Source organism: Phasianus colchicus, chromosome 2 (assembly GCF_987193195.1).
Source record: "Phasianus colchicus chromosome 2, bPhaCol1.hap1.1, whole genome shotgun sequence".
NCBI lineage: Eukaryota > Metazoa > Chordata > Aves > Galliformes > Phasianidae > Phasianus > Phasianus colchicus.
The window spans coordinates 68,779,024-68,851,112 of record NC_143437.1 but is presented as its reverse complement, the minus strand read 5'-3'; the positions used below and the strand labels follow the sequence as shown (position 1 = coordinate 68,851,112).

General features: G+C 38.1%; 1 long non-coding RNA gene across 1 annotated transcript; it reads right to left on the bottom strand.

Moving 5' to 3' along the window:
* Positions 1 to 13,352: 13,352 nt before the first annotated feature.
* On the bottom strand, positions 13,353 to 42,476 carry LOC149919093 (uncharacterized). Its single transcript, XR_016464761.1, has 3 exons — positions 42,347 to 42,476; positions 15,269 to 15,398; positions 13,353 to 13,723 (listed from the first exon to the last, which is right to left on the bottom strand). It is a non-coding gene; the product is annotated as an uncharacterized LOC149919093 (long non-coding RNA).
* Positions 42,477 to 72,089: the final 29,613 nt, after the last annotated feature.

Here is a 72,089-nt window from a genome sequence, read left to right as displayed (position 1 = left end):
GGCAAAATTATCATTTACTTCCCAAAAGGGAAGCCAGATATATAATACATTTTTTGCATTTTCACAATCATTTTAAGAACTTCCTATATCTATGAAAAGGGCAGAAGCTTCTAAGAAGTCAGGAGAGAAAGAAAGAAAAAAAAAAAAGTATTAGTTAGTTATCTTTAAGAGAGAGTAAAGAATGACATTTTAAAAGGTTAAATTTGGCAAATTAATTGGCAGTACCAGATGGAGAAATCAGTCCAATTGAACAGATAACTTTTTCATACAGTTCCAATGCATTCTGCAAGACTGTTCAGTTGGCCCTGACGGCAGCTCTGTTATGGCAAGTAAGGAAAAAGGACATTTATTTATTCAAAAGAAATGTGTCAAAAATTATATCAACTTCTTAACTTGTAGGAATGTCTGGAGGAACAAGGAAGAGGATAGCCAACTCCTTTTGAACAGAAGTTATAAGAGCTTTAAGATATTCAGAACAAAGTCTTGTGGGTTTTCTTGAGATGACAGAAACAATTTTAAAATCTAATTTTGGCACAGCATGACTCAATGATATGCCTCCCGAGTTTTACACCATCATCTCACTAAGCCCATTTTCTCTGCTACTTATGTCATACCTCCTTTTCCCTGGATGAAAGGCAACAAAGGGTAAAATCTTATCCTGATGTGCCAGAATATACATATGTATTAGTTTCTAAACATCTAAATATTTGAGCCTGAGACTCTGAACTTGCAACTACTCATTTTAAGGGAAAAGCTTGTACTCTCATCCTGTATGCCATTTATTCAACTGGAACTTCACTGACTTCAATGAAATTTGTCCAGGATAAGAATGCAATATCTTCCTCTAATATTGAGAAGAAAACATTTTCCCTATTTTGAACACTTTTATATGATCGATGCAGGAAAAAAAGAAGAAGAAGAAAAAAAAAAACTACTATGAATTATGATTATTCCTTTTCAGTACTAAAGGATATTCAGTTCAACACATCTCCAGAGTGAAGCAAATATATGTCCTTATGAATATACAGTACTTAAAGAAAATTTGTAGTTCCCAAGCCATACGGCAAGATCTGTTCTTTCCCTCTCCACCAGCCCTCTCTCCCCCCCTAGAAAAACTCTTTAGTAATTTAGCTTTCAACTCAAAGTCAGTTCTTACTTGTACCATGGCCTGGTAAGTCTCAGATCTAGAGCCCTCTGGTCACATATGACACAGTTACTTTGTTTGAATGTTACCTAAGTTAAAAATGATGTGTCCATTCATATGTGACTGCCAGTGTTGACTTGCCAAAAATATTCTCTAATGGTTTTAGATAAGAAAGTTATATTAGACATCATAAGAGCTATGTAGAGACTGCAGATAGGATGGAGATCTTCAACATACTTGCACTAAATTTGGGATCTTCAGGGCTGGTTGATAGGTAAAAACCTCTACTTTGCTGCAGATCACATGGAGTTTGATTTATACTTACAGCAACTTTTTTTTTTTTCATATTTTCAAACTGATACAGGTCTAGGAAGGGAAGTCTGCTTCTCTGTCTGAAGGTTTTTACACTGCCAAGTTCCAAAACTCTTCTAGGAAGGTTTTGCCAAGACAGAAGGAAAAAAACTCCAGGGAAAAATAGTATGACCTTTCACACAGAGTCCATAAACATATTGAGAGGAAATACAGTATAAAGATAACTTTGAGAGACATCTGAAAACTATATAAAGGCATGCAGTACAGTTACCACATTTTCCATTTCTTCTGTACTTTATTTCACTTATGGTAAACAACTTACAAAAAATAAGTTTGGCTATTGTAATTCTATTTCCAAGCATTTTTACTGGCATCCTATTGTATTTCTTGTTAAATAGCTTTTATTTATGATGCTGGAAGGAGATGCCACCCTGAAGCCTAATTAGCCCCCTCCTTGCACTTTGTCTGCAGGCCAAAAAAATCTGCAATATAACATGTGTCTTTCATATATTTGCAATGAACAGAGAACACATACAAAACAGAGCCTGCAGCCCTGACTCCCAGCCTTCCAAGGCCCCAGGAGACCAACCTGGGAATCCAGCTGGTCTGTTCTCCGGAGTCCATTTTCATAAGGAAATTGCATTTGTATGGCTAAGGGAGCCATGGGAAAATAACAAGGATTTTTTCTTCAGTGCATGCTGGATGGCAACTTAGTGCAGCATCAGCAAGCAACTTTCATTTTGGACACTTTAGCAAAGCAAAAGTTTTTTCAGCAGTAACCAGCGGCCAAGCCCCAAAGCTAAATCTAACTAATGTTGTGCTGGAACACTGAATTTCATAGTTTCATGCATATGTGAGAAACATGATAGGGCAGCTGCAGTCCAAAGGATCTTGCTGGTGGATGAGTTGTTGCAGCTTAGTGTGATGTTCTGCTACCCCAGTGCTATCAGGCAGTTTCAGAGTTTCCTCTGGCTGCTTTGTCCATGACTTAGTCTTTGTTATACATCTTGGCAGATTTATGTTTCTAAGTTGGGCAGAAAATCCACTTTGTCTATCTTTTAAACAAAAATTAGTGAAACCAGGCAGTGCCAGTATTCCTAGACATTCACACATGCCTCTAAGAGGCTTTCCTACATTTCAGCGTGAGCCCCAAAAACAGAGAGTAGTTCAGAAGTCTCTGAACTTCCACAAGTAAAAATTACCATTGTGATGGCTGTCCCTACACTCTACTATATCATTATGTAATTAGAATAAGAATATACAGAAACACTGATTTGTTACTTAGGCTATGAACACAAGAACCAAGGGTTATATAATCAAGCAATTAATTTACTCTAACCATCATGTGCTCCTGTTAGCAGATGTCTAATAGCAGAAAGCTGCAGTTCCATTTCATTTTAACCCCTTCAATTCTTTTGGAAATTTTACAGTGCCGTGTAATTAATACTAAGCTGTGAACACTCTCTAGAGGAAATAATCAGTTGAGATTATTAAAACAGTATTAAAATGAGACTAGTCAAAAAAGCTGCTGGGCAAAATGAAGGATAGTAAATTAAATGACCTTGTGTTCTATTTCTATCTCTGTGTCTTTTACCTTCAATCTTTGGACCCAGTTGCGAGCTGCCAGCACATGATCTAAGAAAAGAGATTCACCATATTGCCAAATGTTGCTGCTTCAAATTACAGTGAAATCATGTTTGTCAAAATGAAGCATGTTATGCAGAGTTATTTTCTTTTATGACCCAACAGGCACTGTTAGTCCCAGTGATTTTTCTTTCATTTGCTGATACACAAATTTCAGTAGCTTTGCTTCTCACCAATAGCACCATGGCCCGACAATTTCCAGTCATAAGGAGATTAAAAGTAGAGGGCACCTTGGAAACATAGTTCACAAAATCCTTTAAAAGTCTTTGAGCTACTCAGTAGCCAGCCACACTCAGCAAGGAAGCCCAATGGTCAGACACTATGCTTGCTCACTGTAGGTAAGAGATGAGAAACTCTGGAAGCTATTGAACAGTGAATTTTCACAGCAGCTCCACACCAACATATTTAGCACAGGGGTTTCTGTCACTGTGAAGTGTCAAAAAGAAATTGGAGAATGTTCAACAGTTTTCCTGCTCTGCAGTTGGCTTGTTCTTCTTTCTTCCCCGTAGTTTCTCTTTACAGAATTCTCATATGCTGTATGGTAAGAAAAGTACCCTTTTATTACACTGCATGGAATTATTTAAGAGGACTTGACCAAACAAAATTTTGCTGACCTTAGTCTTTTACTCTCATAGCCTTATAAAGCAGTGATTCAGAATAGCTACACAGAAGAGGTAATGAATAAAATTTCTGTTTAGATAGCTAATCCCCAATGGAGCACTGAGTCAGACTGCAATATACAAAGGGTCACTGACCTATATTTTCAGTCTTACTCCTCAGGATGATAAAGACTACAGGAGAGTCGAAACAACAACATAATTAAACAAAATGCCTTGTAACCAGCTGTTTTCTGAAGAGTCATATATACATGCCATCGAAACCTTAGCATCAACCAAAAATTAAAGCCCAGTGGTACATAACATATAAGCATGATCTCTCTTCTGGTTTAACAGAAAGGCTTAAGGACACCTGTGATAATGGGTAGTAAATGTTTGCTTTACTATGATATCCACTGAAATTCCCACCATTACTTCTCAGTGTTCAGCAATAGCTGTTTTGGATCCATTCACAGCAAGATTAGCTATCAGAGAAGACAATAAAATATCCAAAACTTGTTTTTTAGAACCTCTAATTATATAAGAGCAGATGTAAAACTAAGATACCAGCCTTGCGAATATACGTCTACATAAATCTCAGTCATTTTGTTCTGGCTCACATTTATGCTGTCAACAACAATGAAGTCAGGGATATGCGTACAATATGTTTCCATTATTTAGACCCAATGCTGTTGAAAAAAATTGACACCTTTCTCTTCTCCACTATTCATTTCACAGTGTAGAAATTGAATCTTGGAATATTTATAAAATACATTGTCTTTTTAAGAATTAGAACCTGAAACATCTACACGTCCCAACAATTTCTAAAATTCAATTAAAATTCCAAATTGTTCATTGCATGTGAAAGAACTAGATGCAACAACAGAATAGTATTGCGTTTTTCTCTACAGATATGACATAAACCCATATTCTTTACAATGTACACACAGCCATCTGCATGTACTTGTTTATGTTTACTTACATATCTAAATACTTAATCTTTAGCAAGACTCAGAATAAAAGGGTTTGATCTTACAGTAGTGATGGCATTGTGAAACCAGAATGTGGACTGTGAAATACAATGCACATGATGGAGATGATGATACTCTATCAAAAATGCTCTTAGAATTGTATTAATTAAGCAGTATTGAAAAATTCTGTTCTGGCAAATGAAACAAGAAATCTGGTTCAAAAATAGCAAATCTTAAGCTTTTAAAGTTGTGTTGACTGTATTTTCATTAAAAGAAATAAAAACACCTCACAAAGATGCCTGTAGCAAAGGCACAAAGAAACACGCAGAGGATGTAATTGTGTCCTTTGTCCATGTTAGTGTGAAAGAGCAGAGAAAATGAAAGATGTGAGGAGTACTTGGAATACATGCCTAGCTGAATCTGTCTAGCTCTTGTGCATTTTGAAAGCCTTCTTTTCCCCATTTTGAAATTATTCATTACATTATTCCTCATACGCATAAAGTTTTTCTAGACTGCTCTCAGACTGAAGTAGCATTTAATGAAAGCAGGTTATTCTGATTGAAGGACCATCGCTGCCGCATGCAGTGGTTTGGGGCTTGCCTCTCTGACAGCTATATTAAGGCATTTATTTTCAGCCTTTCATGAGGCCTTCAACATCATCTGGTATGGGACTGAGATTCACACAGGTGCTCTCTCCTCCAGGGTAGGGAAAAGCAAAGGTGCAATATCAGAAAAGCCAGAACAGCAGCAGGAAGCATGATTTATTCTGCTTCAGTGGGAGACTAACACAAAAGAATGTATTTTTTACAATGTGTCACAACTCGCTTTCTAACGATATAAACAAAACACACGGCAGCCGTGCCAGCAGTGATCATAAATACATGTTTAGCATAGTAGCTATAATAACTTGCACATCATCATACAAAAACAAATTCTTGTCACACTCTTGTACGGGGAAAAAAAAATGTGCTCTCTAAAATGTTTCACATGAAAATTCAATGCTCCCATTACCAGAGAGTGTAGTTCTCACAGGACAAATAAGACTGCAGTCTAAAAACTATTTTAATAAATCAAAACTAAATACACTGCTGTCTATATTCTCTTAAAAGGCTTATTTTGACTCGGGGTTTTGTAGAGCAGATGCACTAAACATATGCACACTTACTACCGTCTTTCTCTGCCTCTATTTTCAAGCACAATAGACAGAAAACAAGTAGCACTTGATCACAGTCTCCAGTCCCAAAGTATCCTCAAAGCTCCTTCTAATCCCTACTTTTGCTAATAAATATAATATACAGAATAACCAAGTGGAAAGCACAACGCTCAAAACAAGCAGTGGATATAATGTCAGCTGTGTTCTGTTCTTCCAAGTTCTACTCTAGTGTTTCCTGGAACAAGCACAGAAGTCCTTTAGACTCTCTTAACGTCCACTTTATTTTCTGTCTTATCCCCTCATTTCAGATCACAAGCTGTATAACATGGTGATTTTTGCACTGCCAAACCAATTTTAGGAAGATCAAAGTGATGAAATCACTTCCAGATATTTGCCCTTATATATCAATGAATAAATCAAATAGTTTTGCTTTCACATTCTTTCATTTCTGCACACCTATACCTCTTAAGACAATCCCTTCTCACACTTTTGCAGCTCATAGAGTAATTTCTTCTGACCAAAATCACACACAAGCATTCAGCTGTTTCCTCTAAACTGGAAAGCCTGCTTTGTGAGAAGCAGAAAAGCATATATCTGTGTCATGTTCTCATATGTTTCTATCAGAATTTCTGATCCATGCTGATTAAGAATTTAAAATACCGAATCAGGAGAATGCAATTCTTACTCTCCATGCCAGTAATTTCTCCTTTCTCCTTCCTGTTTTTAACAGGAAAAGGGTTTAGAATTTATTCAACTGCATGTCTTAATCGTTCCAATATTACTTTCACATCTCACTTCTATTCAGTATACATTTTACTTTTACAATACTGTCTTTTAAGGACTTTTACTCTCATAGTATGATTGAATTCAAGTAGGAAAATGTACTGCTCTCCCACGTTATCTTGCACTGTCAGCATTTCAAATATTAAGCATTTATTCACTCCTGTATTTCTGATTGTTCACTCCAATCTACTTAGTCTTTCCCTTTTTTCCTGGTATCCAGGGAATCAGGGCTACAGACTTCTCAAGTCAGTTCAGATGGTTATCTGCAATTTCTCTTTGTAGTGCTCTTCGAGGTCAAATCCATTACAGCGTGTGCTCAGACTGACTTTCCACACTTAACTCTACCAGCTGTACTGTGTCACACTCAGCAGTTCCTCTCAGAAGCTGTTATCCATTGATACAGCAGATGTTAAACTTGATATAGAAGAAGAATTTGTTTCCTGCCTGCTCCTCACCTTAAAAATTCTTGTGGAAAGGACATTTCTCACAAAAAACATAAATGTCATCCAGATGCTAATTAGTACCACCGCATCCAAAATAATACACACCCATAAAAATTACATTCATGTAGTGCACCATACAGCTACATTCAGAAAGCCTGATCACGTTGGTCATCCCAAAAAGCATAGGGATTATGATTTCTTACTGCCATACCATGTCAGCAGGGAAATAAACATATATCAAAACAGATCTGCTTCAGTATTTGCAGCTGATTTATATTGGAAATTACAGAGCCAAAGTAACGTTATTTTCTTATGCCCCACACTCTTAGGTAAAATAGTACATGTAAGGTGTTTAAAATATAGGAACAGATTTAAAACCACTTCATAGTCTTTCCAGTGCTGAAGCAGTCTGCCTCAGATACCCACAATTTATGTTCTGGTAGGAGATTAATACATCAGCCTTTTACACCTGCAGCTGTTTTGTTTTCTTTTTCCACAATTTTCAAAGAATGGTTTGGGTCTTTTTTTTTTTCCTAATCTAATTAAGATGGAGATCATTATAGTCACTAGTACAACAATATAAATGCAAAAGGACTGAAGAAATATCAGTTCTCCAAATGAAGATAATGTTCTGAATCTGGATGGTTTTTTAAGTTCCCCTGCATACCAATGACTAGAAATGTCCCTTCCCAGCTTCCTGTAGTGAGCAGATGGAGACAGCCCTTGTACACAGAGATCAAAAATAACTCATCCTCAGTTAAATTATTCCCATTTCATTTATCACACAAAAATACAAAAGCAGAAGTGGAGAAGGAAAAGTAAGGCTGACTGACTCTTCACCAAGCAGGGTATCTTTTCAAGTTCCCATGACTGTGATATCTATATTTTGGAAACAGGACTAGCTATCTTTACCCTCTACTTTAAGGGAACAGGTTTTGAATGATTAGTGTCCAGTTATAGACACCAAAAATGGGGCTAGGACTGCTTATCTAAAGACATTATGTCTGTCCCTGCTCCTCTAGTCAATGTTACGGTCATCACCCATAAGTAGTACAAATTTCGATACCTGTCAGCGTTCATCAGTTTCTTCTTCCACAGCCTAGTAATCCCTTTGGTCTTAAGATGGAGGATCCCTATCATTAGTTCAACAGACACCTTACTGACAGTAAAGATAGATGGAAAAAGGGGGAGTTAAGGTTTACAGATAAGCTTACCTTTATCTTTTTCAGTCATTTCACATTGCAAGCTTATCATTCACAGCTGAGGTGGTCAGATGTGCCTCAGTTGGGCATGCTAAGAGCTTCTGTACTAACTCTGCAGCTACTTCACTAAAAGTCAGCAGAAGCACCCCAGAGCATTTTGCAATAAAATAAAGAAAGCAAAAAATTCCTCTAAATGTTAGAAAAGCAGAAAGTAAAATATGTGGCCAAATCATCATACAACAGTAAAATTCTTCTCTTAATTGCTCAAAAAAGTGCCTTTGATTTTCAGTAAAAGGTGCTTTGTACCTTATAGGTATAGTACAGTAGCTTGATTATTATCGTGTTATGTGGCATTTGCTAAGATAATGACTTTTTTTTGGTGAATGGCTAAGTCAATAAGCACATAAAATCCTTATATTTTGTCAATGTCTGTGTTATTGCTGCCCTTGGGCTGAAGTAATTATACCTCTTTCCTTTTCAGAAAACTTATCCAGTGTTTTCTTTCTCTTTATTATCACTGTTCTACTTGTATTTAATTACTCAAGGCTCAGTGAGTCTGCTTCTTATTGTTTGTTTTCCTGTTCTATGAAATGAGCTGCAATAGACTGGCTGATGTGCTTGGTCAGAAAAATAGTATCAGTTAAAACTATCTGAAAGAATAAGACAAAAAAAAAAAAAAAAAAATCCTTGAAAATTCATACAGAGATTCAGAGATTATAAAGCAAAAATACTTCACCAGCATAACATGCTTAAGTGTATAAAAAAAAAACCTTAGAACAAGTAAATACTTAGTTTGCTCTGAAAGTAGTGCCTTCTATTTATTTCCATGGAAACTACAGCAGATACAAAGAGCACAACAGCAGCAAATTCTCATCAACAAAACTTTTTTTTCAAAATAGTCACCACCATTACCTATGCATTTTTGCCAGCAATCAACATGAGCCTGTGTGATACACTCATAAAAACTGGTACCAGAAGAGGTGACCCACTCTTTCACAACTGCTTTGACAGCATCATTTCTGGGAAGATTTTCCCCACACAAACCATCTTTCATTGACCAGATGGAAGTCAGATGGAAGTCAGAATATGCCAAATCTGCACTACGCAGTGGGTGTGGTTGGGCAGTCCAGCCAAGATTAGTTGCGTCCTCTGAAGTGGTCTTCAAACTGGTATTGAGCCTGGCATTATCATGTTGCAAGAGAGAGGTTGTCTTCTTCTCTGACATGACTTTGGAAGTTTGAGCCTTTCAGAGTCATGATGTAGCAGTCAGAGCTGAAGGTTTGTCTGGGTTCCAGGAAATACAGAAAGATCACGTGTTTCCTATTCCAAATGACAGTGCACATCACTTTCCCCACTGAGGGTTGTGTCTTGAACCTTTTCTTCAACAGGCAATTCACATGACAACACTCCATGGACCATTCTGAATCTGGCTCATAATCGTGGCAGCACATCTTGTCATTGATAATGATGCGATCCAAAAAGCTGTCAGCCTCATACTGGTACAATAGATCCTGACCAACTTGTTCTTTCTGTTCATGTGTGAGCATTTGTGGGACCCACAAATGTTGCAATATTTTGATGTTGCCACCATCGTTTCCAATATTCAGCTCCATACATAATTTCCTGGTCATAATCCACTGATTTGAGCAGATGAGCTCAAAACACTCTTCATATCATGGTGTGACAGCTGCAGATGGCTGTCATCACTATCAATGCCTCCCCAATGAAATGCACCGCTCATCGCCTCACTGTGCCAACATCCATTGTTTGGCCTCTATAAACACTCAGCAAGCATCAATGAATGTCAGTGGGTACCATATTTTCATCATGGAGGATTTCAATTCCACACCATACATACTTCCATGTCAGACTTGTTTGTCAGACTGCACCTCTGCTTCTATTTGTTGTATGGCAAGAAATGGAATATTGTTGGGAAGGTTCAGCCTCTACTGCCATACCACCATCATCTGCCTCCGATGTTGTGGACCAAAATAATAAAATAGAACACATTACTTCTGCAACAGCCCTTTTATGTTTCCTGATCCCCAGTAAGATTAGGTAGCTCACTCTTTTCTGTCTCTTTCACTTGCTGATACATTAGCAAGGGGTCTAAAGGAGGAGATATGATGACTGGAAATTCCTCTGAATATACACCAGAATATTATTGTATGGAGGGCAGCTTCTGGGAGATTGGGATTTTTTTTTGGCTTTGCAATATACTGATAACATGGCCCTAAATAAACCATTGGGTCCTTGAGCCTCAGTTTCTCACAGTGATAAATGGGAGTAGTATTACTAACTTTATTCCATTCTAGCTTTCTGTACTTTGATTTTACATTTTTCCAGACACTGTGTTCACATACTGTGTAGAGGCCACAATTCCAGACTCCATGAATGATTTTTTATATCTCGAATAAAAATTGCATTTATTTCAGCTCATAAAAGGAAGTCCCAATTGAGCAAACTCATGACCCATACGTATATAACTGAAGTCAATGGGGTCACTTAAAGGTAGGATATTTTTAAAGACATTGCTGATTCAGAGCCTTAACCTCTCAGAAATACATTGATTCATAGCTTGGGGTACTGGTTATTTTGCCCTTTCTTTCAGTGCATGCTTATTTATAAAGATTTTCCTTTCTGAGCAGACCTTATGGCCTTCACAGTGCTAGGTTTCTGCTCAGTAATCCCACCAGTTTATAAAGACTTCTAAATATCTAATTAAAAACTTTTACATCTGGCAATTGAATCCATCAAGGGATTGAAACGGAAGAAACACAAATCTTTTCACTGACAGCTTAATGGCCTGAAATACAGCTGCAACATTTGGGAGAATCTGCTGGAGTATCATTTATGAATCCCAGTTCCAATGTGTAGAATGATTCATTCCCTTCTTTTGCTTTCAGATTCATATATGAGTAATAATGAAGGAGAGAGGAAAGGCTTTAGGTGGCATAGTAGGGATGACAGTGGGACACGTCTTTGAACAGAGCATCCCAGGAGAAGGTGACAGCTCAAGCTCAAAGTAAACCATGTTTTCAGCTCTGCTCTTCAAGACAGTGAGGAATAAATGATTTGCTGTGTGTTTCTGATAGTTCTGCAGATCAAACTCAAGATACTTGATCAAAGTTTGTGCTGTTCATATAAAAGGATCTCACTGGTCACACTGAAGCAGAAAAAGAACATGTCAAGAACAAAAAAAAATAAAACATACTGCACTATTGGGAGGGAGGAGACTTCTCATCTGGGAATCAAAGTAGAGCATGGATGAGACAAACCCAGCACTGCATACACATGGGCTGTTTTCAAATAGATGTGCATCCTTCTTATGTAAAAACATAGTGGTTATATTTTTCAACCTGATGCAGTCTACACATTTATCTTGTTTCCGACTATCACATTGGCCTCAGGAGGTGATCTGAAAACCCAGCACCATCAAAGGCAGGAGTCCCATGGGCTTAGTCTGGAGACCAAGGACAGTGGGCTATACAGTCCTATGTGTGTGAACAAGAAAGGGGGCTGGCAACAGGAGCTAGGAGCATAATAAAATGAGAGAGCACTGTGGCTTCTTCAGACATAGCAGCTGTGCTGGAAACCCAACACATGAACCCGAGGTTCCTATGTTTTCTCTGAAAAATATCTGTATGGGTGCTCTGTATACTGCCAGCACCCACATTGTGCAAATTTCATGGGTAAGCTAAGGAATTGAGTTTCCATTAATCTCAAGCTGGTATCTATTTTGAGCATAAAAATCCTCTTTTAAAACAATGCTCATTCACCTGCTTTCAAAGATTGCCAGACTGGCACATCAGAGGGATGAGAGATGCTGCTTGCCTCTCCAAATGCAGCTCATGCCATCTGGGAGCAGAGCAATGGCTCTCAGCCTAGCAGGCCAGCAGGTTCATAAAGCAGCCCAGGAGGATGATGAGGCATTTCTACCCTCAGGAGCAACTGAATTTTCCTGGGCAGCTTTGAATGATCTTCTGCTGCTTTGTAATGCTTCTGTCAAGAGGTTTAATTGATGTTATGTTTTCTGAGCACACTTGTATTGACTTTTTTGATAACCTTTACCTAACAAATCATGCATGAAAACTCACCGAACAGATGCTAAACTTTTTTTCTAATAGCCATTCTGGCCAATTTCCTATACACCACACATGGATGTTTATTACATATTTAGCAAAAATCTTTATAGCTGCACAGCAGATTTTAATAAATCCCTGGTGTCAGGAGGAAGCCCAAGTAAAAAAGATCTGGTGTGGGTCTGTGAGTGGCCTATAGAACATTATAACCATGGCTGAACGGGCTTAACAGATGTGTCAGTCTGAGGCATCCATTTGTGTGCACGCCTTTCACATGAGCGTAGGTAAGATGAGGAGCAGATCAGCACAGGGATAGTAAGAGCTGCTGAGTAGGCACACAGCAGCTTGTTAAGCTGCCAAAGCATGATTTTTTGTCTGAGCCATCGTGGGTTAATAACCAGAGATTTTCCATTTCCCATTTTTCTATGTGGAAGTAGGTTGACATAGTCAGGCTACTAAACACTGGTCAGTAGCTCTCTGTGACTTCTTATCTATTCTTTTTATTACAGATGTGTGTAGGTGTTCTATTTGCAGTGATGGTTTTCCATATTACACATTTAGTGACACCTGTCATGGCAGACAACAGTCTGTCTGAAGAGATGACAGGAGGCAGATGCAGCAAGTAAAACTGCCTCACCTAGCTTCCACCAGTTACAAACGGTTACTTGGGCAAGCTGGTTCATAATCAGTGCCAGGTACGAAGAGGACATTTTCCCACAAGTGGTAGGCACTTCTTTTACATGAGGTGAATGCTTCACTGTCACTCCCAGACACTGGTCATCTGATCCCTTTCTCAACAAAAGCACAAAGCAAGAATATCACATCTATCTTGCCAAAGGAGATATGAGGCACATGCGTATCGTCACCATCTGAGTTATACACTAGTACCAGACCTGAGCCTAGACCCTTGAGCAGGGAAGCTGCAGGCCCTGCCTCTGGCCCTGGCACTGCTAGCAAGCAGGCAGCTGCACTGAATGGCAGGGGCCGGAGATCCTCCAGCTGTGCTCAGTCCCAGAGCATGGCCCCAGGAGCTCCCACATGCCTGCATCTCTCGGCAGAGGAGCCCCCGCGAAGCAGAATAATTCATTACATGGAGCAAGCCCGGAGCTCAGATGCGTCGCGCTAACCGCTATTAGCCACGGATCAGTGGCTGAAAACAAGAGTTTATTTTGAGAAAAAGGAAGAAGCATGAGTGACTGCAACATTACCTACAATTAATTATCAGGATAGTCAGTTACAAACCGTTTCAAGCCATTTTTTGTTTCTAACATCACTGTTAAAGCCACCTTCTGGCTGGCTATGCTGTAACCTCCTGGAGCAGTGCACTGCCTCATTCAGCGATTTGTGGGCTCACGTTCAGAGAGCCATTTGGCCTGCAAACTTGCTGGATTATCTGTAAACAAAGAAAGGAGACGGTTATTGCATGAAGCCCATGGAGTGCACCTGCATGCTAATGAGTTAAATGTCATGGCAGAAACGTAAGACCAACACTGTGCGCCACCCTTTAGATAGAAACCCATTTACTTCTTGTAACATTTCAAACAGAAAATTACAGTGTAATTTCTTGTGTCAATACATAATTTATTCCATAATAAATAACTAAATGCATATTTATTGCACTCCTACTTAATCCATCTGTTGTGCTCTTCCCAGGTTCTCCCTGCCTGAGATGCATTGTACAAGCTGGTTAAAGCTTTCTATCTGAGGCTGTTCTACACTAAAGCTCTGTAGCAATAAAGGTGTTCAGACCAAGACACAACTACCATTCCCCTCCAAATGCCCCCAGCTTATTTATTTTGCTATTTTTGCGTTGTTTTAACTTAAACTTCAGGGTGTTCTAGTACCAATAAAGAAGAAAGTGAAGAAAGCATCCACTGTAAAGCAAATAGGTTTTCTTTTATTATTATTAAATCTGCTTTGCAACCACAATAAAAATCAACAATGCTAGTAAAGTCAGGGCTAAGGCTGCATTCAAACTTTGGTATTCCCTATGCAGTTAGGAATCATAGAGACACATAGGACATGTATCATTATAAACTGAACTATGGGTTGCAGCACACAGCAACACAGCATATTTGCAAGCTGATTTTAGACTTCTGCAATGCAGATCTGAAGGACTTGAAGAGAAACTTGCTTTTTCTGCTATGGTTTGAGGCTGATTCACTTTAGCAGTGATCAAGAAGTGTTGTGAGATGGCTATTTGAGTATCAATGTAAAATGAGATGGATTTACTTTATTTACACTTTATTTATTTTCACCGATCCTACTTTGTAACTGACGAGCATCTGCAGCACAGAATAACTCCTTGCAGATGATAGAAACCAGAAACAACGGGTACATTTCAATTAGTTATTAAAATACTACAAAGGAAATTACTGTGATTCTCTAGTTCCATTTATGCATAGTCTCAGACAATTTTACATACGTCTTCAGTTGTATCTCAGGAAATGCAATGGATGTATTACAGAGCCTCTGAATGACGCCTGTCCCACTAAGGCCACGCAGACCCTTGGGAGGGCAGAGCAGTGAAGGGAACCACCTCATCTCCCATTCAGTTTTGTGCTTATGCCACCAAACCAGTCTTAAAACACAAAAGTAAAAGTAAATTCTTACCATAATTATGCAGCTGAATTTCTGACATTGGCACTGTTGAAAACCACCTTTAGAATTAGGCCTTGCCAATGACAAAATACCATAACACAGTGCTTGTGTCCCACCCTTGCCTGGCAGCTGTTGTCTGATGTGGGTTTCAGAAAGGCACATCCAAGCCAGACCTCATGCAGAACAATATGGTAGCACCATCAGGGGACCTAAGTAGGTTCTGTTGTCTGCTCTTTGAACACCTCATGTCCTCCCCTGCTCAATGTCTTCTCTCCAAGACACACCAGACCCTGCTCCTTACACAGAAGTGCAGATTTACCAAAGAGCTGCATCTCACCTCCTCGTTTTGTACAGGGGAAGGCAGGGCAGAGACTGTGTAGTGTGCACGCCATCTCCATATCAGCACCACTGCCTGTCCTCATTCTGCTGCTGCTCTCAAGACACATTTCCAACAAGAAGGTTGCTCCCTGTGTGATGAGAGGGGGAAATTGTCAATGGAAGCAAAGCTGCATGCCTGCTCGTGCAATGAAATTGCAAGGGCACTGACCTGCTCCCCGTGAGCAGCATACATTTATAGGGCCATTATAATGCAAACTCGAGTATGTACATACACACTGAAGACTTTTAAGACTGAATATAATTGAACCACCATGCTGACAACTCAAAGCTGCTAAAGTCTGCTGTGCTAACACATGCACAGGGACTCCTCCAGGTCCTTCTTCAGCACTCTCAGCATGCAAACAAAATGCTTCAAGACCCAGTATGAGATGATGGTTTCTGATTCTTCTCTTTAGAGAATTCCCCAAAGGTAGCTCTGGACCATCTATTTTTTGGAACAACATCAGCGATACACACATTTTGCCTGTAAAGAACGAAGCTGTTACTGAACACAGAACAAGAAAGCCATCTCACGTACTTAGTGCAAAAGAAGGCAAGCCTCTTTTTACCAGTCAGATACAGTAGATTTATATATCCACTGAAAACACAGACATTGGCTTTGATATGTAATAGCTGTGCAGATGGAGAAGTCTCCTTGGTGGTTTTCACCACTTTTCTGGAAAATGGGCCATGGCTGTCCCTGGGTTGAGTTTACTGGCAGGCAGCCCTCGTCCATCTCCTTTTGCACACCATGGGGCTGGCAGCATGCTTGGGAGGCACACAGATCCGGCAGCATGCCCACAACAACACATCCAGCTGCTCAGTGCACTACCTAAACTAATCCCTGCTGCCAGAGCCCAGCAAGGAGCTGAGAATCTGTTATATGGGAGCTGAGAATCTCTGTTATTTTAAAAACATTACCTGAGGAAGAGTAGTGAATGTTGTGTAGGACTGTGGTTCTAGATAGCTCCTGTACTCCTGCCTCCTTACTGCCTAAAAGGTTAGCCTAATTAATTGACTTTATTAAATCTCTTTCAGGGTGCAGGCTGCTGATGCATTGGCTAATAAAACCCAAAGTGAAGCTTGCACTTACAGAAAATGACAGTATCACGAAAAGGCAGGGTGCTTTATGCTATGTGTCACAGCTCATAACAGAGCACAGCAGTTGACATCTTTATTAGTTTCTAACATTGTATATGAGTGTGCATGTGCACATGTGTGAGCGTGTGCCTGTGCCAGAAGGAAGAAAAAGCATGATTGAAAAACTTTTGTAAAATTGAAACAATTTTAAAATGTTACTATTTATGGACAACAGTTATAAAAAAGTCTTCAACAGAATTCTACTTTTATGCTGTTTTTCTGAGATTCTTTTTAAAAATACGTATTTGAAAACATTTGGCTTAAAGTTTTAGCAGATTCTGGTGGTATAATGAGGTCAAGCCACAATCTGCAGAGGAGTGTATTATAAAAGAACTAATGAGAACTAATTTCAAATGTTTCCTGTAGAACATAACTAGCAGAATACAACATCTCCAAATGCAAAAATAAAACGATCGGCAAAGACTTTATTCATTTAAGACCCAAACTGCTTTTTAAAACAAGTCAGAAATCTATTTCACAGTGTTAATGACCTCTCAATGTCCACCTTAATCAACAAGCCAGTAGCAATTTTTCAGGGGGGAAAAAAAAAAACCAAAAAACCCTTATGCTAATCGGATCCTTCTGTTGTTCATTACGGTGAATTAAGTGTAAAAGAGAAAATTTTGAAAATCCAACCAGTGTGACTACTCAAAGTTAAGCATACACAGAACTGTTCAGTGGGGCCAAAGCAAAGCGGAAAATTCACTCCAGGGAGTACTGTTGGCTGTGTCATCTGCTCTGCTCCTACTTGAGCCTGCTACCCTGCAAAATTCTTCTCTGCATACATCACCCATTCTGAATTATCATACAAAGGACCTTGGTATCAACCTTCACTGATTCCCATAAGAGCAAATCCTTTACTTTTCAAAGGTTTTTCCTGCTCTTTTATTAATCTATTTGTTTCTGCAAGTGAAATACTGCAAGCCTAGACTAAAACTACACCTGCTTCGATACACATTGTGCAAGCATCTTCTAACAGCTCTGCAGATTTATTTCCATATTGACCTAATTACCATTTCTTCTATTTAACTTCTAAGTGTCCGTAAGCCAAGATAAACTGAGCTAAATATCATGAAGCAGCCATGATATTTCAGCCAAGACCAGCAAACTCATTTAAACATTGACCTCAAGTAGTCATGAGCCTCAGATCTGGGAGCAGAAAGATTAAGGAATTTACACTCTGCTTTTTTTAAAGGATGGGAATTTACTTAACAAAAAGTACTCCAAGAATTAAACAAAACAGTCTTAAAAACTAAAGTGTTCTGATAAAATAGCATTCCTATTCATATTCTGTTCACAGAAATGCAGTAGCTCTGAAACTGAAAGTTAATAGCAACCCAAGATATTTTTTTCCACTTTCTTTCTGAAACTTTTTTAAAGGCTTTAGATTTAATCTGTGAATTATTTTTAAAGAGAATTGTGGCAATTGATGCAAATATCAGAGACGGCAGGGTTTTTCAGGTTCTTCTTTATTAGATGCTGTCTTACAGCAACATCTAGTGGTACGCTGACTCTGCATCCTTCAGCTTGCACTGGAAGAGTTAAGATGATAATTAACTATGACAGGTTTACACACACATACACAGCGTGGGAGGCATTACCCCAGCTGGTCTGGGAACTACTTACACACCTCTATGGTGTATTCATTATATTCTGTGTAATCTTTAGAAAAACAAAGTTAGGTGCTCATACTGATAAGGAGAAATGCTGAGTACCTTACCTAGCTGTTCTGAAGCTGGAACTGCATTTAAGGCCCTGCTTTTTAGTTTTTTAGTCTGTTTATGAAATATATATATACATACATACATATACATATATACACACATATATATATCTCTCTCTTCTATAGAAATTTCAGCATTCAGAAAAGGAAAGGATACATGGATACATTTTCCTGATGCAGTTTCTCTATTTGTGTGGTTAGGAACTATTTGCACAAGACTGAACACTCTGCCTCAGGCAATTAATTCTTACTCTTCTCTGTAGTCTCCTTGATTTCAATAGGAATCCATTCTGTTCAATTGATTTCACATGAAATCAATTTCAATTATGTGCCTGAGGAGTTGGGTTTGTACCTTAGACTATCATGGCAAAATTGCTTTTATCTCTTTGCACTGCTTTTCTAACATCCTCAGCACAAAATCTACCCTGTAAATTAGTTATACAGGTTTGTTTTATACTCTCTGAAGAAAAAAAGAAAATTGTTATGAGTTTAGACATGTGCAGGCACTACCTAGCTACTAAAATTGAAGATAATATTATTAAAAGAAGATGAATGAAACATCTCAAAAATAATTAAGATTTCTAAAGCAAAATTTGTAACAATTAAAAAGATGATCACTCTTAAAATGTCATAAAAATATTTTTAATGTCTTAAAAGCAGAAAAGTTTTTGTGACTAAGTTTTTACAGCAAGTGAAACCAGGAAAATGATGAGAGGGCATCAGATGAAATCATGGCTAAAACTGAAGTTTTACACCTCTAATCTGAGGTGTTAAACTATTTTAGCAGCTCTCATATGCTGGAATTTTTTTTTTTTTCCTCTTCATTCTGGTTTAGCAGTTTTCTACAGTATTTAGTTCATTCAAAATATAGAAATTGAGTAGGACTGAAAAATTAGAGTTTCTCCTACTCATCCAAGCTACAAACAAAAACAAGCCACGGAAGACTAAAAGTTAATTATTTCAAAGTCTTCAGGAGACTGTAACCATAAGCAACACATTCAATTCACTAGCTACAGTGAATGCTTTCTGAGTAATAAATCATTTCAAAATACAAAATGTTTTAATTTTAAAATGTCACTAGACTATTTAAAACAATTTTATTTCATTAATAAGAGGCATTAGAAGATGCATTTTCTCCAATTAAGTAAAACTCCAACTTAATAAAATTTCCATTTCCATCACAAGCAGTTTGACACAAAGAGTAATAATAGTATCAGACAATAAACAAGAAATGTCATTTGACATTTTAATGATAAAATGATAAATTGAGGAGTAGCTTTGTGTAGATTTAAAGTGTAGTTTACATTTATTTGAAAATCAGCATGTCTCCAGAGGTAAAAATAAACAAGAATCAAATATTTCTGAAGAAAATAATTTGAAAGCATAGCAGTGGTGCAAGACTAAAACCAGTAATTATTTCAATCAAGATTTATTACTTCATATTAGAAATTGTAGTTAAAATTACCTGACATATTAATTCTTGCCTACAATAGTATTACATACACAGTCTTCAAGTAATAGTACTGAATCTTGCTTGCTTTTCATGTTTCTCTAGCTCAAATTGAGCCCAACAGCTAAATCCTTAGAAACGTGACCACATGTTTATCACAGTCTGAATGACCCATGACAAGCATCATGCCAGCCCAATGGTGAGGAAATACTGGATATTTTTTCTAATGAGGAAAAAATAATAATAGTGTCATACCAGAGCTACAGAAACCTTCAAAATAAAGAGAAGGCTGCAGAAGGGCTTCTCCACCACAGGATGCCAACTGAGCTCTGCAGTCACAGGCAACATGATGCAGGAAGAAATGTTGAGCTCCTCAGCTTCATTGGCTAGCCCAGCTCTGATGTGCACTCATGAAGAATAAAGACACACATTTACTTTGTAAATGTATTAGAACATGTACATGAACAACATCTTTAAACTGCAATATCAGTACAGCATTTTATTAAAACCAGTCCATCATAAAGACTAAGCTCTGGGTCTTCCACGTAATTTTGGCGTGCTACAAGATCTTCATGAAACCTTGGGAACAGATGACCCATTCCAATCTATGCACATATTTGAGCACAGTTACAAAGACAGAAAATATCTCTGCCATGTGTTGAAAGAGGATATTCACACTATCCATCTTTAGCCATCTAATTTAAAAAATTATTCTATGACCTTGCAACGGGCAACATAGAGAGAAACAGTCATGGTTTTTCTTGTTTTTTGTTTTTTTTTTTTTTCCCAGAGGTGACTCAGACCATGTAAATCAGAGCTCTCTGGAGAATTTGACAATAGGAAGTTTGGATAATAGGCTGATCATATCCGCTTCCAAAGACTTGGTGACGTGAACACTTCCTTAAATCTTTTCAGATTGATTCAGCTGCTCATTATGAGCCTATTGTACACGAACAATTTAAAGTGTAAAACTTGCTTTGGTTTGAAACATTTCCCATTCCTCCTTTTTGGACAAAAAAGAAAAAACGAAAAAAAGAAGTATGATTTACTTCATATATTTAAATAGGTTTCTTTGTAATCCAAAGGCAGCTGAAAGGATTCTGCTGAATCCAAATACCTTCTCAAGCATGTAGAGCTACATCGTAAAGGTGAATGTTACAGGAATTAATGAAAGTATAAAAACAGAATTTTATAACAGAAATTGACCCAAAACCTCCTGATGACCTCTCTGTAAAGCATTAGGTTGAAGCCCTGCTCAGATATAACTATTTAAACACAGGCTGAGTGTAAGTATCTTTGGGAGTTGAATTACTGAATCTGACAAATTTATAGGAAATTATAAGCATATGGATAAAGATAAGTTGAGAATATTTAACTACTAAAAGCCAAGTGCATTCAAGTTTTTCTGTCAAGTATTATATGACAATCCCTTCACCTTTACCAATAACCTCCTGGTGAAAAAAAAAAAACAAAAAAAAAACCTGTATATTACTTATCTGCAATGTTCAATACCTGAAATAAATTTGTTAAACTGCAGTATTAACATTATAATTTCAGGATTGCATCATTCTTCTCAAGATCATTGTCGTTAGTTTGTCTCTGCAATTTTCTATCCTTCTCACAGTCTATACCACAAGAAAGAGATAGAAAAAAAATTATGATGCCTTTTAGACCTTGTGGAAGATGAATTAATTTTTCCTCTGTCTTATACTGTATCACAAAGTTTAATGACCTGAGAATACTGCTGTCCAAGTTTGAAGATTCAGCAATAGACATGCTTTTTCCCTTTCCCAATTGAATAAATTGCAAAAATATTACTGATTTTCAGAGTAGAATTCAAATGATCCTCAAAAAAAAACATTAGACTGAAATCAGGAGTGTGATCTTTTTAGGAATTTTGTTATATATTTAGTGATTATAATCACATAGAAAAGTATTCTTGGAGATCCAAAGTAACTCAGATTTACTATGTTCATTAATACCCAGTGCTTGCTGGTGTTGAATTACTCCTGATGAATACTAGTTTCCCTTTATACTATGAAAAGGCCTTGTATAATATGGGAAAACACTGCATTTTAAGTAATTCTTTTTCATAAAATTCCTGTAAAATTGTAAATTCAAAACAAGCAAATGAATATAAAATTGGAGTAAAGTGTGACAAGATCAATATCTCATGTGACTTTGGTTGCAAGCTACTGTAAAATCACCTACTCTGAATTTCAATCATACTTTAAATAAAAGATAAGAGAAATTTTAATTGATTGAAAGGCTAACAAAGAGAAAAAAAGTCTGAAATTTGATAGCATACCAGATGATGCAATTTTTGATGAGAAAACTATTAGCAAAATGAAACTAAGCAGAACTCATGGACTGTGTAATACTTTATGTTCACCAGTGTGAAATAAAATATTCTCACTGGAAAAACATGGAATATATATAAACTTTCCAAACTAAAGTGATCACTCTTTTGAAAGGGATTATTGCGTTATTTATGCTCTGTAGAAATACAAGGGAAGTCACTACCTGTCACTCCCTCAATATCTCTCTCAAAATATTTAAGTCTAGACAACACAGACATGCAGAAAGGCATTTTTCTCTTCTGAAATATTACCTTTGTCAGTTGGAAGGACAGAAATAGAGGAGGAATGAGAATGGGTCGCCTGACAGTAGCCCATAAAAACATAGAAAACAAGGGTAAGAAGCCATCCAAAAATACCAAAACCAAGTAGTAAATCTCAGGTGCTTATTGGAGTAAGAAGAGAGGAAGAACAGAGGAAAGGAATTCAAGTATTTTGCTCCAGCTCAAAACTGGAAATTTACAGGATTATTTCCTCTCCATCTCAAGCACCACAACATCTCAATTCAGAATTATTTCAAATAAAGTTCAGAAAGTTTAGGACAGATTTGCCAAATGCACAGATCTTCTCAAGGAAGATCTTCTACAGAGGGCATCATTTTCACTGCTTTTCATATGCATGGAAGAACTTCCATTCACAACCAGCCATAACATTTGGCCAACTGCATATGAAAAGAAAACTGCACAAACCCTCAGAATACTGTTTCACAAACGGGGTGCTCTCTGTAAACAACTTGAGATGCCCTGAAAGTGTTGAATTTACGTAAAAAATAACATTTCCTCTCCTTGATGAGTGAACAAATCTACACACTTAAAATCATAAATGTTTTGATATCTCATTCTACACCACCCCACTCAAACAAACTATCCTTGAAACTTAAACAGTCACTGTAAAATCAGGATTCTTGGTGAAGCAAAACTTCACTCACCACTTTATCAAGAGAGAGAGTATTGAAAGGGATAAGTATTGAAAGAATAACTCAATTATATCCTTTGCAAAAATATGCTAAGTTGTTTCACCAGGAACAAGAGGTTTCTGTACTAATGACAGACAGCTGATGAAATTTTTCTCTTGTTTTCTTATGCCCTAAAACAAGTTTATAAATTTATGTCACCATCAGATGCTATCTTTGAAAAAATCTAATAAAAAAATATTTCCAGTCATCTAATTGGAAACAGTTATTGATCACATGTTCTTACACAAACCTGTTCACTATATAAAATCTAATCATTATGTCCAGTAGCATACATAGAGTCATATGATAGTTCTTACATTTTTGTGTGTATATGTATACACAACTGGGGGAAGCAGAGGGAGAAAAATAGAGAGGGAGCCTAGAGCATAAGCATATCATTATTAAAAAGATATTTTATTATTTGACTTGATCTGGCTAGGTGTGTCTAAAAACCTCATACTGGTTTCTCCCTGTACTCAGCACTGGTGAGGCCGCACCTCAAGTACTGTGTTCAGTTTTGGGCCCCTCACTACAAGAGAGACATTGAGGCCCTGGAGCGTGTCCAGAGAAGGGCAACGAAACTGGTGAGGGGTCTGGAGCACAAGTCCTGTGAGGAGTGACTGAGGGAGCTGGGATTGTTTAGTCTGGAGAAGAGGAGGCTCAGGGAGACCTCATTGCACTCTACAACTTCCTGAAGGGAGGTTGTGGTGAAGAGGGGTTTGGTCTCTTCTCCCAGGCAACAAACAGGACCTGGGGAAATGGCCACAAGTTGTACCAGAGGAGGTTTAGGTCAGACATGAGGAAAAATTTCTCTCAGAGAGTGGTCAGGCACTGGAATGGGCTGCCAAGGGAGGTGGTGGAGTCACCATCCCTGGCAGTGTTCAAGAGGCATCTGGATGAGGAGCTACGAGATACGGTTTAGTTTGTGGTAGCAATGGTAATGAGAAGACGGTTGGACTAAATGATCTTACAGGTCATTTCCAACCTTGTGATTCTATGATTCTATGATTCTATGGTTACTGTTCTGCACTTTCAGAAATCCCAGTAAAGTAGTGTAAAGTGACACTGAGCAGACCTGAAAGGCATCTACTCAGTTCATACTGTCATGGTAGTGCTTTATAAAATGTTGAGTTTCAGTAGCTCCTGAACTGAAAAGATTGATTTGCTTGTCATGTTGAGCAGAGTCTAAAAGAAGTTTAAGGAACAATTGACCCTCAGCAGAGCTGCAGCTAAGTCTTCCGTGCATCAAACAGAAGGCAGTCAAAGATTTCCAAGATAACTCAAATTGTCTCAGTTATGAAAAACAGCAACATAGCTCACTGTGGACCGAAAGACTCAAGAGGATTTTCATAATTAAGAGGAAAGCTTCTTTAAAAGCTGCATTTGCATAAATGCAGTTAAATTCTCACTTGATTGGCATTAGAAAATACATCAAGTTTTGTTTTTATATTATTTTCATTATTATTGTCACTTTTAAATATGGTTCTTCAGGCTTACACCACACCATCATTCTTAGTGAATGAAAGAGAAGGTACTCTGAATCAAATCAGTACTGGCTTCTCATGGTAGCTGTTCACCCTTGCCAGCACTTGCTGTACAGAGTCACATGTCTTGTTGCAATGCTTATGGGGGTGGGAGCAGGGTGTCCCTAAGGGATGTATTTAGAGCCTATGATACACAAGCTGATAGGCCCAGTGCAATTTTCTTTTTACACATAGAGAGGAAAACACTCTTGAAACTAGCTAAGTTGCCTATAGATTTGAAAGTCCAGTTCCTGATGATTTTAGACCAGGCAGACAATCAATAACCAAGGGAAAAAAAATTGATTATTTTGTTATTATTATTGTTATTCATTTATTGATTCTCAAAAGAAAATTGTTGTTTAGATTGGATGGATCACTGAATTAAAGTAAGCTGAGGAGCTCTGCCTGAACTATAAAAGGCAGTTGTTTCTGTGCACATGGGTTTCCAAAGAGAACAAAATGCCTATCTCAGGTGCTAACTGACATCGAGGTAGCCCATCATGGACTGCCTAAGACACTTTAACTGTTCATTAAGTCCATTAAAATCAGGAGGTGAGGTGACAGTTATATGAACTCAGCTCCAGTGTAAATAGAACATGCAAGTCACATGCCTCTATTTTCAGATCATTATTTCAAATTTGGCTAATGAAGAACGAGTGCTTTTACATCAGTGCATTCCAAGGTTGAGCTGTTTTATAGTGTGCAAACCCAATCACCTCAACTGGCTGCATTCCCACAGGCAAGGCGAAAAGATAGCCATTAAATTGCTGTACAAAGTGATAGTGTGACCGCTGGCAATGTTCAAGTTAAGGTTGTGTCAGCAATAGCCTTTCCATTACAAACCCCCATTTTTCAGGGGGTATTATGCCTTGAGATAAAATCCACCCGTAATTCTTCATTCAATGCCTCCACTCAGTGGTGAAGTTTTTGCATCCATCATGTTGCTTTTTTTTCCTCACTGATTCACTTTCAGCACTAAGCACAAAATATTAGAAAAGTGGTGCTGGTGAAGAACTGCAGCAAGCAGAACAAGCAGGGCTTCTTCCATTTTCAGGAGCTGAAAAGAGAAGGCAAGCAAGGCCTCAAACATCCTGCTGGCAACACTTCCCTTTGCACCTGAGGCTAGCCAGCATGCATTTCATTATTCTAAGGTAAAAACACAGCTGAGACAGGGCCTGTACCCTTGTGCAAAGTTACTTTCTGCATTGCTTTCCCTGTATTTTTTATCTCAAGCTACCTTTAATACTTAGTACCCCAAGGTGAAACACAGCATTTGTGGTAACAAAGGCAAGCCCTGTCAAGGATTCCAACCCTGACAACAGTTGAGAAGAGTTTTACTACAGAAGATCCATTAATAGCCCAATGTCAAGAGATGTGCATGCAAAAAAAATAGTTGTCCTTAAGAGTGAATGGCTTCTCTCTACACCCAATGCCAGAGACAGCTCAGGGCTCTTAGCATGCAGAGCAGCTGCCTGTAAAAGAAAGCCGCTGGTGCTCAGTCCCTCCTGCAGCAGCACAGTTTTCCATCCTTGCTTCAATTCAGATGATCTGATATCTAGTTTGAGCCAGCGCTGTAGCATCCTTAGACAGTGGTTAATTAGAAGTCAGAGATGGAGTTGGAAACTAAAATGTCCTCTGTACAACACACAAACTGAAAATAACCCTTGGTACTGATCAGAGGAGAGAAGATCTCTCTCTCCCATTAGCTGCTGTTGTAGATCCATGTAACTAGCCCAGCTGCAGCACTATCTTTCAAGATCTGCAACCCCTCAAAGCCCACAGGACCACATCTGATTACAAAAGCTCCACAGGTTTCCCTCATCCCCTTGCACCTACAACCACGTTAATCAAGCTTATCATGCCCCACAACAGAGCCCTGTCAATGCTGGGACACTGAGGTGAGACTCATCCCAGGTGGGAGGCTGACAACACAGAGCCAGCATCTTCATTGTCTGAAGCCCTGACCTTTTCAATAGTTTGTGGTTTGCTTATCCAAACCTCTTCGTTAGTGTTGTAAAAAGAACTACCAGAGAATTTTCTGTATGCACTTTTTCAATCAGAAAATGTCGTCAGAGAATATTTCCTGTAAGTGATCTTTTAAATTTAACAATAATGGTATGGTTTTATTTGCTCCAGGTGAAAATGACTTCAATATAAACAATTCAGTACTGTTTTGAAGCTGAAGTTTGATATCTGTACACAGGTTTATACTGCCAAGTTCTACCACTGTACATCTTCTAGCACAGGCCTTGGCTTCTCATGTTAAAACCTTTTCAATTTCTATAAATAAATATTTCTGGAGCACAGACTCACAGACTCAAAATTCTAGCCTGATGAGTGCGAAAAATTTATTCAAAGAGAAACAACTCCAGCAGACAAGAAAGAGGTTGAGTCTGTAGCCGAGAGGTTTGCACTGAGAATGAATTGAAAAGAAGAAAGCAGAGCCCAAACAGATCCATTCAATGGTTTTCTGTGCCGACTGTTGCTGAACTCTGACTGCAGAGTTAGCATTGCCCAGCAAAGAGAGAGACCCTCAAGCATCTTATAAATTAACAACTTGAGCTATCCAGCATTTATTCCTGTGTGCTGCATATAGCCATTTTCTTACATCCTCCTGTGCTACAGCTGCACGCTTTGCCGTTCTGAAAGATGCTGTGCAATGCTGCTTTCCATTTTAATTATTTCAATTATTTTAGGGTGGCATCAGCAACATTCAAGACACGTTTAAATGAGGCTTCTCATTGTGAGCAGCACTGAGTGTTTAATGGGAACTCCATCAATACGGTAAACAAATACCCTGACCTTGAAAATTTCCAGAGCCAAGTCCGAAAACAAATATTTATGTAGATGAAAATTTACTGCACTTGGTTTTACCAGTCTGAGTTACCCACATTTCAATTTCCCTAAATATGCTCAGAAAGCATGCTTTGTGACAGAAAGGAGAGCAGTGGGTATTGTTGCCATGGAAACAATAACATCTTTCTTCTGCTCCAAAAATGCTGTCTATTAGAGACCAGTGAAGAAAAAAAAATAACATACGTATATAATTAATTTTACTGCCTGGCATGTTTTTCTGATTCCAAGAGATTGTTTCTGATAAGGTTTTCAGAAACAGGGATGCTTAACAACAGTAGAAATCTTTACAGGCAATGGGGTGCACTGTTGCTAATGTAGTGAAGTGAAGGTGCTTCTCTCCTTGCTATCCTCATGCTTCAACAGGAATATTATTTCCTCACTTGCTATTGTATTGAATAGGACATTCAGATAGGAGCTAGATCTGCATTTTATATTTAAGGTTTACAGCTATTGCCTCTTGATATATTACTGTTAACCGGCCAAATAAAAATGAGAGAGGTTTTTTTATGAGCAGACAGTTTGTTAAAATGCAGGTGATCACTGCTTATTCCCGAAAAGCGTTTCCCGGCTTATTCTCTCTCAGACTGTGCTCCTTCCATTGTTCTACACGCAGATGACCGCAGATTTTAATCTTAGCAGAAAAACCCTAAAATTCTTGAAAATGCTTTGAGTTTTGGCATTCAACAAAATTAATATTTTGCCATCAGACCACACACATCCGCATTCCCCTCCATATATTCCCCTACATGCGAAAAGGAACATATGCATAGTCTCCATTTGAATGCCAATCTGGTCAAAGCTTGATTTTTGTGCGGGAGAAAAATGTTTTGTTGTGTTTATATTTTTTTACCCAACAAATACACATATTCTTATGAAACATTTTGGTTTGGCCTCACATCAGCTACACTGCTGTTGGAGATGCACACTGGAATATTCAAGTATATTCCTCTGTTTCATTTCCAGATTTTTGGAATTAGAAGGTAATTTGTGCTCCTCTTGTGTTTCAAGAGTACATCGTAGGTAATTATGTGATTTCTTATTAGCTTTTTGTTGATTTGAGCTTATTTGGTTAGTTATTTGTGATTCTGCAATGTATGCAGCATCATCTCTTTGATTTTTTTCCTAATTAACTGAAGAGCCTGATGATCTACTTCCAAATAGTTTTTAAGTACCCTCAATTATTTTTTGTTTTTGGCAATTGATTTAGAGTTGAAACACGTTTCAATTAATTGCAAGAGATAATAGCACAAAAACTGTATGAATTAACAAATATTAATGCATACTTAACATCCATTCCAGATAATATTTATACACATACACGGAGGATGCTGCTACAGGCTGAAATTAGAAGGCAGAAACAATGCAGTGTATCCAAAGTCTGTATTTCTCTAGCAAACTCTAAGTAGGATGAGGAAAATATTCCTTTCAGACTAACTCCAGTATCTGCTATGATAAGAGGAGCTTCTAAATTACCACTTCCAACAGCAGTTGTGCTCCTTGCCAGTATTACCCCGCTAACATTCAGTGTGTGGAATTTATCCAAAAGCTTTGATTACTGTATCCACCTTGAAAATGAAACGTAGAAAAAAAACAAGGCCTTGTATTTTTAATTTCTTGGGTTTGTCATTTAAATTACATATATTTTCAGCTTTACCAAGTCACGTAAAGCAACACCGACTCATGTTCTGGTCACAGCGTAAATCTTCACAGGAAAAAAAATGTGTTTAGAAACTCTTTAGAGCTGTTAGAACATTAAGCGGTGCTATTTTTCAGTGTCTTCCAGCCTTGAAGCCACCTCAGAGTATCAAAAATTCAGCTGTAAATGCATCTAATAAATAAATAAATAAAGGAGGAGGAGAGAAGAATAGAAATCTAGGTTTGACCTTAGATGGTTTTAAAACCTACTCAGAATATTGTACCTTCATCAATGATTGAAAGTCACTCCCTTTCAAAATGTACAAAGCTCTCGTTTTTATCTGGATGTCTGTGAACTCCAAACTCCAAACACATAGAAAAAAAAGGTGATCATTAGGATTCAGACAACCAAGACTGGTCCAAATGCAAACTTTTCCCCAACTCCTTGGAAGGGGTTGGTATCCTGAAGGGCAATAAGCATCTGGAGCCTAGAATATCCAAAATAACAAGTAATAGCAGGTGCTCAGCTGTCATCAGCACATCAGGAAGCCATCACTCTGGGAGGACAGGTGCTCTGAGAACTGGGCACTTTCAGCAAAACTGACAAGAAGGTACTCAAACATCAACGTGCCCAAAAATATGTGTTTTGATAATATACATTCTGCCTCTTTTTCAAGTCTCTCATTCTTCTTTGCATGTGTCTTTTCTTCCTTGCTTGGTCTGAAACCAGAACAGGGTAAAAAACACTATAGGACTAGAATAATGTGAATATATATACATATATATATATTAGTTGTATATATCTGCATATGTCAGCATGCTGTTTTTATATGTTCTTTTGACTGCATACTTGCATTTCTTTCATTACTGATTGAAGATATTCCGGACGTTTTTAGAATGTATCTTCACACATAGCAGAGACAAGGAGTGGAACATACCATTTGGAATCTGCCCAATTCAGTTGAACTCCATCTGTATTCCAAAAGGTTGGGGCTAGTTAGAGAGACATGAGTGAACTGAAGAGCAAATATGCTGTTCTGCAGAGAAATATGCTGTTCTTTCCAGTCCACAGTTTTTACCAAACATAGCATCTCTTTATTTTTTTGGTTCCAGGGAGGCTGAAGAGGGAGGTCCTGAGAGCTTAGGGTCCATGGATCACCCCAGATGAGTGAAGGAAAGGATACTGCATTGTGTACTTTGCTGCTTGCATGGGTCTGTGATGTAAAGCACATCGCAGCAGCTGGATCCCAGCATGGGATCCTTGGTTGTTCCCAGACTCTGAAAAGGTGCATCACCAAGCCACCTGGAGCAGCCTTTGGGCAACCCAACCTGCTCACCCTGGGGAGCTCGCCAGACTGCACAAATGGATCAGGCTGGTGCCTGATGCAGATGGGGCAAATAACCATGGCAGAAAGAAGCTCTCAGAGGGATTACACTGTCAAAGCTTAGCTCTGTCACACAGAAATTTAAATATCAGAGCATTTTTATGTTTTCACAGACTGCATTCATTCACCTAGCATCTTGGACTGACTGCCTCCTAGCCATGATCACATTAGCTTCAGTGAAGCTCCTCACTGAGCCAACTGATGATGCTAGCCAGCATGCTCTTCTTGTGTGCACAGCTTAAGCAATTTCTAATCATACTGCAGTGAAGAGCAGGGATTGCGTGTAGTTTTATTCACAGGAACAATGTTATCAGTCTATGGGAATGCACTGCAGACTAAAAACTACAATAGGATGTAGAGATTTGTGAGTTAACTTTAAACAAGCAGCTTGGGTATCAGAAGCAGCCTAATGTGGCAGCCCAGAGCTCAGCGTAGCCTAATTTAATCTGTTTAATTGTGCATAGCTGGCGTGAAAAGCAAAACTAGATTTTACCAGATATATATAAATGCTTCTTAATAACCTGCACTTTCATCAGTGTTTTCTCTACACCTTGCTCTCTGTGAGCAGTACTTAACAGTTTATAGTCCTTCAGAGAGAGATTGACTGCAGCTGTGAAGCCATCAGAGAGAGTAATGACTCTGCTTTATTTTCAGATATTCAGGCCAAAATGCCATACAATCATGACAGAAGTTACTTGTATCCAGGTATAACATTACGGGGAAAAAATCAGCCTGATTGTCATACCTAAAAAAAAAAAAAAAATAAAGGAGGAAAAATGTCCAGTTGCCTCCATCTTATCAAAATGCTAAAGGCACACAAGACTGTTTGGCTGGAGGTATTTGCCACGTCTGTAGTTACACACAGTGACTGTGCCAGTATCACTCCCAGTGCACAGACTATGGAGTATTGCTGTGTCTCAAACTCTGTACTCCACCACCTGCTGCACACCTGGCTGCCTTTATTCATTCAGCTTGCTGTGTAGTTGACCTGATTCAAACATGGTCCCACACCTTTCCAAGGGCTTACCTGTGGCTTTGCATCAGCTCTCAATGGGCACCAGCGAGAAGCCAAGGTCAGAGAGGAGGACATGGGAAAAAACACTCCAGAGGAAGCAAAAAGTTCACTGTATGAGCATGCCTGGTGTCAAATGAGGGGTATTTACCTTCCTCAGCTCCCTGTGTGGCATCACCACAAAGCAAATAAAATCTTGTCCATCATTTATATTTTCCAGCCTCTGTTTAGAAATTGCTCTTACACTGAAGACATAGGGGCATATAGCTGAAGGCAGCCTGCTCAGAAGTTAAAGAGCAAGTAAAAGATAACAAGGAAAAAGCAAAGGAAAAGGGTCATGTAGAAGAAGCAAGGATCTCTTCCATAGACATCCCCTGTTCAGGACTGCCTGGAATGGAGCATTGGGCATTTTGCAGGAGAGGGAATGAATCTGGAAGAACTCATGAGGCTATTTTCTAATGTGTCAATATGAACACATGAAAAAAAAAAAAAAACTTAATAATAGAATTACAGGATCATCGAATTGTTTGAGTTAGAAGAGGCATTTAAAGACCTTCTAGTCCAACTTCCCTGCAATGAAGGGAACAGGCGCATCTGTAGTTAGATCAAGCTGCCCAGAGCTCCCTCTAGCCTGACCTTGATTGTTTCCAAGGATGGGGCATCCACCATCAATTATAAGCAAATTCAAAAAGAATTTATTTAAAAAAAAAAATAGAAAACAAATATATGTTAAAGAAGACAAATATTCCTTTTCACATCACCTATTTGAGATGAGGCTATAAAGGCAATAGCTAGTTGTAACCTCTGCAGGTATATCTGGAAAGATATCTGGAAAAACACCAAAGCATGCACAAAATGGCATTCCTTTGCAGTTCTTGCATTTGATGCCACTGCATCCATTTTTTCTTGTTAATATGCAGTCCAAACAAATTGATCTAGACCTAGAAATCCCACTGACATTAGGGTAGAACATGGCCAGTCATTTGCTATTGCAAATTGCAGAGTATTAATGGTTGAAGATATCATGTTATTCCATCTGTAATTACTATATAATTTGTAGCATTGCAAGAAGATTGTAGTGCAGAAGACAGAAATGAGTGTCTAGTGGTTATTTCATAATAACATGGAATCTTCTGGGCAGGTTCTTGGTCAAATTTTACCCTGTAACTCTCCAGCTTTTAACATAGTAGTGTGACTGCTACCTGGTTTCATAAAGAAGAAATGGATAGCAAGGAATGGTGCAGCTATGTTTGAAGCACAGGATTCTCGAAAGCTCTTCTCTAATGCTTTCTGCTAAATTTCCAACACTTCTGAAACTATTTGTTTCAATTTGCATATTTTAAAAATAATCCCATAATGCCTGAAGATGTAGAGGGGATTGACCTAGATGGGCTTTAGCTTCTTTCTGTTCTAAAGTTTCGTAAAAGGATAATAGTGCTATTCTGAGAGCCAGAAAATGTATCTGTTTCATAGCCTGTGAAGAAAAATGCCTAAACTAAGTATCTTGTCTACTTTTATTTCCTTGTTTTCTCAATGCATCTTATCAGGAATTCTGCTTCAAAACAGGTATTGTAAATTCTGTGGATGCCAGAATAAAATACTCCAGGTCCATAGTTCACTCTCAGAAGATGAAAGAGCCTGCAGAATGGAGAGTCTGTGCTGCTTTTTCGGTAGGTAACTCAGGAACTGAAGCTGCTTCATTCTGAAACGTGCCAACCCTACCCACACACTGAGGATTTATAGTTTTGTTTGCACAGTGAAATTTACAGATCATGAATATTGGAAGCCCTCAGTTCACCTTAAGGCACTGGAGGGACCTGCATGCCACAGAGATGGCTGAACTCCTACGAGTAAGGAGGAAAGCAAACTGCCAGGTAGGGCACAGGCATCTGGAGAGCTGGGGGAAGCCAAGGAGAAGAGAGGTGCTGAAAAGAAAGAAAATTCATTGGTAAGGGGCAACTGTGGGATGGCAAATGACAAAGGGCTTGACTTCAGCCTGCACAGAGTTGACAGCATCACTTCCACTGGCTTCTTTCTGCAATGCAGGTGGGATTTGGGCTTGGAAGTGAATGTCTCAAAGGACAAATGACAGCTCTATGTTTAGTCTCCAGTTGAGGTGAGGGAACATGCTGCAGCCACAGCAGCAACCTCTAACATTATTTCTTAATTATTCTAGCAGTAGAGAGGGGCTGAGCAGAAACAACAAGCTGGAATTTGTGGTAGAAATCTGAAAAATTTCATTTGGTTTATAACCACACATAAAATGTAACTGTTCCTCCATAAACTCTTGCAAAGGTTTGTCTTAAGTGATACAAAAATAAACCAAACAAACAAACAAAAAAAAAAGCCAAACCAAACCTTACCATAATTTTAGAGCAATGTAAAATGACACTGACCCACTATAAAGCATTCTCCCAGTATCTTTAAAAGGGGATGGGATGGGTACCATGGTTCCCATTTTAAGGAAACAGCCTCACATTTTCCCCCTTAAGGAAAGCTTGGAAAGAAAGAGAGAAACAGAAAAATAAACCAGTGAACTACTGTTTTATAATGTACTCAAAGATACTAAGATCAGGTGAAATGAAACAAGATTTCCACTCTGTTTTCTCTATCGTAAAAAAAAAAAAGCCAACAACAACAACCAATAATGATATGGGTCTGCAATACATTTGTCTTCTGACAGTCTGGTTGCCTGAAGCCAGGAGACGACAATACAGGGAGTATGGGACATGTGCTTCATTCTCAAACTTTCCCTTTAATTGCCTGATAGTTGTTTCTGTATAACCAGTGAACTGGTTTCAGACTCTTATGGTTTTTTGCCATATGTCATCTGTACCTCACAGAGCACCAGGTACAGATCCTCACAGAGGTCTACGCAGGTTTTGCCATATTAGGACAAAAGGCATAGAGAGAAGTGAATTATATAGCTGCCATCTACTGCTTCAGATCCTTTGTGTATTTTCTGTAAATTTGTGAAAGGCAATTGCTCAAAGATAGGAGAGAGGGGTGAGTGCGCTGTTTTTTGTAATTCCCAGCAAGATCCCCTGTTAGGCATGGGGACGTGCAGAGAAAAGTGCAGGATATCTCAGCTTTTGGATATCTACAGCTGTGCCAAGGTTCCAGGATAACTGTAGCCTTTCCTGATATGAGTCTGTAAATAGCTAAATTTACCTTCTCAAAGTGATGGTGGGAGAGATATCTGACTGAAACTTTGGTCAAGACCTCTCCCTTCTTGAAGTAGCATGGATGTTTTTTGTCTATAATGTCCTTCCAACTACTCAAAAAACGACAGTAAAAGCCAAGCATTCATTTCAGTAGCTGACACAAAATTTTATGTTATTTCCTCATGAGAAGAACATAGTTCTGATGAGTTACAGAGTGATCTTAAAAACATGCTGCCTCACACTGATGCAGGAAATCCGTCTGTGAAAAGCATGAAAATAGTGTGATATGGAAAGTTTTCAGTGGCATGTAAATTTAATTTGATTTCAAAATAGAAGTCTGAGTCCTTTGAAGCAAAACTGAATGAGAAAGATTTTCAGATTGAAAGAGGTGGGACACCAGTGAAGCAGGCCATAACAATATGGTGGGTTTTTTAGGGGAACACCAACCATCTTAGTGCTACACCTCACACAACACCCATCCTGCTCAAAAACCAACACACATAGTCACAGTCACTTGTACCAGAAGGGCAAGGCTGAACGCCTGAAAGATCTCACAGTGCTGTGACTTCCAGAGGTTATACCTGTGTAGATAGCTCCCTGGTGCCCTCCTGTCTTTGATCATTCACATTATGCAAGTATTACTACATCTTTGGGCTCTAGGTACCTTTGAGAAGAAAACATTTTGAGATGAAAAACAGACGTTCAGGAAATAATGCTTTCTAGTGACTGTTTTCTGTATAGCATGCACATAACTGCACCTCAGGCTGTCCCCCAGCTATATCAGATCTCAACAATTGAAGACACACAAGTTTCTGAGAAGTCGCACTACAGAAAGACCTGCAGCACAGCCCTCTCTCTACTTATGATGCATACAACAGAAGTAAAAAAGAAAAATATGAGCTTTAATAATCATAATAATAACAACAAATAATCTGCACTCCATGTCTCTCTGATATACCCCATGAACAAGTATCACTTCACACTGGTGAACTTCTCAAGCACTGGATGCAATCTAAATTAAAACATTTTTCAGGTAAACAAGAGGTGAAATGATGTTTTCTTACTTACTCACCTACAGAATCACAGAAATGTTTGAGTTGGTAAGGATCTTTAAAGGTCATCTAGTCCAACACCCCTGCAATGAACAGGGACACCTGCAGCTCAGTCAGGTTGCTCATAGCCCCATCCAGCCTGACCTTGAATGTCTCCTAGGATGAGCCTTCCACCACTCTCCGGGCAGCCTGTTTCAGTGCCTCACTATCATAAAACTTTTTTTCTTATATCCAATCTAAATCTCCCTTCTTTTAGTTTGAAACCATTTCCCCTTGTTCTATCACAGCAGACTCTCCTAAGCAGTTACCAGTGAAGTTTGAGGCAAAAAGGCTTTAGAGTACCTCAGCCTTCTCCTTTTTAATTGTCACCAGTTTGCCTGTATTGCTCGCTGGAGAGGTATACCTTGTTGGGCTTGCTGACATTATTTCACATAGGAGAGTAAGCCATGTAGCCACATTACAGTTCAGATCCAGTCATGGTTTGGCTTTTCATATAAAAGAAGTACCCAGCAACAGTTCTGAGGGCAATACCCCCTCAAGACAAATTTATGGCAAGTGAAGAATTAGGTGAAGAAGCAGAAGTTGTCTCTTCAGGGACAGCTCCAGAGATAGCAACGCGATTTTCATGCTGTGCAACCATTACAGCTCTGCAGCTATTGTTTGTGGCAGGGAGAGCCAAGATGAATTCTAGAGAAAGACCAAGTACACAAATACAACTGTCATGTATGCAAATAAATGTAAAACTTGCCAAAGGCTCAACAGGATAACCCAAGGTCAAATTAGCAAAATTTTGAAGGTCATTTAATTTCATTAACTCATATGCAGCAACTTCAAGTAATTTTTAAGCTTGTTTTGCCCATAAAATGTATGTTTTCATTAAACGCATCATTACTTTTATGGCCTCTGCAATCAATCTCCCTTTTTCTCCTTTTTAAACATGAGAAACCAATCAGACATAGACACAAACATTTATATTGATGAGTTTCTCTTTAAGCGTGTGCTATAGCTTAGAGGCAAGAGAATGAGCTATCATTTCATGACACATGATAAAAGAGATGGTTTTAACTACCATAGAAGAGACAGATTTCAGAAGACAAGGCCTGACACTGGAGAAGGGAAACACATCCATAGGTGATGGGGAAATAAAAAGCTTATTTACATATTTCTTTTAGTGCGTATTGCTCATTTATTGCAGGGTTCAGTACCTGCAAACACTGCTCTTTTCATACAGTACCTACACAAAATACACAACCTTGTATAAAATACATAGGCCCAACATTTCAATTCCAGTCTTCTACTAGAAATCACAAAATACACCATCATTTTAACTACAACAACATCACCACTTGTTCAATCAATGCCAACATAGACCCATTCTAAAAACTTTTTTCAAAGAAACACAATCAAGAAAATGTTCATAAAACATACCATTTTCTCCTAATCTAACTCTTGGAAACTGAAATTATTTTTGGTCAATCTTTTAAAAAATTCAATCCATGAGACAGATGCAGTAGGCAATTTTTCCAGAGAATAAGAGAACTGTTTCTTATTCAGACTTATAGCAAATCCTACACTATCTGAGAAGAGAGATGGCCAAAATATTCTGGGGGAAAAAAAAGAAAAAAGAAAAAAAGGTAGAAATCTTAGGTTCAAGGGAGGCTCTGAAGAACAAAGTGCAGCAACAGATCAGGGTCTCTCATGTCCAGAAGAATTTATTAGCAGCAACCCAGTCCCGGCTGATTGCTTCTTATGCTGGCAGTCATCGTCATTTATCTATATAAAGTGTTCCCAGGGCTGCGAGGCATGGGAAGGACGCAGCCGCCTGCATGCCTTGAGGTCACCCAGCAGGATGGGCTGCACCAAGCACACTGCCACATCAGGAGCTGCTGTTCCTTTGGCACAGGGAGCCTCACATTGCTCCCTACCAGCCCCAGGCACGGCTTGGAGCACACAAACTAGACGGCACGGTGCCCTGCATACGAGGCAGCTGATCCACAACACAAGGAAATCCTGCACAGATAATTGTGTTGAGCGTGTTTGCAATGGGAAGAGGTAATCAGCAGCTCAGCGTATAAACATTTAATAAAAACTGCAGCCAACAACTTGTTTTTCAACCCATGCCAAGTACAATTATGTGAGGAGAGCGCATGCATGTACAAATTTTGGCAAAGATTAAATGTTAACTTTGCTGTTACCAAGCAGCTTAGAAGCTAAACTGCAGTAACTGTCTCTCACTGTATGCATGCAGTGTCTGACGCAGTGGGGCTCTACTCACAGTCAGGGCATTATAAATAATGATAACTAAATGAATGGATGAAATCACACTCCCATCGCTGCATTTGTTTTCCCCCCTCACCCTCATCCCTATACCTCAGGCTTAGAAATAAATGGTTCAGAACCCCTTCATCACAAACAAACACTGTCCCATTGCTTACAGTGGAAACGCATGCTCATGCACTGTTGTTTACACACTCAATACTTCAGGAATTCAGCATGCCTTCTGGCCTCTGAGTGACTCATTAAACTGCAGATCAGTACAGCACAAGCAACCAAGGGAAGGCAATGAAAATAATTAGCCAGTTCTGGGGTTCTAGAAAGCTCAAATAGTAATTAAAGTAGACGGCTCTGCAGAGTAAATCATTTTTAAAAGAGTAAATAAGCAAGTGCATTCCTGCTAGTTTGGAAAGCAAATGCTATGATCGGTGCTGGAATGTTGCTGGATTCTTTACCTAGAGGTGAAGAAAGGAGACACAGATTTATTGTGACCCACCACAGCTGTCCACTGTCCAAAATGCTCCACAGGAAAGCATGCTCTCGTCCATAGGAAGAACAGGCTGCAGCTAAGGTGGGCCCTGGGAGCATTTCACACCACAAAATATCAGGGGTCCAGAGTCCAAGCCTCTCCTTCACATCAGTTTACTTGGTCTTCAGATTTGCAGTCTTCAGGGGAATAAGTAAAACTGTACTGAATTTACTTACAATGGATTCTCTCATGCTTCCATAACCCATAAAATCTCAACTTTTTTTTTAAATAATGTATTCAGATAGCTTGACTCTTCAAAATTTCAGATCCTAACATTTTTCTAGTATATATATATATATACTAGTATATATAGTATACTTTCTGTTTCAAAGGGAAATTAGCAACATGGAAGTAACTGCTGAATTAAAGAGACGAGAGAGAGAGAGAGAAAGAGAGTGGCACATACATATATGTTCATTTTGCAATAGCATCTTACAATAGGTGCTTGGAATTCAAAGGATGATTCAAAACACCAAGATCGTGTCTGTGGCTCTCTTCAATTCTTCAGGACATTGCAACCGATCAAAGATTTAAGGTGACATTTTAGTAGTAAGAAATCAGATGAGAGACGAGAAATGGCATTGAAAATAAAGACAAGTGATTTGTATTTGATTGAGAGCAAAGGAACCCAAAAAGATAACTGACTTCAAATTAACACATTTGTTTTCCCCCCCTATTAATACAGAAATTATCTTTGCAGCCACACTGATTGGACGTGAGCAAGGCAATAAGGCTTATGTCAAAGAGGGGATTCCAGGAATAAAGACATGGAGAGCATTGCACTAGTAATGCATGTGTCTGGATGGACAGTAAAAGCTTTATGTCTCAGAGGCTTTGCATGGAACAAATTTATAAGATGCAAACATAACATGAAAATAAGGACTTAAAAATCTTGGCAGGTTACGGAAAAAAATGAGTAAGCACTGCTGTTCAGCAAAAGCACTCAAAGGGAGGAAAAACACTCAGAGAGGAGGGCAGCACTCAATGAAGTATGCTGTCTGCACACACAGCCCATACACACACCTTTCTTTGACTGATCACTGTCACTGTCAGTTTTGTCTCCTCTGCTGCTTGTGCTCCAACAGACAAGACTGTGTGCCACTTGGCACAAACTGTGTCAGATTCAGCAGCCACTTTCATAAACTAAGGAGTCCTGAGATGCAACCGATTAATGCAAATGCACATAAGCAGTGTTTAGCTAAGTCACAAACAAGCTACAAATTCAGAAACTGCTCTGTCTTTGCTGTGAAAGTGTTTATCGCCCAAACCTGTTTGGTAACTTTGCAAAGCACAGCTTAAAGTAGAATTCACTTCATGTGAACAAATCCTGATATGATATTAATATCCTCAGACAGTAATTAAATGGTCTATCTGCAAAGCCAAACATGATACCAGAATTTGGACTTAAGCTAATGCAGCTGCCCTATGAGGAGGAGGACTCTGAAAGCCAGTTTAGTATTCAAAAAAAAAAAAAAAAAAAAAAAGTGAAGGACTTCATTAACATTCCTGCTTTTAAAAGATATTATTCCTAGCTGCATGTCTAACAATTTGCTTTATTGAGTTCATCTCTTTTTTCCTTTCTTTTTTTTTTTTTTTTTTTACTGCAAACAAGCTTTAAGTCCTTGTAAAAATCTGCTTGAGAATTAATACAGATTGAACTTCCCCATGACAAATTTTACCTTTTAACCTTCCTTCATCTCAGCTTAAAGGTACCTGTACCTGGGTAAAGTTGTAAGTATATGTCTTTTAATCAAAGAACTATGGTTGTTTCGATTCTTCAAGCTAGAAAAAAAGAAATTCATCTTGGAGATGAGATCAAATCAGTAAACTATTTTATAATTATAATAAATTCTTGCATACCTGAAAATAGGAAATACAGCAGGAACCATTACATAATCTAAGAACCAAACAGTGCTAGAATGTTCAACAGGCTTCTGCTCTTGCAACTTTTACTTGGTTATCCATCAGCAACATAAGTCAGGCTGTGTTTGAGAATTCATATAAATGCAAAGTTTCAAAACAATCATTTTATTATTGCTAACACAGCAAAACATCAAATTGAAGAAGATTTGATTAATTTTATCCAGGGTTCTTTCCCTTAATACGTTTTTGTGAAAGAATTTTTAATTTTATTTCAATATTGCTTCTTTAATTGTATGGAAAGACACACTATACAGAATAGTGAAAACCTATCTAAAGGTAATACATGCCACATTTTAAGAGCTAGCAAAGGATAAGAACAGCATGTATGCACAAACTTTTAATTTAGCAAAAGATTCTCAGAAGAAAATTCGCATTTAACAGGGTTAGCTCAAAACATATTTCAAAATCTGCAAGTTTTGGTCTAACTCGGGGATTTTTCATTAGAGAAAGGACTTAATTTTTGGCACAGTCACAAAAACTTGTGATGTGAGCCCCTGTAGACAGCAGCCATTCAGCAGCTTGGCGGTAGAAGGACACACATGCTAATCCCCAGCAGCACTCAGCATCAGCTGCATCAACTTTCCATGGCACACACTGGACAAGTTTCATTAAGCTATCCCAAAGAATAGCTTTTCAACTATTGAAATAGTCCAGTGGTGGAGGAGAGAGTGAAGCCTTAAAATTCAAGCTGGCAGCAAACAATTGTACCATGTACTTAGTGTATAAGTAAAAAGATTGGAAGCCTTAGGCTGGTACACCAGCAAAGTAACCCTGCATCTAGGTGAGGGAGGTCAGTCAATGTTAATGTGAAGTTATCTTCCTGGAAGTGGATAAATTCCACTCTGGAATGTGAATGACTGCATTAGCCTGGTCTTTAAATTAATTGCTGAAGGTTAATATTTGTTAGAAACAAATAAAATAATAGGAATGAATTCATAAGGAGTAATTATAGGGACAATTTTCAGATTTTGGAACATTTTTGGGTGACCCAACCTTGGCAGCCAAAGGAATCTGTAAGCTCTTACACTGCTCTCCATGATGAATCACTGTCTCTGAGGCAGATAGAGCTCTTAACAGGTCACGAGCTACTAGAGAAGCAGCATCTCCAGTCTTGTTCCTCTTAACAGTAACAGCTCTGCACATAAGCTCAAAGAGTTACCCAATTTGCTGGTAAGTATTTACTGCACATGTAGCTTCTGGGAATAGTTCAGAGGTGAGATGGAAACATCTCAAGGCTTTGGAGAAACAACAAATACAGCTTTGGTGTAAACCAGGAATCCCCCTTCCTCAAGTCTATTTCTTGTACTAACCGTATAATTTTGACAAAGTATTTAATAAAAACAATACAAACAGAAGAACCCAGGGAAGTAGGGCAGGCCATCACTTCCAAGCAGATATTCCTAGAGCTCATCCATGGCCTACCGTATTTTTCAATACAAAATGATTCCACCTTAGTCATTTGAATTTAGCCAAAAACAATATTCAGGAAAACAAAGGAGCTTCTCAGAAAACAGATCCCACTTCCCTACAGCTAACCACTAGATTAAGACACTGTAAAGCCTGACATCACTTCAGTGCCATCTTACACTGAAAGAGTGCCTACAGCTAAATCCATCCAGACATGTTGATCCTTAGCATTATCAATGGAGAATGAAACAGAAAGACTCACATTCTTGAGCAGGAGAGATATTTTCCACCTGGACTTTATCTGTGATCACCAAATAGAGAATTCAAGATTCTTCTCATTTCTTCATTCACTCTCCATGCTCAAAAGCAAATGTGTGCCTAGGGTATATTAAATAAAATATCTTAGGCACCTCGTGAGAAATTTTTTCTGTCCTCTAAAATGTCAGCAGACACTCATGCAAGGAAAAGCTTGCCACAGATCAAGTGTTCCTGGACCAAATCAAAACCTAATTAAAACCAACTGCACAGTATCACTGCAAGACCAGAAATTTCCTCTAAGCAAGACACAGATACCCAAAATGTCCGATTCAGATGATAGCACATCTACAATTTACACTCAGCAATAATAGACTTCAGCCAAGAGCTCATTTACCTGCTTCTGCTGTTGGTGATCAAAGAAGGGAACCTTGGAGAACAGTCAAGGACAAGAAAAATACAATATGAGTGCTCCATTTTACACTCTCCTCTCCAAGGAGAAGGTGGTAAGCCACTGGGAAGCAGCACTAAGAAGAACAAAAACGCTTTCTGGGTGTTTTTTGGAGCACTGCTTTGGTTTTCAGTGTTTGGCAAAGCGCAGAAATTAGTGAGCAAGCTGGCCAAACATTTTATTCTTCACAGTGAACACTGAACTCCCACTAAGATTTGCAAGGTGCAAATGGAGTTTACAAAACACATTAGTAGAGCTACCCATGCTCTAATATCTGATTTTAAAAGTGTGAATGTTAACTTACAATCAAATTAACTTCTGCTAAAAACAAAACAAAACAACAACAACAACAAAAAACAGCTAAAAGCCAAGTGCCGAGACAGAGTTCTTCCTCCTGCTGAGCTCTAAGGCTCTTACCCCAGGTCCTGATTCAGCTAAGTGCCTACATGCAGGCAAAAAGCCCAAAGCGCTCAGCTGGAGTTGTCAGCTGACTTCCCAGACTATGATTCACTGTCCTGTTTGTACAACCCGTTATATTCCTGGCCACAAGCTAAAGAAAAAGATTCTATTAGACTGCATGAAGCAAGCCAGTTGAATACTTCACTGTTTTACCACTTAGATGAATCTGATAGCAAAATAATGGAAATGAAAAATAGTGAAGACTTTAAATATATTTATATTTATTTATATTTATAATACGCCACTGCAGAGAAAAGTTAATGACCACCTCACAAAATAGCAGCACGTGTTAGATAGCCCAGACTCTAGAAGGCTTCCTAGACCAATAGTAGTGCGGGTGTAATAGTCTACTAAGCAAGTTCCCTACAGAGTATAATAAACCCCTTCATGTGTGGGAAGAGGTGGATCTTACAAGCTGTGAGCTCTTCACATTCACTTTGTGATCCCCAAAGTGCAGTACAGAGGCAGGATAATTCTGAATGTGTTGAGGTGTGAAGAGAGCAACTGCAAGTGTCATGGAAGTACGGCAAATGTTGCTGTGTGATGATGGAGTAACTGAGGCCCTTATGTGGCTTAATCAGGGACTGACTGATGCAAAGAAGCCCAACTTGTATCTTAATACTAAGACATCCTATGAGACAGCATAGCAAAGGAACTGCTCAAAGCAGAGATAAAGAAACACATTTGCAAGAAATGGATAAACATGTCATTAACTGTTATGGAGAGAAGTCGCTTTTATTCATTCGTGCTACTACTGGAAAAAAATGGGGAATTGCTTTCTTTTCAGCACTCCTTTGAAGAAAGAGAGCACAACAGTTCATGAGCCTGGTAAAATCATTTGAAAAAGAGTATCAGGAAGAAAAAACGATTCTCTACGTAAGAATCACCAAAATAAAAACAAATTTTGATGGCATTCTCTAGTTATTTGAAGGAATAGCAATGTTGTGTGGATGCAAATCATTGTAACTAAGTAAACCTTAAATCAATATTGACTCCAAAACCACAAAAAAAATTACTAAAGGAGATGAAACAATGAGCTTTTAAATAGGTGCAAAGAACTTTTTTCCTTAATGTCAAAAATTTGTTTTGGGAAAAAAGAAAAAACAGGCCAACCAGTAACTCCCCCAATCCAGAAAGCTGCTATAAAGCTTTCAGAGAAAATGGAAGAAGTAAGCTTGCCTCAGGGAAAGGCAGACTTTAACTGAATCCTCTCTGTTCTGGGATCTGCAAGAATGCTTCTTCTGTGGTAACATTCAGTTCTCTTCAACTGCATGTCCCATTCTGCTCAAACCTCCCATTCTCGCCCACATTTTTGAAACAACTTGTTCCACATTCTAGCTAATTTCCCCCAGAGCACATGTCCTATTTGCTTCCTTTCTATGTCTCTTCAGCTCTGCATTCAAACTGCACTTTTTTCTCATTTCCATCTTCCCCTGATGGCAGCAGTGGGAAAAATGAAAACCAGTAAATCCGTAACTTCGCCATCGAGCTAGAGTAGCTCTCACTGACGTATTTCAGTGCTTCCATGAGAAGTAGATTCAAGTAAGGTCATGCTCTCTTCCTCCCAGCAAGTTCTGCCCACATTACAGCTAGTAGTAGAAGACTGGAAAGGATGGGGTTTGCTCAATTTAAGAAAAAAAACAGCTTATAAAACTAACAAAATTCTTTTGGGGCAGTATGGGGTGCGGGGAAGTATTCAAATTTAGGATTTTGTTTTTCAAAGTATTACCAAAAATATTTCAAGTCAGTCACCTATAGGTACATAGTCTTTTTCCTCCTCTACAACTAATGCTATGTTCCTAAGAACAGAAGCATACAAGGAACAAAAAAATCAGTGAGACGAATAGCCATCATGAGAAGATTTAGACCAAATGTCTGTGATGAGCTCTAAGCTATTCAGATCAGGATCACAGAACAGCAGGGGTCGAAAGGGATCTCAAGAGAATACCGAGTCCAACTCCTCCACTAAAGCAAGTACCCTACAATAACTCACACAGATAGGCATTGAGACAGGCCTTGATTATTTCCGCAGAAGGAGACTCCACAACCTCTCTGGGAATCTGTTTCAGTGTTTTGTCACTCTTACCATAAGGAAGGTATTCTGCATGTTTGTTCATGTTTTACATGTTCAAGTTTTAGGCCATTACTCCTTGTCCTATCGCTACATGCATCAAGAAGAACCTGGCCTCATTCATTGCCTCCCACCTTCCCTTCGATATTTATAGCAGTTAATCAGATCCTCCCCTTAGTCTTCTTTTCCCTAGGCTGAACAGACCTAGATTATGCAGTCTTTCCGCATATGGGAGATGCTTCAGACCCTTTATAATCTTTGTGGCCCTTTGTTGGACTCCTTCCACGAGATCCCTGTTTTTAACTTGGGAGCCCAGAACTGGACATGGTATTTTAAATGTAGCCTCACCAGGGCAGAGTAGAGGGGGAGAATCACCTCCCTCAACCTTCTGGCCACACCCTTTTTCACGCACCCCAGGATCCTGTTGGGCTTCTTAACCATAAGGGCACACTGCTGGTTCATGGCCAGCCTAGTTGTCCACTAGGACACCCAGGTCCTTCTCTGAAGAGCTTCTCTCCAGCAAGTCATCCCCTTACCTGTACTGATGCATGCAGTTACTCCTCCCCAGGTGCAAGACTATACTTGCTCTTGTTGAACCTTTCCTTTCTTCCCAACTCTCCAGCCTGTCCAGGTCTTACTGAATGGTAGCACAGCCTTCCAGTGTGTCAGCCACTCCTCCCAGTTTTGTATCTTTGTATCATCAGGAAACTTGCTGAGGATGGGCTCTATCTCTTCATCCAGGTCATTAACAAAATTCTTGAACAAGATCAGATCCAGCACCAACTCCTGGGGAACACCACTAGTTACAGGCTTCTAATCAGACTGTGCATCACTGATGACAACCCTCTGAGCTCTTCTACTGATCTAAGCTGAGCAAAGTATACAGCACATCTCAACACCTGCTTTGTCTATAATAAAAAGGAGATGGGAAAAGCAGCAGGAGTGAAGCAAAAAGACTATTTGCAAACAATAAGGCTCATTAGTCATTTAATTTAATAAAAGAACTTCTGTAATTTCAATCTTAAACATAGCCATCTTGACCATATAGGAAAGTGCTAGAGGTATTTGTTCATTTAGAGAAAACTAAAGGAAGTTTGAGGAAACTGTAATGTACTTTCTACAATTAATACTCATTTTACAAGCTTATGCACAGCCTTCCACAAGTCTTTAAGCATTGGGGTTTTTATCTGGCACTGTTCAGAGAATGGCAGGAAGCTGATAAAATGCTCAGTGGAATTTGCCATTCATTTATCTGTCCTTCTGTGGCCTTCAGAATTTACAATTTTTATTTTGGGGGAGCTTTCAACAGTATAATTATATATGAAAAATCTTCCCATACCACACAAGCTCATATTATGGTTTATTAGAATTAAATGAGAAGAGAAAACTTTTCATTATACATTTCTCATTGTTATTCATTCATGCATTCTTCTAACAATACTGACTCAGACTTCTGTGTGTGTACTCTTAAGCTTCCACAAACAGTTTATCTTTTAGAGCTTCAACCACCAGCCAATGCTAATTAAAAGGAAAGAATAGTCCTTATTCCTGTATTCTAAATAGCAATTGATGAACTTCAGAGGCTCTGATTTTTATCAGAGCCCTCACCAAAATTTCATATGCAATTTTAAATGCCTGTGCAAGCACAGAAAAACAGCTTAATCTTAATATGTGGCCTTGAACATTCCAAAGGAAATCACCCACTTCAAACCTTTGAATTAAATGGGATTTGTCTCTAATTTTGAATCAAAACAGAGAAGTATAGAAATTAGATCTTCAAATTAATGATCATTGCAGATGTTTGAAATGATGACAAAATCTTTGGTGGATAGTTTTAGCATAACCATATCTACATACATTTACACTCATGCTGGTATGTCAGCCTGCAACCTTTGTTTATCTGCAAGTTATGGCTTTGAGAAAACAAGAATTCTCATCTCAGATCCTGTAACGAAAGTATTGGTCTGGGATTTTCAGTTCATGCCTGCCTAATAAGAACATATACAGAAAGAAAAATCACTAAAAAACATTTATCCCAGAAATACTATGGAAAAGTTGGAAAAGAGCTCTAGAAGACAGGACATTTTTCAGCAAAGTAATCTGTTCACCAACACCAGCCTTGTGTTTTAAAGATTTGTGACTGCTCTTGTAACATGTTTCATTGGTCATTTTATTTTGTCATAGAATAGTTTGGGTAAGAAGGGATCTCAAAGATCACCTAGTTCCAACACCCCTGCCAAGGGCAGAGACCAGGCTGCCCACAGGTTGGATGGGGCATTCATAGCTTCTCAGAGCAATCTGCTCCAGTGCTTTACCACCCTCATAGCAAAGCATTCCCTTCTTAATCAAATCTAAATCTACCCTTTTTCAGTTTAATCACTACAGTTTTATCACTACAAAGTCACTCTCCATCTTTCCTGTAGATCCCCTTTAGGTGCTGAGAAGTCACAATAAGTTCTCCCTGGAGCCTCTTTTTCTCCAGGCTGAACAATCCCCATCTCAACTTCTCATCACAGGAGAGGTGCTCCAGCTCTCTGATCATCCTCTTGGCCCTCCTCTGGACTCCAACAGGTCCATGTCCTTCTTATGTTGTGGGCCTAAGTTTGACCATATTAATCCAGGTGATAGGAATTATTCCTACCTTTCTAATTTCCTGTTTCTTTTATAGATAATTCAATCACAGCACATTTTCACAAAACATTTAGTGAAGAATGACTGCATGTCAAAAATACACAAATCTGCCAGAATAAGATCATTCAGACTACTGTAGGAGGGAAAGGAGATCTATCTCAAATCACTGTCCAATAGCTCATCCAAGATATAAACAGTTGTAGGAAACAGGATACAAACCTTACTTGTCAGTAAATAAATTGGTGACAATGTTGGAAAAAAATTATCTTTGGTCCAAAACAGCACTGACATCACTACTTGAGCTGCATCTGCTGAACCCTCAGGATGGACAGGAAACAGAAAGAGTTCTTACCAGTTTGCACATAACCGACTGGACTGTCATCCAAGTTACACTCCCATAGAAACTTTTTTCTTAAAACTAGGTAACATGATTAGCAAGGACTTGATCTTATATTTCTTTGTTTTGGATTATGTCAAGATCCCGTTTTATAGACGACAAGGCTGATGTCTCGTATGACATTTTACTTATTTAGATTTATATATTGACCTTACATTATCTGAAAGGACAGCCTGAAATGCCCTAGAAATTATAGCACTAACTTGATTATTCTATGAGTTATTTCCTTTCTCCATGATATATATTACCCAGAGAAACCAGAGGCCAGCATAGGTCTTCACTTACTGCAGATTTTGCCTGCCTCTTTATGAAGGGGTCACCTGAACAGCATGCTGTGTTAGAATCCAATTTAAAGGCAAAATCATAGCTCAGATATGGCGATGAGATTTTGTCATATTTTCTTTGCTTTCCTTTATTCTTCCAACATGTCAGTAGTAGACGTTGGACATCAAATTCATTGACATGAAATCAGAAACTGAAGAGAGGAGAACAGTTCTGCTTATTCTAACTGCTGCTCCTAGTTTCCATTTCTTTTTCCTTTTCAGTAGCTTGGTCATGATCCTGTGGAATTTTTTTGGTGCTTTCCAAAAGAATTGCAAACAGAACTTCATCTTAGTCATTTGCAATGGCACTGTTCAACACAGAGTCAAATGTATATTTGTTTTCTTCAGTCCACTGTATTTATAATTATTATTAGGACTACAGTAAATTTCAACTTCACTGTTGATTTACTGTGACTCTGCAATCATAATGAGCTCTCTTTCGATCGCCATCATGCTAGTTACTGTACAAACAGAAATAGAAGACACAAAGTCCCTCTCCAAGATCTTACAACACATAAAGCAGAACATAATCAACTGAAGCTAAACTTGACATCACTCACTTTATCCAGCTAGGCTTCCTTTAAAGCTAGAGAGGCAGACTTCTACAACAGGAAATTTAGACTTGGAACTTCATTTAGGGTCTTTGAGTTTCTCTGAACATCAAAGAATCATAAAATATGAGCCAGACATGTCTGTTACTTACACATGGATTGTAGGACTAAAGTCTTAGGTATTTACTACTGCACGCTTTTTCCAATTTCTTACCTTTCATCTTTTCATTCTCAAAACCCACTTGCTTTTCCACACAATTTTTTTTCAAAGAAAAAGAAAGCAAGTAGTACTATGGAAATCATTTCATCGATTCATGCAAGCAAACACATAGTTGTGGAGCTTTGTATGTTGGAAAGGACCTCCAGAAGGCACCTATTTCAACCTCTGGCTCAGAGAACACCTTTGTGTTACTTCAACATAGATGCCCAGGCTTAAAGCAAGGATAATCAGCCCATTTTTTTCTCTGATATCTGTTCAGCAACAAAGCCATCTATTAGGTGGTCACACTGTGCTTTCCCTGGGAACAAGCTAATCTGAAAAGTCCCTCCTTCATTCTCATCAGTCCAACCCATCAACAAGCTACAGTTCATAGTGATAGCAGAGCAACTAATCCTGGAGTCTTACATGCAGTATCATCTTCTGAGCTAAATTAAAAAACAGACATAAAGAGAGTATGGGAAGACTGGTTTTGTTTCCACTCAGACCATTATAGTGAACCAATTTTGAAATGACTGCACTAGCAAAACTGTAGAGGGCTCATCTGTAGGTTGGAGACAGGAGCACAAAGCAATAGCTGACAAATTTAAATCAGTTTCACTACTGAAAACATGGAAGGTAACTCCACTTTAGAACCAGAATTTACTTACTGCATCATTCTTACAGAATCACCTACAATAGTATTTCACTTTCTAATATGACTAGAAATATTATCTGGGAAGAAATAAGTTTGGTGGAATAAAATGGGGAGATTCCGTGATCCACATTGCCATATTATTCATGAAGAATACTTTAAAGCCAAATATTTGTTTTCTTTTACTCTAACAGGTAATATTATTCAAAAAGTTAATGCCTAAAAATTTCTTACCTTACCTGCTTTTTATCTTCTTAAGTTGATAGAGTTCTAAACAAAATAGTTTATTTCAGATAAAACAGACCTCATATAAAGGATTTTTTAAATATACTTTTGAAATAACCTTATTTTTTGTTCTTATTTATTTTTTATTCTCTTATAATAAGATTCTTCAATTTTGAGAGGTCTACACAAACTAAAAAATATATATATTTGTCAACTTCTGTTTGGGCTCTCTGAACGATATAGCAATACAAGTAAACAAACATCACCCTAGAAAATTATGTGCTTTTTCTATTGGCATGCTTTTTCTTTCACCAGAAATTATGAATAATTGTTATATGGAGACATCAAATGTGAATTGCAGGGATAGCAATAACAAAGAGGAGTCAGAGTTTATTCTAAAAACCTAAAATACATATAGAGAAGAAGCATTGAGGAATTAGACAACTTTACATGTAATTGCTTTCAGTAATCTCCTACAATTCAAGATATCATCTACACTTAAGAAAGAAAGAAAAAAAAATTTGAAGTAAAAGAGAAAATGGAAATTCTGTTATAAATGTACTTCTTACTTATTGTAAGGCAATCATTTGTCTTTTAATGCTGAAGTGAATCTTTCAGAGTATATGGATCTAATGCAGTTACTTGATAGCGATACACCTGTTAGAAAAATACACACTTTTTCAGATTGCATCTTTGTAACTCAAGCAGAGCATACTTGTCTCAGCTCAATGGCTGAAAAGGTCTTCCCAACCTTCGCAGCACTGCTCCTTTGTTCACAATGCACAGGAATTTTTTATGTTTTTAAAATTTTTTACTCCATCACTTTAGCAGGCATTGCCAAGGTAAAAGTTGCAAAGAGGTAACATATCCGCTTGCTCTGGAGAACAACATGTGAAAATCAAAACAAACTCTAGAAAGTGATAAAGAGGAACATCAATAAACAGCACTGTGAATGCAATTTTCTTAAGCAAGTGGGTAAACAAGCTCAGGGAATTAGCAAGCTTGGCAACAGTGTTTGTTGTGCTGCTAGAACTGTCCTGTAATGAATTACAATGATTAGTACTACCTAAGTGGTTCAGTTTCACAGAATATTTTCCCAGCCTTCTGTCATTAATCTTACCTGGGTTTATTACTAGCACTGCCACTGGTGCTTGGGTAGCTAAACTCACTAATTTGCGATCTGAATCGGAATGCTCAGCGTTCACTTCCTGTAGCAGAATGCACAGACTGAGGGTGCCACTTGTTCCTCATCTGGCAGAGAAGAGAAAGGAGGAGCGTCTGTGAGCTGTAAGGATACTGAAATATAACTTCAGATTTAATGTCCCCTGAAGAAAGTGTTTCCTACCCATCACTCGTAACAGAGTTGCTTGGTCAAATACTTGGATAAGAATGTGAATATTTCAGTATGAACAGTTGTTTCTAAGCATTATACTATTATAACTGCTTGCTCTTTTTAGTTTTACCTAAAAAAAAAATAATACTGTGAAGCACTTAGTATATTATTCCCTTTTACAAACTTACTAATCACTAAATATTCTACGAGACAAAGCAAACCTTGCCTTTGTGTCCCAAAGGCAAAAGCATGTTTTCCTTGTCCCTCCGCAGACAGTACTTGTTAGCTCCAAGGAAAGATGACACTTCTTTTCCAGCTGCAGCCTCTGAGAAGGGAGTAACATGACTGATTGGCAGTGATAACTCAGGAAGCAAATTATCTGTTTCATAATATTAAGCCTTAGAAAGAAAAAAGATGAGCTCTGGGAGGAAATCCAGTGGCCAGAAGAAAATGTGAGGTGTGCACTTATACAACAAACACAAGTAACTGAGTGACAGTTGTCAAAAAGAAATGGATAACAAACAAAACCTCACATTTTGCATACACACATACATAGATGTGTATACAAATTTTATTGGCTGACAAATGAATTTTTTTTTGTTATTTTTAAAGTAAGAGAAGTTGAAGGATAGAGATCACAGTGAAAACAACTAAGTGATTTCTCAGCCAGTAACTTGCCTTGCATATATGCAAAAACACTACAGCCATTTGGGAAAGAAATATCAAGGACATATATCTAGACAGAGACATAAATCTTATATGACAAAACATAAATTATTCAAATTTGTATTTCCTTTCAAAGCAGGCAATAAAATCCCTGACTTTGAAAGTATTATTTCAATTAATTCATGTTTGAATATCAACCATAAAGTTGCTTTTTGCATTATTACTTAGGAAGTCATTATTCAGAGTTACAACTTGAACTTTCAAATGCAGTTAAATTTATGTGTTTTATCATACATTACAATCCAAGGAAACAACTGTATGGTGAAATACTGAATTAACAATTAAATGTTGCTTTTTACATCTCTTACCAACTTACATATACAGTCCATAACTTACATCCCTGTGAACTTCTCTAGTATCAGAAACCAGACATTTCTCAGGAGACACAAAAGGAACACCTCTTGGCGTGCTGTAGCCTAGGCAGGTGCTATCCATTCATGGGGAGTGAATACCCAGCAAAGTCTCTCCCATCTCCTTATCCTTTGTGCTTCAGCTTTAACTTACCCTTTTCCTCCTACTGCCTTTGTTTCAGAAATTAGTTAAACCCCACCTGTAAGGTTAAATCCTCTCTCTGAAAGCATGACACCAAAGTAGGACACGTTTGGAAAGTTCATTCCACTCCTGAGCTCCAAAATGCTGACGGATCTTGATCACTCATGAAGTGTTACATGGAAAACTTTGTCTAAAGTATACCACCTTATATTAAAATTTAACTTCTCCGAAATACAATACTACTGAAATAATATTCAGCTTGAATCTTCTTGGAGGTCAAAAAGAGAGACAAGAGCCAGAGGATAGATTCATTCTTCCACCTAAATCTTTTCAATATGTCATTTTATTTCTACTGTAATAGCTTTTCATCGTACAACTGCCAAACTACTTCCTTCCACTGTAACTGAATCCAAATATCTTATTCGCCTTAAGTGAAGATAGCAAGCTTTCTGGTTTGGACTGCTCTCACCCTACAGGCAGCAGAAAACTACTCTCTTCTTATTCCTATTTTTCTGTTTCTTATTTTTCCTTCCTATTCAAAAAGCAGCCTAAATAATTTTTTTTACTTCAATGGCAGAGAAGAGACTGAGTAGGAGAAAAACCATGAGTACACTAAGCTGTTTTTGCTGATCTGGACTTTGCTTTCTTGTCCAGAGGTAGTTGCAGTCCTTATTACTAAGTACTTATTACAGTAGTATTAAGCAGTCCTTATTATTCATAAATGATATGACAAAGGAAGCAGTGGTGCAGCAAGGGAGTTTGCTGCTATTATAAGCTATGCAGAGTACTGTGCAGCATGCAGTAAAATGGCAGGTTAAATTCAACAGAGATAAATGCAAAGCTATTGAGGTCTATTCAGCACTTCAACTTTGGACTCACTAAGTCCACCAGACACAAAATGCTGTTGCCAGCCTGTGTTGGCCAGCAGCGATTGACTTTTTCCCTCAAAAGGAATGAACAAAAGAACAGAGAGAGCACATAATTCTTCCCTAAAATATTATCCAGAAATTTGTAATTCAGTGTCTTCCCAATCACTGTCAGTATCCAGCCATTAAAAGGAAAATTAGGGAAAACTTTAGGGAGCTTAGAAGATATTGTTTCATTCTATTTTAAATACTGAAGTAAAACACATATCAGTCAATTCAACACCAGTATGGCCAGGCTGTCTTTTAAAATAATACTTTTATAAAATGTACAGATCCTATCCTTACAACTCTAATGTAGCAATATAAGAATTCTAATACCTGTAGGAACTATTTAGAAAAATATTGATTTGCATTTTATGTTAAATTCCAAGCACTCATTATAGAAAAAAAAAAAAAAAGATTAGGAAATATACTGGATGCCATTAAGTAAACCTAATTTAAAAAATTAATCTGTCTAAAATGAAATTGATTCTAGTAAAGCTAGGTTGTGTTACATGTAAGGGGAAAATAAGGAATAAATAAAGAAAAAAGTAGTTGTCCAAACTGTTACACTTAATGATTGGGCACAGAAGAAATGAACAACTTCTCCAAAATAATTAGAAAGATATTAGAAAATAACTAATTTCTTAGTTGGATGCCTCACATGGTAGAGGAATACAAATTGCCAGGTTTCTCATTTGACTACAAATACTGGGAAGAAGGTTTCAAAGTGTAAAAATTATCAGTGGTTGCATTCATAGAGATAAAACATAAATCAGTAAGAACATTTTATTTCATATAGGGGAAGGAAGGAAAGACAGAAAGAATTTCTACGTTCCCGTGACATTTGCTTTAGCTAAATGATGGGACAATCCTGTTTTATTTGCTCAGGTTTTGGCAGAAAGCACACTTTACACTTTTCAAAGCATTCATACTGGTGTATTGCAAGCTTCACAATTCTTTTAGGGGTTCCCCATGCCTGGCCAAGCAGGAAATAGAAATATTTCCTCTCAACTTGCGACCAGTCACAAACACATGAGACTATTTGGAGGACTTGGTTTTGCCTGGCCACTGCAAAACATTTCCCAGCCCTCGTGTGACAGCAACTAATGCTCATAGAACCATACGCAGCTCTATGCCACCCCAAGCTCAGTGGTGGCTGATTTTGTCATATGCATTACTCCCTGGGTGCTACTACCAGCTTATTTGGTGATGTCTTTGGGGATAAAGTTCTGCCACCAAACACACTTCAAACAAAGTTTTTTCTGAAACTGCTCCCTTTGCAATTGGATTGGGAGGAATACCTGAAAGATAGGAGCAGAGCAGCTGCCACAAGCAGTTATGGCAGTGGCCCACCTGGGTCAGTGCTCTGACAGCAGCCGTTCCCCAGGGGAGAGGTGTCTCTCCATCATCATACATTAGTTTGCTTTCAGTTACAGAGTTCACATGTCTGAGTCAGTGAAACACCGGGTAGCCTTAAGTGTGTCAGTCTGGATCTGTAAGCTCGTGAGGCTGCACCTCACATCACGACTGCAATGTCCCCAGGGGCTATAGCTGCAGCAATGCTTTTTCATAGCATTATTATTAGTAACCCCAGCAGACCTCAGGTAGGATAGGAATCTTATTGTCCTAACACTGTATAACACTTTTTGAAAGGTACTCTACACCCAGAAGCACTTATGCCATAAAGTAGTTAGATAAACGAGGGGGAGGAGAGTAGTAGAGTTCCAGATCCTTGACCAAAAGCACTTTCGATTTCACTAAAAACAATCATAGTAAAATAAAATTCATATCCCCGATGTTCAGTACAGTGTCTGAGGCTGAGTGTTCCCAAGAACATTTCTCTCTACTCCAGCACAGAAGGCAATATTTTACATTGCTTATGATTTTTTGTATTTATTTTCCTTAAGATCCTACTGCTGCAGTAATAAATCTCATCTTTTATCTTTAATATGTATAGATCAAATACTTCCTAATAATATCAATGCTTTAACAGAATGAAGTAGATTAGTAAACATGGCTCACCTTTAAATTTACTAAGGAATATCTCAGTGAGAAAAACTCTTCCTGATATGTCGCACCAGAAAAAAAAATTCATTTCTAATGAATTATTTTCCCAGGCACCATTCAAATATACAATTCAAAAGTAGCAGACACTTCTTCCTTGAACCAGACTGTTGAATGATGGTAAAACATGGCCCCAGGAAAGGAGAAGTTTATCCTAATACCCTCTTTGATACAAAGAGAATACGTGGAAGAAAAAAATGCTGAATTTCTGCCATGGTGACCAACACCAGCCTACAGAGATTGTGGAAATATAAATATACATCAGTGAGAGTATTAAATAACATTTTGTAGCATTTAGAGAGAAGATTTGGGCTTCAGAGAAGTGGTTATAAAAGCTAGCAAAGTGCATGCATAATGTTTCAATCAGAAAAAAAAAAAATACTGGAGCTGAATATACAGACTATTCCCATTCAGCTTTTGGATGGTGATCAACATGGGGTATTTGCCTCAATTTGATTGCAGTGTGCAATGGTCAACAGCCAAAAACTGCAGACAGAACTGCAACCTTTGTTTACTATAATTACCAAGTTACCAGGTATACTATAACTGGAGAAGGTTTTTATGAGAGGTAACATCTTCCTGAAGGGTTAAAAAAAAACAGTAAATTTGTTCAAGTCACCCCAACAAGCAAACATTCCCATACTTGAATTTTTTCCACAAATATCCATATACTATATCCATATATCCTGAAACTACTTTGGTATAAAAAAAAAAATCACCCTTTGAAGGGATCTTTCTCCCCTGCTGTGAAGGGAGCTTGAATGACCAAGATTAAATACATAATTTTAGACAGCTAAAGCCAAAGAAAAAGCAATCCCATCTTAAGGAGCTGCCCTTAGGTCCCTTTGCTACACCTGAAGGGCGAGGAAACTCAGGTTTCGTGCTTCTGCTGTTGACTATCTGCATCCCTCAGGCAAGTGCACTGCAACAAATAAAATGTTGCACAGCATAGGAATCTCACATGGAAATCTGGGAGTTCCTCAGAAATAGTCCTGGATATCATTTCTTCTGCATACTGATGTCACAACATGTAGAGATGTGTTTGGACCAGGCAAGCTTACACTCACTTTAATTTCCCTGTTTCGGGCCCTGTTGCTGTGAATGTGGCAGAACCAGCTCACTGTGCTGGCCAGCCAAACAAGCACCTGCCTTCTCAGGACAAGCCTAAGTACAGCACAGACACTGTACCTGCAGACATGCAGGTGCTATAGGTGCATCTCCCAGCAACTGCCCAACAGAACACAATTCTCATCAGAAGGAAATGACCATTTTTGCCATATTTTTTCAAGCTCACATCTTTTGTATGGATAAAACAGGCACAAATTCAGTACAGCCAAACACTGATTTACTGCCACCCTTCTCATTTTACCACCTTAATAAAACATCCAGAAAATGAGAATGGATGAATATAAAATTATTGCTGATAATAAAACAGAGTCCAAAGATGCATTCTCCCCATATTATTATACTCTGATAGTCCCAAACACTAAAACTGCTATTGAACATCACTTACAGTTTGTTTGGCTGTGGTAAAGAACCACCACGCTTATTCATCCACACATTTTTGCCAGCTTTTTCCAGGGAAAGACAGCAATCAGCTGATGTGCAAAATAACCCAGCGTGTACCCTATAGCTCATCATGGGACACTGCATTACAAATTCAGTAAATATCTGTATTTCCACATTCTGTCATAATTTTTAATATTCTGAAAACAAGGAACGGATTCTCAATACATGCATGTCAAAACAAGAAACCTAACAATGAAGTTACAACAACAACAACAACAAAAATGTGGAAAAGAAATTTAGCAGCACATTGCTGAGGATAATTAGAGAGGCAACACCAACTACCGAAGGGCTCCACTGACAAATCCTCTATGCTCTGTGCTGTGTATAGGCAACCTTCTTATGTCTTCTTGACCCAGACAACAAAACTAGAGAACTGTGATATTTGCTGAACAAAGTCCATAACCTCCTGACTGCTTCCTCTCCCTCCATCTGACCCGTGCCATACTCCCTAGACATTCAGGTACTTGCAAGGTGCCACCTTGATTTATCCCAACATATCTGGGGGTAAGGCAGATGCTTAAATAAGTACACTGCACACGTTTAAAGAATGCCACTGGAATGGCACTCAGTTTTCTCAGTCTTTTTAACATGAGTTATGCAGTGATGAAAACAACTAAACCAGCTTAAAAATGCTGGAGATGGAATGTTTAAAAATAACAATTCCATTCCCACAGGAATGCTACAACAGTTCCAGATTTGCCATTTCAGGAGAAAGAGCAAAATTTTCTTTCTTGTTTTGCCACAGTAAGACATTAGTGACATTTAGAACAAATGATCACTCCTGAACAAGGCAGTTATGTTACAATACAGTTTACAACATGGAGATTTATTTTGGCTTGAGGCGAAGTTAAGATTAAAGAGATGGTGCCGCTAAGACTACAAAGGCTCGTAAAACACTAAGCCATTATCATGACCTTAATATAGAATTTAGGATTCAAGACATCAGTGGTTATAATAGTCTTATATTCATTTAAAATTCAGCTATAGTTTGTCACAGTCCCCTTTTAGTTTCCATCTAAACCACCCTGAACTTTAGCTGCACAAAGTATTTATTATTTCTTTATTAGCTGCAAAATTCACAAGGTCCAAAGGTGGGAAGCATCAAGTCCCTGAGAAATTCGAGAAGCAACTGCAATACTATCCAGGCTGTCCTCTTGTGCTGCCTTTTTACTGTAGAAGGTCAATTTACAACATAATAGAAAACAGAATTACTACAATTTCAGGCTTGCCATGCAGAAATACATTTGCAGAGCATTGAAGACTGAGACAAATTTTCACACCACAACCTTGCAGTCATTAATAAAGAAGATTGTGGTCTATGTTTGTAGATGTGTGTTGCTCTTAAAAAATATCAAATCAGCTTTTCCTTGAAGATGGAGGGAGAGAAATGATTTTGTCTGCAAAAGCTGTGGGTTCCGAGTCTATAAAAAACATTGTGTTAGAAAAGATAAACTTTTGCATCTTCTGTTTGAAGGTCACCTTCAGTATGGTAATTATCAGATTGTAATGATTTGAGTGTTCCAGACTGAACCCTCAATTCACTCCTGCAAACATAAGGATTGTTTTTATAGGATAAAACTACACAGGCAAAGGAAATGCTAGCCTTCTGAAAGCAGAATTGCACAAACTATAATGCAAATATAATCAACAACAAAAGTTCTGTGAGAAACAAACTCCTGCTGGTCACTGGGCAACAGAGGCATTAACATATATCAGAATTGTTGGCCATACATGGCAAGAAGACTACATGACAGCCCTCATGATAAGGCTTGGATTTGTAGCCACAATTGACAGTAACTCTAGCCACAGTAATAGGAACTTTTAAGAAGGTTTCTATCTGTTGAAAAGAAATCATGAAATTATGAAAGATATAGAATTCTAGAGACTACAGAAATACATACATATTTATACCTTTAAACTACTACATTCAGAGTAGATGTTTTTAATAGGAATACGTAAACATGTCCCACTGGCTAGGATTTTCTGGCAACACTATTCATTTTCTCTGCCCTTCTCCCTCATCAGACTGCTAGCACAATGTTGTTTTGGTGTGGTTTATAACATGTTCCCCCTCACAACTACTGTCTTTCCAACATAATGCTGAGGATCTTCAACATATGGCTAACTTCTCCACCTTAAAATTCAATCAGGCAGCCAAACCTCAGAATCTGTCCAATGCAAATCTTCGGGGCCCAGCAGGGAAACTCCCAGCAAGAACTACAATTCACACCTCGGGGGGCAAAATGCCATTTTGCATGGTAAGGAACACCCATGAAAGTTAGATTTGAACTGTATGAATCAAAAACTGCAAGTTTTCAAAAATAGGAGGAAATAACTCAGCTAAGTGCTTGTTCTTCAGTGTTCTTATGCCACTTTTTATTCTCCTCAATCCCCTTCCCACTCTATTTTCTGCAATGCATTCTTCCAGACAGGAATGAATAATGGAAACAATCAAAAGGCCATCCAAGGATCAAAAACCTTAAGCCGTTGTTTTCAAGTTTTATTTATGTTTATTAAACTTTCCCAGCTCATTTTATTATTTCTCTGGTTACCCACCCTGCCAAACACCTCTTTGGTGAATAATAATTCAAATAACAGAAAAGCAGACGTCTGATCCAATTTCACTTGGCTAGCTAGAATGAATGGGAAATACCAGATGATTATGAAAAAAATAAACAATCATACAACCACAAGTATTTTGTAAACCTGAAGACCTCACTATCTGATTATTTCTATTTCCTTTTAGGTGTTCCAGGACTTCCAAACATGAAATGATATACATGTATCAGGGCACAAAATCTTATTCTCTGCATGTTTTTCAGTACCTGTCCATGTCAGCCTCCACAACTGATCAAATTTGTAAGTCTTGGTTTTAAAACAGCCTTTAAATAACAAAAATGTAAAGTGTCAAAAATGATATAAACAAATATTCTTGACAAAGGAAATTGGTAAAGAGTCACTATGTTAATTTAAGTTGCTATTAATAAAAGATTAAGAGATTAATTTCAGTATCTTTTCACATTTTATTAGCAGACTTATCACTAATACAGTGTTCGTTCATAGATGCTTCACCTCTTCATGCAAACAAAGATCAGTTTTAATAAAAGGAGTCTACCTGATCTCCTTCACCCATTCTGTGTTATTAATATTACATAATTTGCTACCCTGGCCTCACAGTGCTGTTGCTGCTCCTGAGATACAAAAGGTGTTGTCTTAATAAGCAACATAAGAGCAAGTTTGAAGTGCTTGGGCTACTGAGAGGAGACAGGCATTTTGAAAACTGATGTCTCTGAGCTAAGGCTTGCACCTCTTGACCTAGGTCACGCTCTGTAGATCACAATTAGGCTAATGAGGTTGCACATACTGTTTGATTTCCAACACTTTTCCATAATTCATGGCAGAGAAAGGGGAATACCAGGCTGCGCAGCTCCATCCTGAGAATCCCTGACCAGACAGGTTAATCTCCATTCTAAGACACCTGGGAAAAGGGATTTCCCTTCCCTCCCCCCCCCCCCCAAAACACCACATATGCTTTTTAGTCATTCTGTAGACTGAAATTTGGACAAACAGATAATCTGTGAGCATGTCAGCTGCTCTATATTCAAATTAAGTGAAAGAGACAAACATTACTTTAGCTTCAGCTGAAACAGAAAACTGCCCATGGGTTAGATCACAAGCACGCCCAGATCACACAGAGTTTGCAGTAAATACAAGGGCAGGGGGCTCAAACAATTGCAAAATTTCAAGTCACTGTTGAAGCAGTTTTTGCCTCCATTGCATCCAAACAAAACACGGCTGACAAAAACAGCAGCCTGCAAACCACTCCTGCAAGAAGTGCCATGTCTTACCATGTGGTGACACTGATTACACAGCCCCAGTGATGCTGAATGGATTGGTGGAAGACAAAGGACAAGCACAAGGCTGGACTGCAGGCAAAAGAACTATCTTCTTCTGTTTACAACCAGGGAAACAGAACACAGAACTTAGAACAAAGGATAGGGGGCTTTCCCTGACTTATTATGTCTGTTGGACTGTGGCTCCATGAGAGAAAACTCTCAAGCTTCTGGGAAGAAAAAAAAAAAAGAAAAAAAAAAAGAAAAAAAAAAAAAGGAAGAACAAAAAGAGTAATGAAGTATATTATTCCTCATTCTGTATCAGAAGGAGCTGGGCAAGATTTTATGATCTTACAAAATCTCCTATTTCCACCATCACTAGATAAATATGAATTTGATTAAAAATAAACAAATAAAATTGTTTATGCAATTACATTTTTATCTCTTCCCCTCATTTCCATGCACTGAGAGTTGGGAGGCAAAAGAAAGAGGTCATCTATTTCAGAAGGAGCTCTTAACCAATGTAAATCATACCATGGATTTTTTATCATTTGAAAATTTCCAATACAAAATAACATGTGCCATTATTTCAGAAATTGTGGTGAAGTTGCACTGTTATTACAGCCATTGACCAAACAGAATAAATTAATGCAGTTCAATGTCAGCTACGAAACAGAAAATGTTAGAGTTTTTGCACCTGAATTTACCTCAGACAGTATGTTGCCCATCATGACAATCAGTTGTTTAAAAATAGCATTTATGAAATAGAGGCAAGCAAAACTATTCATTACAAAATCCTCTGGACATCCAGCAATCTAAATGAGAAGAAAAAAAAATTAAGTGCTGGAGAGAATAAATTTTGGTGCCTGTTTTACCTGGAAAGGACTACGAGGTCTTTAGTGACATAATGTTAGTCTTTTATCTGGCAGCAATACCTAAAGTACATTCAAGCATGCTGCAATTCTGCATATTTCTAAAATTTGAACTTTCTAGAGAACAGGCTTTGTTAAGTGACCTTTTCTATCCTATTTCAGGGTTATATTTTATCCTATAAATCAGTCATAATAAGACTCTTATACAACAGCAACGTATGTCAAATTTCTCACTGGATATAAATAAGAGTAAATAACACAACATTGAGTGTAGTTTTATACCTGCTTCAACATTGTAATCCTCCCATAAGACCTACTGTCACTTCATATGAATGCCTAGATTTCAGAAAAAAAATTATTCCAAAGGACATGCATATCTGCAAGCATGTTTAGCCAAGTGATGAATCAGGCCAATGAAACAATCATTGAAACAGTCCATCCTCTAAGAGAGGAGCTTTAATCAAATTAAATATATATCATACATAAAACTAAGATTTTAATCTGCATTAACAAGATTTCACTAATCTTTTGGCTGTATATGTAGGCAATCTTGGTAACCTGAAGGTATTACATGTAGGAAATCATCACTGATTCAGTTTCCTTACACACAAAATGATCATAGGATCTTAGCTGCTGTCACTTTTCGCAGTATGCAGATCTCTGTGTCTGATAACACCTCCCACTTGCCTTAGAGGTTGTTTTTGCTACCTCAGTTGCTACATCCTTTCCTTTAAATTTCCAAGGACATTGGCTTTCTTTAGCTCTTTTTGTTCTACTCAGGGAGTTTTAAATCACACAGTGTCGGCTACTCTTCCCATTACTTTTAATGGTTCGGTCTTTGGTTACTCATGCAAATGTATTGCCAGCTACAGACTACTCAGCCTAAACCACTTTTCCTAATGGCCCTCTTAGGATAAAGGTGGCAGCCATCCAAATCGAGGTCTGATATGTGCTGATACCAGTCATCACCTCCAGGGATGCAATCAGTTCCATAGCTAATGTTCTTTCTGGTTTACGGCCTTGATCAGCACAAGAGACACGTGCATGGTCTTAGCTCTTTGGGATAGTGGTTAGTTTGGCACTTCTTATCACTCAGCCAGTAATGACACCATCAGTTGCTGACAAAGTTTCCCACCTTTGCATTAACAGTGAAACTACCTAGGTGGACATTTAAATCCAGGAGTATTCAATAGGAATTGTTGGTTGGGTAGCAGAGCCTTGCTTTTACTGTGCAACTCAGATGATGGGCACTCAATTCCTGCTCTACTTTCCCTTTCTGCCACATTATACAGGCCAGGAATAGTGGTAGCAAAGCTCCCAGGGGGTGCAGAAATGAATGAGGACAAGCACAGGTCCAGTCTGCCTCACGCTTTCCTGACTGGCATCCAAAAAATGAAACCAGCAAATGATGAAATTTTAACTATTATCTGCACACTGAAGGAATAAAAGTTAAAAGACAAATGTCAAAGACAAATGTCAAAAATTTAGCCTCCAGATCTATTTTTAAAAGTACTCAAATGAAGGTACCATATACCAAAAAAATATATCACTTAACTCAGGAAGTATCCATTAGGAATCATACTGGTTGCATCCAGATCTAAAAGGCTTTTTGCTCCAAAATTAGACCACATGCTGCTTAGCTCCAGTGATCCAGCACTGTGCTGCTCAGGCTGCACCTTCTTTCATTTCCTTTAGCGCTATCTCGTTGCCAAACTATATGGTTTTTACTAACTGCACAGTTCCCCTGTGTCCACGGACAAGACAAGCAAAGTAACTAAATGTTTCACATTTGGGTGCTTTGCTATAATTAAAATGATTCTTATACATGAAACCTAACTGCTAGCTATGATTTCTGCTCTATATCTGTAGAGCATCCTGTAAAAATCCTAGCCTTTATCTCTTTTTCATTACCTTAGGTTAATTTTAGGCTTGTTTCCTTTATATAAAAAGCATTATAGTACTGTCATTACTATACTTCCTATCATCATCACTAGACAATTAAACTTAGAGTCATTTAAATCTAGCTGGGGAATTTCATTTGAACAGGTGCTTTCATACCACCATCATGGTACAGCAATTCTGGGTATCATAAAAATATCTTTTGAAGGTACTTCTTTCTTTCAAGAATAATATTCTAGTTTTATATACAAAACTCAACACTACCATGCTCTTGAGTTGTTAATATAATGGGCTCCAGTTTTCACCATGGCTTCTCTATCCACTTGCAGAAATGTATAATAATGTTCTTGCCACCACTGCAAGTGCATGTAGAAATATTAAATGCTCTCATTTAAGAAGCTGGCAACAGCAATCCAGGAGAAGTATCTAATTCTCTACACAGGATGATATAAACATTTAGGGCCAGAACTATTATTTTGAATTTTTGTACCTAACTTAAGGAGTACCAGTACTTAACTCTCTAACAAATGAATAAAAACAGATAATTCCACAAGAGAGGCAAGCCTTGAATGGCTGAAGTTAGACAGCTGTCATTTGTGAAGATGCTTATATAACACTGACATTTTTAAAGGGATTGTGGTGGACTATGCTTGTACATTAAGAACTTAGGCTAAACACCTTGAAAAGCTGAGTAAGTCCAAACCTTCAGCTCAAAATGTAAAATACCTGTGTCAACTGAAAGACATTTGCTTACTGAGACTTACTGAAATCAGAGGTTTCATTAAGAAATGATTTCTAAAGAAAGCAGCTACTCCTGTGAGGAATTGTACCAACTTAATTGGACTTAACATTATTGAAGTTTTACTATGTATTAGTATTGATAGCATCAAAGCCTAAGTAGTAAACGCTCCAGTTCTTAACGATGCAAAAGAAATGCCTTCATCATTGGCCATCTAAGAATTAAAAATACTTGTAAATAATTAAAAAAAAAAACCTTCAGTCTATCCAGAAAGCTAATTTGACTTCTAACGAAAACTATCACTGGAAGCTGAAATTAATATCTGGTTTCAAAACTTTGTTTATGATTATCATGCTATCTGATTACAAAACTTTTAACAACCATCAAAATAACAGTCGATTAAATTTAGACATGGCCTTCTTGCTGGGTTGTTTATGAGAATTCTCTTCATAACAAACAAACACCAATTTGTTAATTTCTCATACAGAAAGGCGAAACAGCTAAATGTCTTCCCTTTGACACCTTTCTTACCACTAAATTCACACTTTTCTACCAAGTTTTAACACCAAGTGAGAATGGATTACAAGATAAACTGAAACTTATGAAGCTCTTTTCAGACTGCTAGTTTATCTAGTCTCAGACCCAGCTTTCCCTTTTCTGAAATCTTAATTTGCAAAGTCTGAATACTTTGTCTTGTCCATCTCTTTTTTTATTATTGTCAGTTAGCTAAACATAATATATTTCCTCTTCCTATAAACTCTAACTTTTTTTCAGCCCTTCAACCATAACAGTTATACCATTACTGTAACTCTTTCTCTCTCCTAGGGTACTGCAGCCCTCAGCTGTTCAGCAAGCGCAACCAGATTTTCACCTGCCTCTATCCAGTATCTCAAGATGCCCAAATTGAAATGGCAAGTGTCATGGCAAGGAGGTCCCTTATTGTCTAATCCTCAGGAGCATTGATCTGTGCTCCTCCTTTGACATACACCAGGTTCCAGAATTGTATTTCTGAAGACCTGTACGCTGCTCCCACTAAAGTAGCGAACTTGCATCCCAAGCTAGCAAAGCCTTCCAAAACTGCTTTATTTCCAGAATATTCATATGTGTGGGATTCTTCTGCACAGACTGATTTTTAAAACACCACTTTTTGACAGAAGTGGCTACATTCTTCTTATTTATGTGCAAAGATCCTCTGCATACAAAGATTCATTTGTTCTTCTAAGCCATCTAAGTAAGATGTGGGAACATAATGCATACATTCAATCCTTCTCAAGTTTAATTCATCTACTCATTATTTCAAAGATTTTCACAAGCTGCTGACACAGAAAGGCAGAGAACTTTAGTTTAGTACCACTTCATTTTCAAGAAGCATTATGTGAACATTACCTGTGCAATAAACTGTTGATTTGCATGTCAGCTGCATTTTTGAGAGTTTCCACTGAATTTCCATAGACACCCAAGTGATTTAAGTTGTCCTGATTTCTACATTTCCAAAAGCAACAAACCACAAGTTACTAGGGACCCTTAACCTTGACAGCACCCACCTATTACTTTGCCTTGTGTGACAGAAGCCTGTCTATACCAGCTATATTCAGGAGTGTCCATCATGTGGAATATTACTGCAGGTTGGATAAACAAGACCACAGGATCCCAGATGCAGCAATGTGTTCTATAAATGTGGACTCAGAGTTACCCAGGTACAGGCAGTGAGATTCAGAGGAGGAGGGAAATTACAGCTGAAGGAGTCTCTGCTTAAATCTGCAGGCCACGCAGTCAATGATCACCTGAACCAATTTTGTGAGCCCTACAGAGGCCATAATGCATGTGCTGAGGTAAGATATTACATCTAAAAAATAATTACTGTGAGTAAACTGCAGTAGATAATGTATGTCACAATAACATGATAGCTTGCCTGGAGGCAAAGCTGAAATGTTAATGAGTTGTAAAAGTGTCTATTTAGTGAGAGAATTGGTTATCTCATTTATTAGATTTTTTTTTTTTTTTTTTTTTGCTTGAGCAAGTTTGGCAATGAGATTTCTTTTCATCTTTGTCATCTACCTTTCCATCAGCTATATCGTCTGCTTTCAAGCTTCATTGTTAATCTTATTCTGAAGGCAATTTAAAAACCACTAGATCTCAGTTCTTTCCAGCCCTAGTTGCTATGGTTACATATATGCCAATATACATCAGGATGAAAGGAGGATGAACATCAGACTGTTTGCCTTTTAAAAGGGAGAGCATTATAAGCCACAGCTAAAAGCACAGCTGAAGATCATTTCACCTGCTGTGCTTCAAATCAGTGGACACAGAGCCAGACTCCTCGCTACCCCATCTCCCATGGACCAGCAGACAGTGGGCAGCTTAAACCATGCTGCCCACACAAAGCACCTCTGCTACCTCTGCGTGAGCCATCCTGCCTGGCAGGATGCCTGCATTTTCCAAGTACCTGGGATGGACTTCATACCTCAAAGTAGTGGTCTGCACCATCACACAAAATACCTCAGCCTCCCTTCTCCTTTCTGCTTCCAACCACACTGCATGGTCTTCTAGTTTGTCACCTCCATTTTTGCTTTATTTTCCTTGTTATTTCCCCTCCTTTCAACACACTTCACTAACTTTGGCAACTACTTGACATTCTGGTTACTGAGTCAGACAAGCTACAGTTTCCAGAAGCACACAAGGCAGATCTAGCAAGCTATTGTTTTGACCCAGTGTCACCAGTGAATAGTGTACAGTGTCAAAATTGGGCCAGTCAGGCTGGCCATACTCTGTAGCAAGCAAGAAAAAATAGCTAAAAGAATTTTGTGTCCATCATAAATTTCACAGCAATTCAGGTCATCAGTCACCATTTCAAGATTCATACTTTTGTTAGCATGGAGAAGTAGTAGTTGCCTCTCAGTTACACCTGTCTTGCATGATCAAATTCTGTAGTTTTAGCTCAAGGCATTGATCCGGATACAGAGAGCTTAAGTCCCTGTAAATTTATTTCAAATCTTCCAAGAGAAAAAAATGACTGTTTCCTTTGCTTATCTTGTAAAATTGTAGGACATTTTTTCTTAAGTGAGCACTAATCAATCATAAGTAGACTCCAACTTGAGTTGTCTCAGGAGAAAAAAAAAAAACACAAAAAATTTATTATATACCAATACAGCATTTCGTCCATCAAAATTATCAAAGCTGCTCCCTTCTCCATACACAAAAGCCAGCTCTGTACAAGCCTCAAAGCAGTGAAACTTCACAAATAACTTCTCCCTATGAGCCAGGACCCATGGCAAAAAATGCAATATAGTCTTATGATCTGATCAGAACAGATAGAGCAAGAAAAACATCTTACTTGCAAATATAATGACCAGATTAATTATGAATATGAATGTGTTACTTCTTCCTTTTCAACTTGAGTGAGGCAGTAAGAGAAACCAAAAGAAAATCCCTCTCTCTCAGGAAGCCTCTACTCAAGTTGTGTTTATGTTCTATTCCAGTGCCATAAAAATTAACATTAAATTTACACTATATTAAAATATTTGCACAATGCCTGAGCAGGAAGGAGTCATTACTGATATTAAGCTGCTGATACTGTTATAATTGCTTTCTTTTATCAGCCTTATTATCAAATGATCTTGTTACAGCTAAAGAATTACCTATAATCACTTGCACAGAGAGGATTTTAAGCCTGATCAGAAAAGAGTCATTAAACAGTAATTAAAATACTGCTTGAGCACTCTGTATTAGGTTTGACAGCTTGCAGGAGCAGCCTGTTAAACAATTCCTGCTAAGCACATAGATAAAGAAAGGTGCATCTGCACTGAGTGCACAACTGGGATCTGGAAACATGACTTTAGTCCATTTGTAAAGTTTTCTCATTAGGTTTCAATTCAGGAGTAATGCCACAATGGTATTTAAAGGATATTCAATCACTCATGACAGAAAAGCTAGACTGACATCGCACAAATAGTGTTTGATTATTACCAATCTATCATGTCAGTTACCAGGAGGAAAAGATACATTTCAATTGATTTCAAAAGATCACCATGACAAATGTGTTCCAGAAAGCTGGGCAGCAACAGATTTTGGATCCTGATTAATTTGGCAGACACAAAACGCCATACCATGTCCTTTCTTAAGCATACAACACAGCCCTCAACACAAAATTCAAAGTGTTGCATGACCAAACAGTGGGTTATTTTCTTTCTAGTCTTTTATTTGATTATTGTGTTTGTAAGCTAAAGCTCCATAGCATATCAATCTGTTCAGCTCTCCAAGGATAACGATTGCAACATTCATTAAAAATCTGGACTTATACTCATTTGTTATACTGTCAACATATGTAAGAAGTGAAACACTGTCTTTTAGAAAATGACTCAACATATTTGAGGGACCATAAGAGCAATCCAAATTACATAGGAGAAAGTAACACAATCAGGCAAGCTATGCTCTGACTGTAAGGAAATGTTACTCTTCAGCAGTGCCAAGCACAATCTGCTACTGCAGCCACTGAGGAGCACTAGGCATCTCCATCAATAAACAGGCCTGTTGGTCAAAGCAATGCTCTCCAATGACATATCTTTAACTTGATACGCACGCTAATGGTGAAACCTGGCATGTGTTGTAGCCCAGAGGGAAAAAAAACACAGAGATTTTCTGTATTTGTTTGCCAAGTAAGTATAGAAGAAATATTGGCCTGACAGACATAAAGGAGAAGTAAAGTAAAAATAGTATGTTAAAATTCAACGTTGCCTAAGCAGAGTGTTTATACAAAGGTTACCAGCAGATATCACTCCCTACAAAGGGACCCATTACAACAACAAAAAAAGTCATGGCAATGGATTTATTTATCTGGTGATTAAGATAAAGAATTATCCATGCAGGAATTCCTTTTTTCTTTTTTTTTCCCCCTCAGTATTTCCACATAAGTAAGATACCCAGACATTTTTTCACAGCTTATCCACTCAGGATACCACAGAGACCCAGAATCTAAATTAAATTTTAACAGTCCCTTTAAGATGCCTTTTCAAGTGTGGAGAAGAGGGGTAAGGTGGAATTTCAACTGTGCAGGCTTATTGCCTCTATAGCTAGAACCACATAATTGCAAGACAGCTTTGAATATTACTAGATGTCATAAAAGAATAAGTGCAAGAAGTCATAAAAAAACACAAGCTCCTTCATCACCCTCCTTTCACATTAACTCTGGCAATCAACATGAGGAGAAGTGTTACCCCTTTCCCTAATGTGACTAATGATTAACTAAGACTGTCTAGCACTGAGGGAAATATTCCAGCAATTAATGGGAAAAACATGAAATACAATCTGCCAGCTTTTTCATCAGCTGAGGAACTTGAGAAAAGAATTAAGCTGAACAGTAATTGATGTGGGCTTAGAAAGTAGGAAAAAAAAAAAAAAACAAAACAAAACCAGGAGAATTAATCCTGTGATTCAAGTCTTGTTCTCTGATGCACTGGTGCAATCATAAAAATAAATTAATAAATAAATAACCACCACCTCTTTTGCCTTTGCAGTTGAAAATGAACCAGAATATGAATCAGTGTGAGGTAGTTTTTCACTGGAATGACTGTATATAAAGAACATTTTGGCACTTCCATCACATTTTCTTCTGGCAATTGGCAAGAAGCACAGTGCTTTTGGGTGACTCCCAACACATGGGCACATTAGAAAGGGTTTTGGAAGCTCCTTGAATTTCAGATAGTGATCCTGAATTGTGTATTGTAAAGCAAAGAGGAAAGCAGAATACCAGCATCCTTCCCTATTTGCCCATAGTTGTTGCTTTTTCACCACGGTTACAACCACAGCTGAATGCTTGAGGGTCTGATTTTGCATTTTCCTTAAGATCAGTTTCTCAATACAGACATCTTTATTTCTAGCTGCAATGTCAATGGCTTCTAGAAAGAACATCCCCAGTTTGCCTCTCAGTGACACCAAGCTACAAAGTTTAATCATGATTAGCTAACAAGATACTAAACAATTTCTCCTGCTTTAGTAAGGCTATAAAATCAGTCCAAACCACAGCAGGCATTTATCCTTTATAACAGATATTGCAATATTGCACTTTGATAAACTTATATTTTCAGTGACATGCTGATACAGCAAGGGGCCACTCACAGAATAAGATAGGCATTATCCTAGTAAAGTTATACAAATCACAAAAAAGGCATCTCTCCAGTCAGCTCCTATAGGGTGCTGTAAGCCCATGTAAAAACTGAGATGTTGATATAATTATTTCACATTTCTCATAAGAACATTAAAAAAAAAAAATCTACTCTTGGCTCTAAAGCCTTGTGTGACACGTTCCAGTCCATTTACTAAACCCCCCTGACATATGGAATTCATAACCATTTTGATGGCCTTAGTTAGAAGCACGCCATTGTAATCTGTTGTTCAACATAACTATTATCCAAAAACGATGATCCTGCATATTCAGCTTGTGAAACATAGGCAGGCAAAGAAAAAGGCAGGGAGCTAGCACCTGAAGTGGGCTTCACTGCCTCACACCATTTGCTGAAAAACACATTTTGAAGTTAATCACATAGCTTTCACCTCAATAACCAATGTAGACCTTGAATGTTTAATTATGCTACTGGTTTTATACCTAATCAATCTTTTTCATTAAAATCCAGTGAAGCAGACAACTGAGATAATTACTGAAGAATCATCTTAATTAAAAATTTTAGCTTTTAATTAAGAGTCATTGTTTACCTCACCAGAAAACCATAAGGATTCAGGACAAGGTTGCCCTGTTCATTATGATTCCAACCTTTTTTTTTTTTTAAGCTTTCAGCAAAGAGAATGATACAGGTTTTTATGATAAATATATATATATATATATATATATATATATAGATATGCATTACAATTGTCCCAAGAAAATAAAGAGCATGCACTAGCCAATGTCACTATTTCTTAGAGGACCCTAGCATATTTATATCAAGAATATCTGATATTCTGATATACTGAATATCTCTGCGTATACATTAAGACTGCATCAGTCCTTGAAAATAAAACCATGTCTACACTTAGAATGAACACGACCTCCTAAGTGATTTCATTATTGCTTTCTGGCTATAATAAAGATGATTTTAAAGTTCCTAAACATTCCTATCCTGCACTCAGAAACCTCTCTCCACTTTTTACCTTTGTTTTCATAAATGCCAATTTGTGAAAATTTGAGGTTTGCTTCAACTGCAAAAAAAAAGCACATTCAGTCATTACTTCTTGGGAATTAGAAACACATAGTAATCAGATGACATCACTCATTATGTGCAGTTTCATCATACTCATATTCAGTGCAAGGTATCAGGCACCAATAGTACAGATCCAATGATACTTTATCCAATAATATTAACTGGGGAATAGAATTATCAAGTCCTAACCCTTGCAGGTTCCCCTTATGTATATATTTGCAGGAAGAAGGCAAAAAACAAAGACATCTCCATATGGAAATTTTTTCCACCTGCATCTCTAGCATGCAAATTTTTAAAAGACATGATGATGTCAGACCAAGTTGCTGAGTTCAGGCATTTGAAATGCAAAGCTAAACACCTCTAGCTAAAACGGTTGCCAGTAAGAACTGACCATCTGCCGTAGAAAAAGCAAACTTTGTAAGGATCAGCAGTAAAACATAACATAGCCTATTCTTTAGAAACAACTTTTTTTTTTTTTTTAATTCATTTTATTTTTATAGAGACATCCTGAAGGGCATGGTGTAAGATGCATTGTAACAATACAAATCTTTAG